This window comes from Delphinapterus leucas, chromosome 8 (assembly GCF_059928025.1).
Source record: "Delphinapterus leucas isolate spDelLeu-1000000601 "Yukka" chromosome 8, BTC_Dleu_Yukka2, whole genome shotgun sequence".
NCBI classification, from domain to species: domain Eukaryota; kingdom Metazoa; phylum Chordata; class Mammalia; order Artiodactyla; family Monodontidae; genus Delphinapterus; species Delphinapterus leucas.
The window spans coordinates 74114337-74186425 of NC_143136.1; the positions used below are offsets into that span (position 1 = coordinate 74114337).

General features: G+C 39.1%; 2 protein-coding genes across 3 annotated transcripts; one reads left to right on the forward strand and one right to left on the reverse strand.

Annotated features, from left to right (window-relative positions):
• The first annotated feature begins 7295 nt into the window (after positions 1-7295).
• Positions 7296-14457, forward strand: ERMN (ermin). Its single transcript, XM_022569763.3, has 3 exons — positions 7296-7757; positions 8410-8502; positions 11370-14457. Exons 1-3 carry the CDS (start codon positions 7517-7519, stop codon positions 11891-11893), a joined length of 858 nt encoding a protein of 285 aa, XP_022425471.2. The 5' UTR covers positions 7296-7516; the 3' UTR covers positions 11894-14457.
• A 3359-nt stretch (positions 14458-17816) lies between these two features.
• Positions 17817-56870, reverse strand: GALNT5 (polypeptide N-acetylgalactosaminyltransferase 5). 2 transcript variants are annotated; one of them, XM_089916807.1, is made up of 11 exons: positions 48542-48660; positions 48319-48323; positions 42764-42930; positions 41069-41188; positions 35787-35922; positions 35050-35169; positions 33492-33609; positions 32165-32488; positions 27186-27266; positions 24240-24401; positions 17817-20700 (listed from the first exon to the last, which is right to left on the reverse strand). In XM_089916807.1, exons 1-11 carry the CDS (start codon positions 48584-48586, stop codon positions 20560-20562), a joined length of 1419 nt encoding a protein of 472 aa, XP_089772933.1. In that variant the 5' UTR covers positions 48587-48660; the 3' UTR covers positions 17817-20559. The 2 variants fall into 2 exon arrangements, with proteins under 2 accessions (XP_089772933.1, XP_022425874.2); XM_022570166.2 differs by lacking the exons at positions 48319-48323; positions 48542-48660 and adding an exon at positions 55423-56870 and having other exon boundaries at positions 20494-20700.
• Positions 56871-72089: the final 15219 nt, after the last annotated feature.

The window sequence follows — 72089 nt, forward strand, 5'->3', positions numbered from 1 at the left end:
AAATCACGCAAAGCCTGCAAGTATCCAACAATATATTAATAAATAGCATTGTTGCTATTATTCGGCTCTTGCTACATATCAAGCACTGTACTGAGTGATCCACATATATTTTGTCACGTAATTTAATCTCAAAAATTCCATGAGGTAGGCATTCTCCAGATGTTCTGAAGTTCTGAAAGTTCCAGACATGGGGGAAAGAATACTCCAAGACATGCAAACGGGAGTCACGTGTGGTAACACAGAATACTTCTCTGTGGCAAGGGTAGAAACAAGAACGGGGCAATTTGGGGTGATCAACCTGGAAAGTAGCTGTATTGTGTTACAAGGAACTGGTACTGAATATGGCAAGCAGTGGTATTAGTGTTACTAATAATAGTAACATAACTAAGTAACGATAAAACAATAAAAAAAAAAGAAACAAGTATGAATGAATATCTATTATGCCACACGGTGCTAAACAGTTTCCCTGGATTAACACATTTAGTTTTTACAATTCTAGGAGGAATATTATATTAGAATCTATCTTTTACTGATGGGAGACCTGAATCTCTTCAAAAGGTAGGCATCTGCTAATGTCTGGTTTTTGTTTGTTTGTTTGTCCTATAGTCCCTCTCATTGTCTTTGCCCATTTTTCTGCTCAGGAGTGGACACCTGTCCCAGGCCTGGCAACTGGAGGATTCTATCCCCCAAGTCACAACAACTGGCTCAGGAGTTAACTCATGCCCCAAAGTGGCCCAGTGAAGGCCATCCCAGGGACTTGGGCTGGAATTAATGGGAAAGAAATGCTCCTGTTTCATATTAGTAATTATCTTGATAATGTAAACTTAGGGTTGCTGGAGAAGTATTTGCTATGACCTTGGGAGAATTTACCTGAGAAACAAGCCAGTATAGAGCAAAGTAGAACAATAAGAGAGAGAGAGAGAGAGAGAGAGAGAGAGAGAGAAACGAAACTTTCCGGAAGCCAGAATAATTCTCCTTTCTGTGGAATTTGTTTTGAATTGACTCTCTTTCATTTTCAACCAGTGAAACATTATATATCAAAGAAATGGACACCAAGAGTGAAAGGTAGATTATAGACCTTAAAATGTGGGATTGGATAACTAGGAGTGATGAGAAGAAATGAGAATTCTCTCATTCCTGATTGTGAAACTGACCATCATTGCTCTAAACTGTCCCCTCAAATCTTGATTAGGACCATTTCCTACTAAAGATTGAATTTTAGAAGACTTGATAGAAAAATATCAGGATGCTTGAGAGTTTATAATTTTCTTATAGTTTTTAGCAAACTGCTACAGATTCAGTCAAACCTGTACTGATGGACAGATGAGTGAGAAGAAAATACAACCTTATTATGAGAGTATGAGAGATCTTCTTGGCCAGTAGGAAGTAATCCAAGATGATTAAGATTCAAAAATATATATCCCACAAATAGTTGGAAAAGCTGAATTTTCTGCCCCTAGGCGGTCAATGAAAATGAAAGCAGAGAAACAAGAAACTCAGTGTATTAGTTTCTTATTACTGCTGTAACAAATAGTCACACATTTAATAGCTTAAAGCAGCACAAATTTATTCTCTTTCCGTTCTGGATGTTGGAAGTCTAAAATCAAGGTGCTGGCAGGGCTGTACTCCATTCAGAGGCTTTGTATTCCATTTCCTTGCCCTTTTCAGCTTTTAGAGATTATTCATGTTTCTTACCTCACGATCCCTTCCTTGTATGACTCCAACCTCTTGCTTTCCTGTGACATCTCCTGTGACATCGCATTTCACCTTCTTACCTCGTTTTTTTCAGGGCCCTTGTGATTATTACATTGGATTCAATCTGATAATCCAGGATAATCTCCTTATCTCAAAATCCTTAATTTAATCATGTCTGCAAAGTCCCATTTACCCTGTAAGGTAATGATTCACAGGGTATGGGAATTAGGGGCTTGGACACCTTTGCGGGGTGGTCATCTTCCGGCCTATCACACTCAGCTGGAAATCTTATGGGACCTAGAAAAAAGTTTCACCCAAATACCTCCTAATCGTCACCTTCCTTGGAATGGAGAGAGAAAGGTTCCCTGTGACACTGTTTAAATCCTCGGATCCAAACAAGTGCAAAGCCAATTCTGGACTTTCTAGTGAAATGATCTGTTAAATCCAGAGTTTAAGATTTTTTGAATTGAGTTTCTGTAAGCTGCAACCCAAACATGCCTGATTTGTACACTGGCTCAGGGTCACAAAACAGCAGAGCAAGGGCTTCCCTGGTAGCGCAGTGGTTGAGAGTCCGCCTGCCGATGCAGGGGACACGGGTTCGTGCCCCGGTCCGGGAAGATCCCACATGCCGCGGAGCGGCTGGGCCCGTGAGCCATGGCCGCTGAGCCTGCGCGTCCGGAGCCTGTGCTCCGCAACGGGAGAGGCCACAACAGTGAGAGGCCCGCGTACCGCAAAAAAAAAAAACAAACAAACAGCAGAGCAAGATTTCATGCCAGGTCATCTGATGACCGAGTCCAATCTCTTGATCATTATAGGGGTCGCTGATGATAATGCTCATTTGCCCTTTATTTGAGGCGGGGGGCTCTTAATTCTTGGTTCGTGCTCTCACTCCACCTGCCTGCCTTGGCCACAGGGATTTACATTGTGGCTTCTTGTTCAGGGCTACACTCCCTTCTAATCCTCACCAAATTCCTAGCCTGTTTCTTCCAGTACTTTTAAAAATATGGTAAACAGTGACTCACTGAGAAGCTAGGCCCCAGATTCTAGGGCTGCAAAGACATGCATCTTTCCTGGGGTATAAGAAAGACTTTGTCTTTAGAGAGATAACTAACAATCCCCTTCCAACCGATCCCAGCTCCAAGACTGGAAAGCATGCTTTTAGTAAAAAACAGTTGAAGTTTTAAATTTTGTTACATTAAATTCTTAAACCTCAGGTTTTACCCACAGACTTCACTACTGGCTGCCTGGAAGACACCATCCTTTGCTTCAAGACCTTATATTGCCCAGATGACAGCTATTGCTTCAAGCTAGGCTTAAATATAAACACAAGGTACGAAGATGGCATAAGACATTCAACTTAATCTAATTTATGCAAGGTGGTAGGCAATTATTGTTTTTCGAAGTGAGATATATGATTACTGATTGATTTTATGATGTTATAATATTTTGTATTTCTGTAACAGTTCACTTTAGCTGGGCTGTCCTGTCAATTTGGAATGTTAGTCCCTTAAGTGAACCAAATCAGGTTATCCTGGCTCCTTAGCTGGACCTAATATAGCCTTAAGATTCATCATTTGGCATTTGACAAGTGAAATGTGGGTATTTGCATAATGTAATTTTGATACTTTTTAAGTTCCCATGTGAAGATTCTTTCATTATCATATTTTGTTATAGATTTCAGAATGGTTATATTTATATGATATCCTTTACCATTTAGAATAATAACTAGGGAAAAAACATAAATACTCCAGTAAATTCTCTTTAAAAAAAAAGTCATATTTCATGCAGTGAAGATTATGCAATGGTTTTTGTTTGTTTGTTTGTTTGTTTTTTTCTGTGGTACGTGGGCCTCTCACTGTTGTGGCCTCTCCTGTTGCGGAGTGCAGGCTCTGGACCCGCAGCCTCAGTGGCCATGACTCACGGGCGCAGCTGCTCTGCGGCATGTGGGATCTTCCCGGACCGGGGCACGAACCCGTGTCCCCTGCATCGGCAGGCGGACTCTCAACCACTGCGCCACCAGGGAAGCCCATATGCAATGGTATTTTGAATTGAGGATGCTTAATGCAAATTCAAACACACTTTACAAATCGTAGGTTGTTACAGTCAATGGGTGACAACATACCTTTTAATAGATAAAATACCCTGTGTTTTATTTGGTTGTTAGACTCATTTTGGAGCTAAATGGTTTTTGTGTTGCCGTCTAATTGTAGCAAAACTTATACACGTTACAAAACATTTTACCTGGCTTTTTATAGAAGTGAACACACTGGTTAGCCAAGGCTGATAGAAGTCTGGATCATTTTTCTATATTTCTAAATCTGAAATAATTCTAATGCCCCCCAAAAATGTCAAAGCAAGGCATTAGAAAAAAGATAATCCTCCCCCCACCCCCAAATTTTAATTCCCATAAAAACTAAGCCATAGGTACAAGTTGCAAGTTGCTATATGGTCATAGCAATCTAAGAGTAAGAGAGAGAAAAAAAACTTTGCTGTGTCCCTGAAGTACTTGGCAGTCTCGAGGGAACTGACAGATGTTGGAGACAGGATTTCAAAGATAACGCGAGAACTTCTACATTTTTATGTTTATTGCTGGGCATTTGGTTGAATTAGTACTATTTCCTGCCCTTCTGGATCTCACAATCTAGTATGTCCCCATACTTTCCTAGCTTTGGTGTTAATCTCTGCATCCTCCCATCTGATTCCCCCTATATTTTCTTCTTGCCCTAGATCCTGGGCTGTTCTACCTGTAAGTTAGTGGGGGTGGATCGACCTGGTCCTGAAGCTCCAGGTTCTGATTTTTGAATTAAGAGAATAGCTCTGTTATTTCTGACGGGAAGGAAACTCCCTGACCCTCCCAACCCTGTCCTCAGCAGCTGGGGTGTCTGTCTTGGGAAGGCCTTGATGACACCTCAGGCCTTCTGTTGCCCTTTCCTGGCTAGAGCTACTTCTGCTGCCGAGGCGGTTAATTCATCAGGCTGGAGCCCAGTGGGTTCTCTGGCCCAAGGAAACACTAGCACCCCGAACAGATGGCTCTTGGCTTCATCTAAGCTGCAAACTCTCAACAGTAGGTTTACCAGCTGTGTGACCTTCAGCAAGTTTCTTAATCTCTCTGTGTTTAATTTTTCTATTCTGAAAAATGAGGCTAATAATAGCACCTTCCTTACACTGCTGTTTTGAAGATCAAATGTGTTACTATTTGTGAAGCATTTGAACAGTGCCTAACATATAATAAATCCTATATGAAAGTTTGTTAAAAAAGAAATAAAAACAAACAAAAGAAGAGCATTAGGATATGCCACTCCAAAATATGTCTCTTTGGCATAAGGATTATTTTGAGCTAATTATTTTTGAGAAACTGCAGACACTGGAGAAGCTCAGAAAATAGAAAGTTATCTTTTGTAAGGGAAATTGGTACTTATAAAGGAGATCTCCCTTTGTAAGGGTGTCTCCCTCTCTGTACCAGGAAGAGAAGGATAACTCTAAAACGTAACAGAATCTTGTCAATGGAGAAGGCAGCCACTTAAATCTGCATAACATACCATACCCTTGTTTACTGTGCTTTCCCTGGAAACCTCTAACTGGCCTCCTCTGTTCCACCCCCAGCACTCACCTTTCTCTTTTGTCTTTAGCTGGAGATGATATTTACGGGAGTGGCTTAGGCCATCTTAGGGAGTTACTAGGTTTCCCTGGGTCTCTCCCATGTATACATGAGGCATATTTGTTAAATTAATTAGACAAGGAGGCCATTGGACTAATGTGGCTCTAGTGCCTGGTGGCCTACATAAGCAAACCAAAATAAAAGCCTATATATTCCTTACGCTTCCGAGATCAAAATGCTAAGGACAACCAGTCACAAACAGCCAACTAGGTTTTAAGCTGTAGTCAATCAATAATTTCCTTACTTTGCTTCTGCCTTTTCTCTATAAAAGTCTCCCCATTTCCTGTCCCATATAGTGCTCCTAGCCACTTCCGGTTTAACATTACCCAGTTAGAATCGATTTTTGCTCAAAAACAACTCTTAAAATTTTTAATATACCTCAATTTACCTTTTAACAACATATTAATAAACGTCTGTTCCCTTTTCTCTTGTTAATCTATCTTTTATTACAGGGATCTCAGAAAAGAACTCAGAAGAAGGTAGAGGGAAAGTTAATTTTCCTCCTGTGCAGAAACAAACAAACAAATAATCAGTGTGTTGGGTAGAGAAGAGTTAGTGATGACAAGGGAGAGAATTCTAAGATCATAGAGATGAATTCTAAGATCATAGAGGGGATGAGACCAGAGTGCCTTGTATTTGTCGTCCCTGATATAGACCCTAATGCGTTCAGCCCTAGACACAGGTTTAAAGATGATAAATGTGCAATTACTCTCAAACCTCTATTCTTCTTCCCTTTAGAAAAGATCTTAGATGTATTCTCTAGGGAGTAACATTTATTCAACAATAATTTCTTTTCTCTATTCAGTACCTACTTATTTCAAGGCAGATGCTACATGCTGGGGACACATGTAAGTAAGTTAACCATGCTCTCTGCCCCGATAAGGCTTAGATTCTAGTTGGTGAGAGACATTATGCAGATAACTGTGCAATTACTTATTTAATCACAACTGTGAAGAGAACTCTGAAGGAGAAAGATAATGTGTTAACAGGAGTCCCATCGTAATCCTGTGGGTCAGGGGAAGTGTCTTTAAAGAAATGGTATTTCAGAGGAGCTGGTTAGGCCAGGGGTTTGGCCTTGAGGAAGAGAAGGGCGTTCCAAGCTGAGGGAGCAACATGGGCAAAGGCTCTGGAATCATTTTGCACTAGATGAGGTTCAACAAAGAAAAGAATTAATGTCTTACTTTAAGAAGGAAGGAATGGTAGGTGGCAGATGTTTTATATAATCACCTGTTTCCCCCAAAGGCAGACAGTGTGGGTGCCTTATAATTTTACCAGCACCATGAAACAACAGTAGGGAATATTGAAAATAATTCTGATTGAGGGAAGGGAAGATTTCATGGAGGCAATTATACTAGGGTTTTACAGGATGGGTTGAGCTACAATAGACATGAATAAACTAGAGGATAAGAAGCTATAGACCAAATAAGTCACTGAAATGTAAAATGTTTGGTATTAGCAAGACGGCAGAATTTATGCTTGTATTTTCTTAGATCTACTTCTCTGGGCTCCCGAAAGCATACCGTGGAATCCGCTGCCAGAGCCACTTACAGTAAAGTTGTCCTGTTTACAGGTTTTTGATAAGCTGTTTTTATTCTTTAATAAATAAGAAAAGAGGCCATTGTCCTTTACAAAATAGCTGAGGTTGTACTTGAACAAAATCTGTTTGGAAATGTTAAGCTGGTTACACAGAACTAATATGCCTCAAGGTGGTCATTCTCTCTGGATTAAAGCTGTGGAACAATTGTGGCTCCTGTTACAAGGAAAATGACAAAGGGCCATTATGAAAAGGGACAAAAATCTCTGTTCCCAGAGGGGGACTGACAAGCTGAAAGTCCCCCTGTACATGCCAACACAAAAGGCTGATTGCCTCCGATTGTTTGTTTATGTAAATCAAAAGGCTGCCATTAATTCTGCAAGTGGGACTGCTGAGCAACAAAGAAGGTGGTGATTGGCCAGATTCTCGCTCATGGGTTGGTGGCAAATCTGACAAATTCTATTACTTTTGTGCTATGCTCTATCTGCACACCTTCAGGAAAAGAAGCTTGTTATTATGCACTAAAGGAAATCATTTGTGTCCTTAGAGTAAGAGCTGGATTTGAAGGCAAGAGAACTTCTCAAGGATCTTCCCCAAAGCTCTCTCCAAGTCGGACTCAACTGTACATCATGACAGACGTTCCAGTGACATTCAGTCAGGTTGAGTGTAATGGGGATACACCCCCTGAAAACGGTCAACAAAAAATCACTAAAATCACGGAAAAAGCCAGTGATATGGGTGGCACCCCACCATACTGCAGGGTAGAATCTAGTCTTGGAGATGAACCCACGAAAGGAAGTCAGGAGAAAAGTGAAAAATTACAAGAGAACATACTGCTCCACTCGTCCATGGAGGAGAAGATTCTAAAAGGTAAAGCATTTTGCTTTTCTATAATTTGCTTGATTTGATTTGCAAACTCACTCAGGAATCTTTGGGTGAACTGTTATGACAGGAATAAGCTGCACATCCTCCCACCCTTGCCCCTGCCCAAATGCAGTCCCTTATCCTATGGGGGCTGCAGAGCATAAGGACTAAACCTCTGCCCTGGGTCAAATCCAGGTTCATTTATTTGATAGCCCTGTGACCCTAGACAGCTTTCTTGGCTTCCCGAAGCCTTGGTTTTCTCATTAGAAGAAGGCAGAATAATAGTTCTGATATTTGTACAGTTGTTGTGAAAATTACTGTCTGTTAAATGTTAACTACTGTTATTTATTATTATATGGAGAGCACCATTATTATTCAGTCAGAAGGAATTCATAAATTCAACTTTGCTTTCTAAATCTACCTGAAAGTGTATGAATTCGTGGTACTATAAACTTATATAGACATTAAAGGAGAGGTTATCGTTATGCTTATACATAAAAGGAATCGGTGAAGAAATGAGTTTGAAGAATGAAATAGTTATTTTTAGTGACCACAAAAATCAAAGACCTCTACATTTTTAAAATCTTAATTGGTAATTTATTTATCTTAGACTACTTAAATGTTAAAATATTAATCTTGTGGGGGTTTTTCTTCCCAGAAAAACCAGAAGAGAATCTCTACATTGCTCATAAGGCTATCACAGATCTTTCTCTCCAAGAAACAAGTGTTGATGAAATGACATTCAGAGAAGGTAAGAGGAACTTCCATTTTGTACACAGAAATTGTCTGATGGAATGTGGAAGACAGTTTTTGCATGGGATGTTACGTGAGTGTGGTATTGAAAAAGCAATCCAGGTAATGCTTTCAAAAACTCAAAGCTGCTATAGGCAGATAAGGGAGTCTGGATTTATCTGTGGGTTCCACCTGAGAAAGCATTACACACTCTTCAAGACTGAGACTGCATGGATCGGTAAAACTGATTGGCACGCTTTGACCTGATGATATGATACCTGCGTCTTAATAAGTTAGTCTACTAAATAAAACTTTCCTTTTGATTAAGTGTCTTCAAATCTATGTCAGGCGCCTTGCAAGATGTAAACATTTCAAAAATGGGTTTATCTTAAAAGTTTACCATTGGCATACTGTTTAAAATAATCTTATAAATTTATTTGATCTATAGGAAAATTCTAGGCCTCTGCTGTAAGCACAAAATGGTTACCTAATTCTTGTCAAAGAAATCTTCCAGGTGATGAAGTTAATTTTACTTGTGTTCTTTCAGAAAAATGGGAGAATAAAAAGAACATTGATTTTTAAATGACTGTATTATTTTTCAAATAAACTCAAGAGTCTAAGAGACACAAAATCTTTTAGACTTCTAAGGAGACACCTACATTCAAACAATTTCAAAATAAAGTGGAAGATAAAAATCTACCAATTAATCATTCATATCCTCTCTTGCAGCCATACACATCTTATCTCAAAATTGAAGTCAGCTTGGTAGACCTAAGTGATTTAGCTTAGTTAGGACCTTAACAAGTAAAACATTGAAGAGGTTATTGGTTGAAATATTAGAACATCACACAAAATAGTAGATGCCTAGGAGGATAAGGTTGTTGGCAGTTTCCTGGGTTTGTCCCCTTTGCCTGGACACCTCTCAGACTGTCTGCTGACTACATACGGTGGCCCACTGTGTAGTCACTCAAAGAAGAATGTAGTAAGCAACAGTCACTGTCAAGCTCTTACATTATCACAGATACTTTATAAGACCTAAACCCCATGAAATGGACTAAATAACCTCTCACCCTAACCCTTCTACTGCCAATGAGCAAGCGGATTCTGAGAGGCAGGGATCTCAACCTTTCAACTAGAGCCCCTTTCAAATTTCTGATCAGAAAGTCACTGGAGACAATAGTTTTCTATGATCTTTCATTTCCTTCAAATAAAGAATAAAAGCAGTCTGGATTTTTAAAGTGGATGATCTCAGGGTGAGTTTATCCCTGCATGAATCCTTTTGTGTTCGGTGGAACATGTTCCTCCTGTAGGGTTAGAAGAACATATTTTGGCGTTTTTCATTTTCACAATGGCAAACAGCTATAAAGTCCCCAAAGAGAATACTCCTGAGTTGAAAAATAGGAAGATGTTAAAAATACTTAGAAAGAATTATAATTTAAAGTCAAGAAGTAATTTCATGCATGACAACTCCATGCCCAAGTCACGAATATGAGTAAAAAGATCAGTTTCTTTGGTTCTTATGGAAAAGAAGAAAACAAAACAAAGCTTAAAATTATAGCAAACATTCGAATACATGTTTAGTTATGATGTAAAAAACACTGACTAGATGTCAGTGGCCTGATAGGAGCTGTGCACAGCTAATGAGGAGAGATGAACCACCTCCACTTCTATCTCTTTGTGTAAGTTTACAATCTGATTCCCATAGTTGGGAAAACAAAACGAAAAGAGAATGAAAAATCTCTGATGGAAATGGACTTGTCAACATCTTTCAGTGAAAATAGGAAATTGTGGAGGAGAAGGGCAAAGAGGAACAGTGCCTCTCGCTTTATATAAAGACTGTTACGGTGTTGAAAGGGAATAGTGAACACAACCCTGAGTCATGTGCACTGCAGGCTGAAGCTTCCCACAGAAGTCCTTCAGGGCTGAAAGCTCTGAGAACAACCTCTACTCTCCTATTATTAATTCATTTTTTTCATGCTCAATAAATATTATTGAGGATATGCTGATAGGATGTGTTTGAAAAGTGAAATTTGCAATGAATTAAATGAGCCTCTTAAAAGTCACTGCATGGTATCAAACAACTTAAGTTAATTAGCTATCGGTTAAGGACATGTCGAAAATAATAGGCTAACCTAACACTCTGTAGATATGACCTCAACATGATTTTTAAATCTTGACTCACTAGAAATCAGTGGCAGATCTTAGGCTATAGAGTGTGTCCTTTCGTGGACTTGATGCGTCCATTAGCCCAGCACATGACTCTTGGCCATCTGTACTCCTCCTCCATAGCTGGTACTTTAGGACATGAGAACTCTGAGAAGCATGGTGGTAAACACTGAATTTGCTACTCTGAGTGTGACCAGTCACTGGCAGTCATTATTTCATTATTTTTACTGTTGGAAGAAAGCCATTTTTCTAACTTTCCTTGAGGAGTGTGTGTGTGTGTGTGTGTGTGTGTGTGTGTGTGTGTGTGTGTGTAGGAGCTAGGTCCAAATATTTTTTAATATATTCACATATCCACTCGTGACAGGCTAGACAGGATTTTTAAAAGTGTGTCTCAGGGAATACCAGTATCACTATATACAGTAGTCCACAACAAAAATGTTCCATAGTCAAATGAGGTTGGGTTGCTGGATGCTAATATCCATTAGTATTTTAAAGGCTTGGATAAATTCTGAAGAGGCTTACTTCATTGTGCTTAATGCAGTGTCTTCCAAGCTAATTTGATGGTGTAGCCTGTTTTATTGGGTAAAACATATTAATAACCCACAAAACAATATCCCATAAAATGTTTGGTGGAAAACGATTGTCCAGAAATATAATCTGGAGAATCTGTGGTATTTTGAAATCTCTACACATATCAATTGCCAATTGATTTTGCTACAGGACATCAGTGGGAGAAGATTCCCTTGAGCAGCAGTTACCAAGAACCAAGTAGACGAAAGGAAAGGATTGCTGAACAACCTTTAGGAGAGAGAGAAGATGAGGATCTGAAGAACAAAACTCAACACCAGGCAATGGAAATTGAATGGCTAGGATTTCGGAAACCAAGCCAAGCTGATGTGTTGCATTCTAAGCATGATGAGGAGCAAGCGGTTTGGGATGAAGAAATTAATAATGATGATGATGATGATTGCAAAGACGATGAAGATGAAGTTCGAGTGATAGAACTTAAGAAAAAAAATGAAGAGCGTTCTCAGTTAAAAGAGGAAGGCGATGCATGTGAGGACTCCCCACTGAGCAGCCCCAGTTCCCAACCTGTCACACCTGATGAGCAGCCAACCTTCGGGAAGAAGGGTGATATTTCCAGAAATGCTTATTCAAGATACAATACGATATCCTATCGGAAAATCAGAAAGGGGAACACCAAGCAAAGAATTGATGAATTCGAGTCTATGATGCATTTATAAACTAACTGGAACTGAGAAGTTCTCATGCCCACTAAAGCAAAAGCTAATTCTCTTTTCCTGAGATGCATCTTTGTATGCCTTGAGTCATCCCCCATAAAGAAGTGGAAGCTTAATCTCTGTTTCACCGCAGAATAATGTGGAAATAACCCTAGGCAAAACTCAGTCTGGTAACCTCAGATCAAAAAGCTTTAGATTCATTCTTGGATATTTGCTTTTTAAATCCTCACTAATATAGCCTGTGTGCTAAGCACTAAACAGTTTGACTTTAAAAGTAGCAATGCCGGGAAATGTAGTCATCAAATGAAAGAGGACTATTTGAAATGAAATGTATTTCTTTTGGTGTCTTTCTTCCTGTACACTGAGGGTGATAGAAAGTCTGGTATCAAATCTCTCTTTCTTTAAAACGTGGTTTTACAGACTCTGGCAATAAACTTTCCAAAATACTTTGCCTTTCCTATTATCTTCAGATTTTAAGTTGTTTTTCTTGGCACGTACAGAGTGAAATTCTGTATAGGCTGCCTTCCTAGGTGTTACCATTCACTGAATTTTCTCACTAGAGGGGCTGAGCAATTGTCAGTCAGGAAAATTCTGTTTACTAAATGTTGGCTTTATGTTCTCAAGATGAATTAAATCCATTGTGAGATTGCCACAGGGAGGGGCTGGAAGATTGGTGGGCAATTGACTAAAGAGTTATATCAGATAGATTATTTCTGAGACTGAAAATAAAATCTTGTCTAGCACAGTTAATGTCATTAAACATGAAAATGACAGCTTTAGCACAATTTTAAGAAAATACCCCTCTCTATTACTACACTTTCTCCTATTAAGAGTATCTCAGAATAATTTTCTTTCCTTAGAAACCTGAGACAACTCTAGTCATAACTGTACTAGTTACTATGAAAATGGAAATAATTATCTTAGAATATTTTCAAAGTAGAGTGTGAGCATGTATTTTTAGTGAGAAAGCTCTGATGGTTGTTGGGAATATATAATTTACTGGACCTCAGCCCAAATCAAGATGCCTAAAATTGTGCTTGTGAAGCTTCACTCAAACCAATGTGTCAGATAATGTATTGAATATTTATGAAAAGGGAGAGTCTATATTTATATTCTTAGATAGTTCCATAATTTTTCATTTCATGCTTCTATATATATTATCCTGAGCTTTCTGTCACCACAGATAAAGACATTTCTTTTGGCCCTAGAAATAAAAAGACAATTCGTTATTGTCTGAATGTAATACAGTCTTCATTGTACTATTCAACCCTTTGTTTATTTTTCATTTTGTGAAAAACCCTGGGTTAGCCCTTCTCAGAGTTTTGCTTGTTTATGTGTAACAAATCCCACACATTCTAAAGGCACTTTCTTTAATTCTTTATTATCATGTAATATGTTTCCATGGTATCATATACTATTAGTGTTTACGAGACTCAATTTTGAATTTTTTCCTTTTATTCTTTCAAACAGATACTTCACAACCTGACCATATATAAGTCTGTCACGCTTAATCTATAGAATCTATACATTTCATTCTCGACAATGCAAGTTTTCAGAATAAAGACAGGGAAATCAGTTTTTTTATTGACAAATTTCGGTAGAAGATTGATGCACTAGGACAATTACCTGTTTACTTAGAGCCTCTAAATCTTTTCACTTGGACAAGCTATTTTCTTTTTGGATTACTGGTGACCCCTACTATTTTCTACTTAACGTCAAAGCACAGTATTGTGTTATCCATCATGGAACAGGACCATATTCTTAACCTACCATCAACAGAGACTGTATTTTGAATTATTCCAGCAGAGGCAGCCAATTCCTGTGGAACTTGAGTGAGGTGGGAGGTCTGTGGTCATTTGATGTGGCCAAGCAACTAGCTCTAATTGGGCTCCAAAATATAGTAACCCTGGCCCTTTTAGTTTTGTGCTCTTACCAGATGATTAACCAACTATGAAAGATTTTATCAACAAGACTATTTCAGGGTATGTTCAATGAGTAAATGCTTAATGCTCATGAATGAGGCAATGTAGTTGCAGAAGAGCGCTGAAACTATTATTTGGCATTAGTGCCCATCGCCCTATTCCGCCATCTTACACTAAGGCCACAGAGCTTAGTGACTGTAAGTACATAATGGTGATGGGTGGCTGTTTGATTCTTGTAGCCTAAGAAAGACAAGGGTCTGGTTCAGATCTCATGGGGGGATACTTAACATATTTGAAAAGCATATGGGACACATTAAGAACACAGATTGGTAGCTACACATGAAGGTTTACTGCTTTTGTGCTTCAAGGTTCAGGAATGGAAGAAGGACTCTGGTACCTGGTAGGAGGGAGAATTGACTTATTGTGAGAATGCTGGTATTTCTTACATGACTTTTTATTTTCCTTAGATGCTGGGTGAACAGGAAGTAATAACAGCTCTATTTCTCTGTCAATATAAAACTTAACCCTTCATATAATGCTACCTTTGAAGACACAGAATATATCAGACTCTATCTATCTACCTATTAACAGTTTAAATAAAGAACTGTGTTTGACTTGCTCTCAATAAAAGTTTGTGTCCTTGTTTTTGGTGCCTAGATTTTATTTTTTTTAATCTGCCTTTTAAAATTTAAAAGAACCCTCGCATATTAGCCACTATTGAGACCATCAGTAAATACCATTTCAGAAATCAAGAGAACACCTCATTTTAATTCATTTGCATTATTTATTTCAAAAAGGTCTTAAAATGCTTGTATATGAAATTGTAAAAAGAATTTCTGATGGATAGATATGTGATGTTCATGGGACATTTCTATTATTTTTACGGGAACTGAACTACTGTTTCAGATACATCTTAATTCCAACAACTTGAAAAATATATATATCTTTGTAGTCATTAAGGTAATACATTGCTGTGAACTATGCTGACACTTTTATAGTAATTGTTTCTACATATTTACATGGTGGAGTACTTTTGGCACACTTTCAAATGGAGAACAGACATTTGAGTTTTTCAAAATGATAGGAAAAACATTTAAAATAAGTACTAATAGAGAATTATGGAAAAAGATGAAACACCAGCGTATCATGAAGAAATATGTCTGGCCATATGAGAAAGGCATTATTTCTTTTAAAGCCTAAACTTTCATTTCTCTATAAAAGCAAGAGGGCTATAAAAAGTAATGTCAAAAGTTACAGCAAACATTTGTCCATATTAAAATATCAGACAGTAACGTAATAAATATGAATACCAAAACGTGTACACAGCTCATGAAGAACACAAGGTAAGTAGAACATACAATTGACATAAACACAATGACACGGGTAGTAATGAGCAGTGGAAATCACCCAGATACGTGGCAAACTACAAAATCAAAGCATTTTGTAATTAACCGTCTGCTTGGATGAGTTTTGGTTATCAGTTTGGAAAGTAATTGAATTTTTACTTAGAAACTTAAAATTACATATTTGATTTATTCTTTATAGTAAACTTGGTTGGTCAGAGGCAGAAAAACTGGGTACCTAAAAATGTTCAAATTTATTCCAAATTCCTTTCTACTCCATAGTTTCAATCTAGTTTTTCCACTAACAAATATTTTTAGGTAATCAATAACAAATTCACAAATTTAACCTTTGCCTTCCCTTGTTTTTATGCCCAGCTCTTATAGCTAATATGTATAAAACTAGCAACATTTGGGCAGTTGTTTGAAGGAGAAGAATTAACGCATGTGCATAAACCTAAACTGAATAACAAGCATCCTGATAATTTAGAGTTTGGTTACTCCTTTCAGGTCTGGAAAAAAAATACCCAGAGTGAAAGTCTGTGTGAGATACTTTTGTCCAGAAGGCCAGATGCAGATGAAGCTATGCACTTAAGAGAGACTTAAAAAAAATCCCAAAACAGTCCTTAATTTTTCTTTGTTAGTTAAAACTCTTGGTTTTACTTTCTCTCAATTCAAAGCATAAAATATAGAAACATACCCATAGCCATATATATGTGTTTTAGTTTCAACAGCTAATATAAAGACTTTGTATAGATATTTATAACCAATATCCTTGAACTGGGAAAACCTATCAGTCAATAACAAAATAGAAAATCTCAGTTTTCAAAGAAATTATTTGTTACTTATTTGATGGCAACTGTCGTCATTAGAAACTCAGCATATTAGAAGTTGCTCTATTTGCTGGAAAATGAGATTTTTGTGTTTTTGCAAAGCAAAGATTCACATAAACTTGAAAAGAGACCCTAACTGTAGTGATAACTATTAGTTGACCCATTAGGTTGAAAACAGAGGCATTAAATCTTAGTGCGGTGGTATTTTTTTCCTTTCTTTTAGGCACGGACACCACCAACACCTGAAATTCCACCCATTAAACCTCACCAGGAGTAGATAATACATTACATGGCTTATTCAAACCTGACCATGGAATGGCTATTTGCCAAAAATAAATATTTTTGTACATTAACTGTGGTTAGTGTTCCTTTTCTCATTTCAAGGCATCTTGGCTTGTAGCAATTGTTGAGTAAACTTATGCAAAGGTTGTTGTAAAAGCATTATGGTGACAATCTACACATTGGAATGAAAGCTACACGACTTGGTTTTTGTTTTAAATTAAAGGACTCCAGTTTTTCACTTTCCACCTCTGTTCAAATTGAGCAATTTGTCAGCTTTGATTAATGGTTGGGGGAACAAAGAGTTGGTAATATCATTCACAGAGAAGCAATCTCTCTATGTCCACTTCTCCCTCTCATACTTGTTCTAGGAAATGGAAAGGAATATGTCCTGCATGAAGTCAAGGAGATAGACCACTGCGAAGTGTATGAGGATAACTATCCTTAAGCCTACACTTCAGTTGTTTAACAGAGAGGGGCGCAGCCTCTATTTCCTGTCTGTACAACATGCAAGAGAGAGACCAAAGAGGTGTGACTCTATACCAAGGGATTTTAGCTGAGCCCACCTGAGTTGTCTGTCCTACTTACAGAAGAAATAGAAAGAGGAGAAGAAGGAGGGGGAGGAGAAGAAGAAGAGAAGGAAGAGGAGAAGAATCAAAGAATCACAGCAGCATGGTTTAGTGAAAGAGGCTCACCTTTTTTTTTTTTGAGCCCAATAGAATGGAATCTGGGTTTTAACTCTTACTAGTGGGACGACTTTAGACAATCCCTCTCAGCTATCCTCGTCTGCATAATGAGGAGAATGAAACTCCCCTCACTAAGTTGTGCACAATAGTGAGATGGGGGCACAAACAGTGCCTAGCACATAGTAGGTACTCAAAGGTACTTAGTCCCACTTCTTTTCTCTTTACTCCTTGTAATTTTCTTGTTTTTATCCAAGTTCTTGGGGCTTTCTTTTGAGACAGAATTTCTTTTCTGCGTTTGAATGTGAAAGTTAAAGATGTTACAACAAATCAAGATGGTACTATCTGGTGCACCTCAACTCCATTCTCTTGCATGAGAGACCCTTGAAAATCATTCTAAGCCATTCATGAAATGAAGGTTGACTGGAAAAATTGAATTCCTATACACCATAACTAGTATCTTTGCTCCTCTACAGTTCCTAAGGCAATTCTAGAGGCAAGGTGTTAATATATAAGAAAGTATTTCCAAATTAGAGTTCAAAGCTAATGATACATTGTGATCATAGCACATGGTGGTTTTTGCCCTTGTGAATGACAGCTGATTAAATGTTGGCAAGAAGAATTGAGCAAATTTGAGGCTGGTGATAAAAAACAGTTGTATCAACAACAGCTGTGTAATCCTTCAAGAGAGTAGGGTAGAATCTCTAGGTAACTGTTGAAAACAAGAAAAGAACTGTGCAAGCTGGAAGGCTCAGAAGAACTCAGACGGTTTGGTAAATTAGTTTTTGATCTAATAAGTCCTGTAAAATATTATCAACTATGTTTGTGTTCAAGGTAACAAGATGCAGAGACATTTTTTAAAGAAAAGGCAATAACTTAAGCTAATCCAGGGAAAACTCTGAAGTCCCCAAGAACAGAGCCCCCTATGGAGGAACTTGGGCTAATTAAGACCCTAATGTGTCCCAGCCAAGGGTTTATCTTTAGAAGTACCAGAAAACCTAGAGGCATTTCTACTTTTATAAAAGTAGAATTTTTATAAAACAAAAATTAGAAACAAAACAAGAACAAAATTAGAGGGCAATGAAAATTTAAATTAGAAAACAAAAATTAGAGGGCAATGTTTAAAAGAATGTTGGTAGTAGATTTCACAACTAGTCAATACTCTTACAGTTAGGTCCATAAGATTCCTAACTACTGCTTAGTTCCTTGCTTCTAAGAATAATTGAGCAAAAACATGGTAAAAACTGTTTTAAAAATTCTACCCAGGGCTTCCCTGGTGGAGCAGCGGTTGAGAGTCCGCCTGCCGATGCAGGGGACGCGGGTTCGTGCCCCGGTCCGGGAAGATCCCACATGCCGCGGAGCGGCTGGGCCCGTGAGCCATGGCCGCTGGGCCTGCGCGTCCGGAGCCTGTGCTCTGCAGCGGGAGAGGCCACAGCAGTGAGAGGCCCGTGTACCGCAAAAAAAGAAAAAAAAAAAAATTCTACCCACGAACAAATAATATGTGATGTATGAAAACAGTTCTTTGTTATATTGACAATATGGATCCAAATACAGCCTCACATATTAAGTGTGTCAAGGTAAAGCCAGGAAGAGCATACACTGAACAGACCACAGAAGGTTCTTTTGAGCAAAAACATTCAAATTTCTTTAGCTGGTATACCCAAAGGTAAGTGTATCAAAAACATAATTCATCTTTTTGTGAACAGAGTTGACATTTTTGGTGGAAACTCTTTTTGAATAAAAAGAGATTCTTTAGACTGGCAGAAAACCTTTCAAAATTTTTCATTTACACAAAGCATTGCATGAGGCATCCAGCGTATTTAGTTTGGTCAGCAACTCAATTAGTCCTTTGGCAACTGACTTGTGTTTTATCCCTCACATGGCTCTGTTTTGAAAATAATTATCTCATTTTCTACTCATTTTCTTATCTCATCTGCAATGTCAATTATTTACATAAAACATCTTAAATATGTTGCAAATACGTAAAACTATTTCCCCTTCCAGCTCTTAGTTATTGTTTTGCTTTTCTGTAATTAATTGGGAGTTAAACAGGAAATCAGAACTAAAGATGCCCAGTTTTACCATCAGCTCAACAGCACAGGTTTGTTTGTTTATTTTAATATTAACAAGAATATAGCATGATTGACCTCCAGAGACCCAACCCTAACAAAAAAATTTATGTATATCTTTCTTAAGAATGTTGTGGAGGAGATTTGGTTAGGCTAGTGGCCCTGTCTCTGGAGATCCAAATTCTAATCCTGATTCTCTCACTAACTGGCCTGGGATTTCTGGACAGGCCATCTTCCTTACCAAAATGAATGCAAAGGATATTAGGATTTCTAAGATATCTTCCGGTATGCCTAAGTATTGTCATACCTAAGATTATGTGCTCAATTTGGATCAAAGAAATATTGGAATTTTCCCCAAATTTATCAGTGTTATCTTGAAGCCCACATCTAGGACTTTATTCTTTTCTCCCCCCCCACCCCACCACCCCATAGAGATGCCAGATCCCCTTCCGTTTTTGGACAAGTCTCAGACAATTTTTTCTTAACTCTCTTCCTAACTGTTTTAACTCATTCTCTTCCCCTTTCTTTATGTTTTCCTCACTTTATTTCTACCTTGAAATCTTTTAGAGCCCATTTTTAGCATTCTTCATCCCTGTGAATGCTGCTGAATCTGAAGTAGTATTTTCACATAAAAGAACTTTAATATTTTTCCGTGCTCTATTTCTGCTTTACTCATTTCAACTCCTCTTATTTGGTCCCACATTAGAGTAGGTTCAATGATTAAATGTATTTTTGGTTACTGCGGTGTGCTGTGACCCAGCCTCTATTTCTCTGCATTTTTTTCTTTCTTTTTTAATATCCACATGAGTCTAGAAGTTACTAGTATGGCCATTTTTTAAAGTGCAATTTAAAAGCACAGAATGAATGGAAACAACATCCATGTCTAGAATTGAATAAGCATGTGACTTCCTCACTTAAAGTTTTTCCACTGACTCAGATTGGGAAAAACATAATACAGTCATCTAGATCAAAACCCTGCCATCAAGGAGTATTGTATCAATACTATTTCAAACTGTTAGGTAAACATGCATGTAGTTGGGAGGGATTTCACCAAGGTGAAAGCTGTGTGTTTCTGAGGTCTTTTAGCCTAGGAACTCAAGTAATTTTCTTTCTTTCTTTTATTTTTTTTTGATGAAAAAATAGCAAATAAAGGATCAGCTTCTCACTGATTATAACTACTTGTGGACCAAAAGAGCTGGTTATGATCAAACTCAGCCTTCATGAGTATCATTGTGCTTCTCCAAGTACTTCCATCTTCTTTTCCAGTTACCTGTTAGATGGCATGTGGAAACTTGAAGGCTTTGTTCCAGCACAGGGTGGAAAGCAGGCAATTCAAAAGCCCATCTAGTGCTGAAGAAGGACTCCAATCTAATGTTGGACTGTTTCCCTGAGTTAACTTTTGGTATCTCAAATATTGTGATTTTTAAAAAATCTTCCATTCAAATGTTATTAATTTTGAACTAGCATGGAGAAATAGTCACCAAGTTCATTGTCATAGTCACAGTGTCTAATAGATTTACTAGATAAAGACATCAGTTCCTCCTCAGTCTTCATAATATTTTTCAAATTTCCACTTTTGATATGGCTTCACTGGGTCACAAGCAGCAACTTTCAGGGTCTTCTGAGAGGAATTTCCTTCTAAGCATAACAACTGGTGATAGTTTCCAAAAACAATGTGATTCACCTGGAGAGAAACATGATCTGAGAATGAGCCACAGACTGAATTTGACAATCGTGATGTAAGAAAATGAAAACCAATAAAAAATTAGGTAATTACATTTTTGATTTTTCAGGAATTCTCCTGAACAAAATTAATAACATAAACACAGGTTTTAGGCAGTATTAAGTTTGTCTTTATCTCAAACTAAGTTCTCACATTCTCCAAGCTACAAGACTTTTAATTCTTCATGAAGCAAAAGGTGAATTCTCTGATGATATGGCTGATAACTATATTATTTAAAGGAAATAATTCCAGATGGCATTTACTATATTTGATCGCTGGCTGCCTCACTGCTGGTAGTAAGAAAAAACACACACCATTATAAAAAGTGTGTTAGTTAATTTCTTAAGTCTGTGACTTAGAATGCAAATTTGGAATAAAAAGTGCTAGAAATGATGTGTTTTATTCAAGAGTTTCCTATCATGATCTCTGAGAGTACATAATGCCTGATGTCCAGAAAGTCCAGACGTGATTAGAGAAAGTCATAGGTATTTCAGAGGTTCTATATTATTGCTTAATATTTATTGAATGTCCTAGAAATGGTCGATAACCTACTTAGAACTTGCTCATGGGTTTATAATTTTTTCACTTACCAATCCTCTCAATTACCCATGACTGTGACAAAGGTCATTCTAATTTTATATATATATATATATATTTAATTATATATATAATATATATATATGTTGTTTTGAAATGCTTTAAAAATTTATCAAACAGGGGTGACTTCATAATAATTTATTTTAGAGATGCTCTTACAAAAACAATGTCATCCTTGTAGGATTTTGGGAATATGATGCTTGAGTATGCTCAAGATTTTGTAAAAGAGATAAAATTGAGAAGATCATTCTGGATTTTCTACAATGTTCTGCTCGTGTGTTGTAAAGAGGTAACTAAATAACTTGTCCCCAACAAAAAACACAATGTGGAAACCGGTATCGGAGGGGCATTCTATATCCAAATCCTAGACGCCACCTGTGAGACTTTTCCTTTTAGGTGTCCACAGTTCACAGCATTTGAGGAGGGCTGACCTAGAGGACACCTTTTAAATGCAGATTCAGAAATGTATAATTTTAATAGCTCACTAGTATCCGGGGCCAAACTCACTATCACCCTTCCGCCTTCCATGAAGCTCTCAATGCCTAATGCTTTCTAAAAGAAGAGACATGTTCCTGTTATTCATAGTCTTATTCTCCATTTCTTTTGTTTTTTAAGACTTATACATCTTGGGGGACCTAGGAGGTTTAGTATGAAAACTACCAAAATACTGAAAAAAGAAGAAAGATAATTGTCAAGATATTCATCTCCATGACATCTAGCATCATGAAAAGGGGAACCCAAGGCAGAAGGCAGCTATGTAACATGTTACAAAGTCATAGGCACAAACAAGGTAGGGGAACAGCTTTCTAATTTTTGCCAGCTTAATTAAATTACCTTATTTACAAATTGGCTTACCGTTAAGGAGACCAGTGTTGGGCCTATATAAAAATCAGCGAATAAAGGCCTAAGTTCTCAGTGGGCCCAATCCAGTTTATAAGTAAGCCCTATGTAATTTAAGGACTGTCAGCTCCTAAATATTTTCTCACCAGCCTAATATCTTTTCTGATAACAGATTCACTTCTGAAGATGAGAAATGTATTCTTTTTCTCATTCGCAATCTCAATCTTTCCCCCTTTCTCTCTCCCTCCCTCCCTCCCTCCCTCCTTATCTATCTATCTATCTATCTAATCTATCTATCCATCTACCTATCTCTCTCTCTCTCCCTCTCTCTCTCTATCGCTCCTCTTTGCCACAGGGTTAAGAAAGCAGAAGGTAAGATGTAATTTATTCAATATGTGTTTACAGATTTTCTTAACACTATGCAACGTGAAATTAGCAGCTCACACACTGGTAATTCCTAATTTTTCTGAATAACTCGATAATAACCATCATCACTAAAAAGAAAAAAATATTGTCCAGAAGGAACTGAAATATAACAGGGATGATCTATAGAAAGAAAGATTGGAGGAGGTGTTGCTTAGGTCCTAATTTTGATCCTGAGCAGGAAGAAAAATGTCATGAAGAGAACAGTCACTGGCTGTGACATCAAAAAGAATGGAGGCGCTCCAAAGAAAAAAGTGTGCTTACTTCGGGGTTCATCCCTGAGCAAAATGATGGTCTCGCATACTCAATGCATTCAGTGGATTTGGTGGCTACCTGCTAGTGAGATAGCAGAAAATTTGAGAAGGCAGGCTTGAAATTATTCCTGCCACTCCAAGATCCTACACCAAAGCTTATGACTTTGTGTCCTATTAAAATATAATTGGGGAAAACAGAAGACTTTGAGAGTGAATAGGATAGAGCACAGATGTTCTGGTAAATATTCACAACTGGACCTCTGGTAAAACACCCCCGATTTGTAGTGTGAAATAAAATTCATATTTATGGCAAGACAAGAAAAATTTAAACATAAAAATTCTTCTCTGCCCTTTGGTCTCCCCTCTCCCCCATCTATGCATTGTGTCTCCGCATTATGCATTGACCGAACCTCCCCCATCAGCAGGAATACCTGCTCAACCATAAACAACAACATTCTTCTAGCATCAACAACTCCTTAAAAGAGAACAGTCCTTCCTGATCTTGTGAAGGGTCACATGACCCACCACGATGGCACTTAAATCTGGATTGTGTAAATTGTCAATAATTCGTTATTTAATGTGCAGCCCTGTGTCTCAAAAAATTTATATAAACTGTGTGTTGACTTCTAACAGGCAGAACAGTTCTCAGAGCTTTCTGAGATGCTCTTTCCGGGTTATAATCCTCAAATTTGGCTCAAATAAAATTTTCCAATTCTTTCTTAGATCGACTGGTTAATTTTTTGTCAACAGTAGCATGGGTATAAATACTTGCATCACGGCTGGTTTCAAGTTACCAATGTGACATTGCTGAATGTGAAGTTGCCAAGAGCTGTGCACAGCCAGCTCCCCCAGGGTGGTTGGAGCTGGCTCCAGCGCCCGCTCAGAGCCTAGGCCTCTGGGAACCAGAGGGCATGAGAAAGTCTCTCTACATGGAAAGGAGGCAGGATGCGGAACCAGGTTCACACTAAGTGCAGGGCTTGTGGGAAGCACACTGCTTCTCACTTTTCCCATATACTGTCCCTGTAAACTTTCCTGGTAACCAGTGAGAACCAATTCTAGTCTATACACCTTTCTTCTGGCATTATTAGTTGACTGAAGCAAATGACTTTTAGAAACAAAGATGACAATAGCAATTTAACCAAAAGAACCTGGTGACTGTTCTATTTAAAATAACTGATTTGAAAAAAATTTTGTGAAAAGAATAAAAAAAGACGCGACAATTTATAGAAAATATCTGTTTATCTCTCTGTATGAACTTTCACACTGTCTCTATTGTCCCAAACACATTTAAGGCTTCTGATTGAGAAAGCTGACAATGAGGGTTTTATGTCCCATTTAATTGAAAGCTGGATTTGTGGTAAGCAACAGGTGCAAATATTCTCTTACCAGCTCTGGATGAAAGACGGATGTTGATTTATGCAGCCATTTTAGCCCTTTGTTTCTGTTATCACAAGGGTGCAGCCTCAGGGCTCCGTTATCAGGGAAGGGAGCTAAGCACCAATCTCCTTGTTTAATAAGTCTTAACCAGGTGTAATTAAATTGTTGAAGCTGTAGGTGAAATGAATAAGAAGGTGACTTCCAATGGCACACACAAGTAGCAGCTTTGTCAAATGTTTTTGTTAGCAATGCTTAAGAATATAGGCACTCTAGTCAGATGTTCTGTGTTCAAATCCTGGTGTTGCCACTTTCAATTCTGATCATGTGGGCATATTATTTACCCTGTCTAATCTCATTTTTATCAGTTTTAAGTTGGATAGCTATAGTGTCTATCTCAAAACCTTGGGGTAATGACTCTCAAGTGTTGGGCACACAGTAAGGCCTCAATAAGTGTTAGCTGCAATAATAAAAAGTATTTAGTACAATTAGTATGTATCTGCGAATGGATGTCATTTTAGGTGTTCTGAATGCCAGACTACCTTGGTGCTTGAAGTATTGGAACATTCAAACCACCACATAATTTAGGCCCCTGGCCATTGGGGCTACAGGGAGATCCAAGTCACAGTCCTAAATTACTTTGATGGGAATTATTATGTTTCTTTTTTTTAAGACTAGACATTTGGACTCCTAGAGGCTTTGTTCTATTATAGGAAAGGTTAAAAATCTTTCTTTGCTGGTAGCATAAGGAATCACCAGTTTGCTACTGTGTCAGCATCCCCCAGTTCACAGGAACGGCTCTTGGAGATGTCCAGTTTTGGGGAGTCGCCAACTGTATGTCTAAAATAAATACTGTTTTAGGTAATGGAACGCTGTTTTTAATTTTTATAAATATTTCTCTCCAGTTTTCTTACAACCTAGTACTGTCTGCCTGGTCAATATACTCTAAATGTCTAGGTGTGTGGGAAATTTGTTGTTTTGCACCAATGTAAACATATTTTAAGAAAATAGACTGCTGGTAAAATCTATCTAAATACTTTTATCTAATGAATCATTTGTAATGTAATTGAGATTTAACTTAGATTATCAAGTATGTTATTGTGTTAGAACTCTCCATTCAAAGGGTGGTACCTGGACCAAAATTAGCATCTCCTGGGAGCTACTTAGAAACGCTGAATCTCACTCCCCACTATGGACCTATTAAATCAGAATCTGCATTGTAACAAACTCCCCAGGTGATCTGAGTACACATTAAATTTGAGAAGCACGAACACGTCATAATACAAGGATTTATGTGGCTACTAGGGGAAGCTAACTCTTACCTTGAAAAGGGACATTTCAACTGGTAGAAAAGTTAATAACTAAGGAGACATTTTAAGTAAGGTGACGGATAGGGCTTGATGGTTCAATCCTAGGGTTTTATTCCTTTTGAGCTTTTTTGGATGAATGCTACAGTCACTGGCTTAATATTAAGCCTCATTAATTCTGCTAAAAATAAGTTAACTTCCTCCATGTTCCTTTACTTTTTATTACTCAAACCAACCAAAAGAAGCAGAAGCTAAAAATGAGTAACAAGACAAAAAGGAAGATGGGCGTTTGTGAAAAGCAGGGGCTCCATGATTCATACTTTTTGTCTCCTAGCATCCCTTCGAGACTTAGTGGTTATTGAGAACTTGGGTTTTCAGATAAAATACTGGTTAATCAGACACAGAAAGTCAATATAATGATGAGTCTTGAAGGATTGCATTAGTTAATATTTTACTTTCATATAATTTGGACTGCTTATGGTTTTGTTTTACAATTTACTACTTTATTTCCTTTTTGAGTTGTTAATACATGAAAATTACTTCTTTCAATTGATTTTTGACACTTTTCTCTTTCCTCTGTTTCCTCTTTCCTAATTAAGAATGAATTCCATTAGCTTCAAGTTTACAATCCATAGCTGAATTATAGCAGCTTTAAATTAAGAGGTAGAGATGGGATGTGCTTGAAAATACAAGCAATACCTCTAAGTCAAAGCAAAGGAGTAAGTCTTGGCAAGCCTAGATTCTCATCACAAAAAAGTTCTCTGTCAAAGAATTTACCTGCAATTTTAGGGGGTGAGTTCAACTCCGGAATGTATGTTCCTGTGAGTCCTATTTGGTACCCAAACTGATAACTGTCCCCACAGAATGAGTTGTTAGGAAACATATGTTGGAGAGGGAGGTGCCATCACTTAGAGCTCACCTCCAGCCCTGCAGAGTCCTTGCTCTGGTCTCCCTGGCCCTACTCCCTCCCCTAAATATTGTGCTCTGAGTTTGTTGAAATTTTGCTTAGAGTTTTCCGCCATGGATCATGAATTGCGCAATTTGTATTACTCCCTTAAGATGTAGGATAACGTGTGTGGGGTGGGGCGGGAGTGGAATCAGAGAGTAAAATTGCTCCCTTAGATTAATTATTTAAAAATATGTACCATCTTTATTTTCTTTATCATTTTGTCTTTATACGTAATGAGTTACTTTTCTCATTTTTGTTTTTATTACTATAACAGTGAAAGTTTGTGGAGCAGCAAGTGTTAGCTATTCTTTTACAGGCTTCACATGTGTTATCTAATTCCATCCTCACACCAGCTTTGGAGTAGGCACTATTATCACTGCCATTTACCTAAGGGTTAAGAAATTTGCAGCTGACACGTTTTTTACAAGTGATGGAACCAGAACTGGGTCCCCGGTGGGTTGACTACAGTATCAACTACAGTTGACCTTTATTCCCTCAGTCACTGTCTTTTACATTTAGAAGTGGACCCTGTTGTCACCAACCCTATCATTACACAGAAATGTAGAAACTAATTATTGTTTCTGTAGGCGAAAATGAATTTCTCAAGTGAATGATGAATGTCATACCCTGCACCTATCAACTACACCTCCACCTACTATCAACTGTACCTACCATGAGAGAAAAAACCCCAGCTCAGCGTACCTTGCTGCTCCCATCACAGTCTTCAAGGATGGCTGTGGTGTTTTTGATGGAAATGCATTTACCCAAGGCCTCATTAATAAGCTAGGAAGCAAAATATAAAACATGCGTTAAGAAAAGATATTTTAAAGTAGAACAAGACATTCAGAAAACACAGAACATAAAACTATAATAGGGTTAAAAGATAGTTAAGTTAATAGCATTACTTAGCACTATACAATTTTATTGGTTGCTGTCTCTAACAGAGACATAATGTAATCTTGCTAAAGTACAGCTTCAATCTGTCAATTTAGGCCTGTGATTCAGCCACAGAGCCAACAGAGGCTCTTAATTAACCCTTGCCTGGAATGCTGAATAGGAAAGGAGAAAAAGGTGTCATGAAAAGTAGTTATTTTCTTGTCTCAAGTTTGTCTGATGCATATATTAAAAGTCAATGCACATACTTGCAATTTAATCAAACCAGTGGTTATGGGCTCTGTTCCCTGGCTGACCCCTCCAAGCTATTCGACTGCTTAGGTACTGAATCATAGATAAATTGAGTCCTTCAAAAACAGCAGATTCCAGCTGACTCCTGGTCAGAATCTTCCTAATGACTCAGGCAAGCTACAATTCATTACAGGAAACTCACGCAAGTTAATACAGAGCAAAGCTTAAAGGCATTTTCTGGCAGGCCCCCAGGTTTTTAATGGATTTCTAAGGTCCAGTATGAAGGCAGCTTTCTATAAGTCACCATTTAATGTGGAAAAATATTGATTCCCTTGCTCCCTTTGACATTCTGGGCAGGTCTAACGAGATGGTGGGTTAATAGCACAATTTGGGGGCTTCCCTGGTGGCGCAGTGGTTGGGAGTACGCCTGCCGATGCAGGGGACACGGGTTCGTGTCCCGGTCCGGGAAGATCCCACATGCCACGGAGCGGCTGGGCCCGTGAGCCATGGCCGCTGAGCCTGAGCGTCCGGAGCCTGTGCTCCGCAACGGGAGAGGCCACAACAGTGAGAGGCCCGCGTACCGCAAAAAAAAAAGAAAGAAAAAAAAGCACAATTTGGACTTAGATATCTAGAAGAGCTGTGGAGAGCTAAGTGTCTACACAGGGAAGCCCCCTGTGCTGGGAAGTGGGGAGGTCTTTGTTGCCAGGGACTCTATTTGTGTCCTTTCTGTTCCAGGGCGCCTAACAAAGAGCTCTAACCCTGGAGCGCTGTAGGACGCAGGCTATGTAGCTCACAGAGTTGCCAGACTTCATAACGCAGTGTTCAGTGGGCTGGTTCTCACCTTTACATGCATAACTTTTCTTGCGAGAAAGTTAAGGGGCATCTTTAGGGTCCAGAAAGTGCAGAAAAAAATGTAAAAACAAGAGGGAAAATTGCAAATGCTGGCAAGCAGGGGACCAATAGTGAGCATGGATAAGCCAGAGTTGGAATTGAGGTCGTCCGCACATGATGGGAAGCTAAAAAGTTAGACCCTCAGTGGAATGGTGTACTGGGAAAAAACAATTTACCCCTTAGCACAGGGGGACAAAGGGGAAGCTAGGTTCTCCCATGGGAATCTGAAACCTCACATCAACCTTCATTTTGGTTTGAGATGCCCACTTACACCACTAGCATTGGCTAGGAACACTGATAGAACCCTCAAAGCACAAAAATAAACATAAAAATCTACCAGTTTTGTTACCTCTGGGGTGACTGGCAAGCAAAACATTTCTAGAAGAACAGAATCTCCATCAGAAATCCTCAAAGGAAGCTCTATTCACAATTTAAATTGTGACTAGACAATGACAAGTTTGGGAGGAGACAGCCCATCATTAGTAAGTGGGAGCAGTCAGAACCTACAGAAGGAATCCACCACCATGAACTTTAGAGAAAGGGTTAATAAATAGAAGTACACAGTGGTAGAATACTCCTGGAGTTGAAAGAAAGGAAATGCTGTCCCAATTGCTCTCTGGATCTTAACAGAAATAAATATAAACTCCTGTACTTGTAGATTATGCAGAAAATATCTTATCTTCAAATGAATTTGGAAAACTCTGGCTTCAGTACAGTTGAACATGTTGCCTTACTCCAGAACTTCTCAGAGCCTTCGGTACTGAGTGCAGGTTAATGTTTAGCTTGCGGCTCTGAAAGGCAATGTGGTACGAGAGTTTGCCAAATACATTTGACCACGGAATCCTATTTCTGACTGCACAACTAATAACTTTGCTCAGAACAGTGTTTGGGAACGCCTGGTTTAATTGATTTCTTTGTATTTATTTCTCACAATCCCTTCTTCCAAGCACTGAAAGGCTTAGAAAGAGAGAAAACTTTTCTATCCCTTGCCTCCCCTCTCCCACTTCATATGAAGATCTGTTTCCCTTCCCTTCTTCTGGAAATTACTGGAGAAACTGCTTTCCTTCATACAGGAATGGTCTATGAAGTGCTAAGGAATTGTTATTCTTTATCTCATTATGAATAGTTTTGAAAACTGGTTTTTAACTTTTGATTTTTTAAAAATTATATCCATGCTTTTATTGTAAACATGTCAATCTTTTTTTTAAATTAGGAAGTACACAAATTTTAAATTATCCATTTTAAATTATTTCATTTCCAATTTAGGAGGTGGGAGTTCCCTATGGTTTATCTCAGAGTTGTTAAACACTAGGCTAGAAGCTGTTCGCTGAGTTTTATCCAATATAAATACGAATTATTGGTGAGGTTCTTTTACTTTATTATTTTCAAATATTTTTGGTTCAGTAAGAAAAGATTTGTTCCTATTTTTAAAAAGTCAAACTTTCCTCAGTGTGTAGGTTTAAAGAAGGGAAAAATATGGAGCAAGTAAAAAAAAGCTGTGGATTTTATTTTCTTGGAACTTTACACGATTATCTATCCAAAATAATGGTCTAGTTAATCTTACTCTGAATTGCCTGGAGAAAGGTTTTTTGTTTGTTTGTTTGTTTGTTTTAATAGTAATAATACTCCCTACTGGTTGCTTCAGAAGGGAGCAAATGTCATTTTATTAAAATTTGTCTAAGGAAGGCAGCAAATAGGGAGGAAAATAGAAAGAATTTGTTAAAATCTTTTAAAAAATATTTTCCACATTTTGTTGTATTAAAACTCAGGCATCAGCAGAAGGCTGTTTCATGAGGAGAGCTCTTCAAAAATTTCATGGGAACTATTATACAAGCTAGCCCCAAAGAGGAGCAAAAGATAGTTTTTTAGTTCCCTCTGGTGGTTAAAGTTCAGTAATGCTCTTGCTGAGATTCTGTGTTGTTAGCACAGGAAAAAATTACTACGGTGATAATTTCTTTTTATTTTATCCTGCTCAGGAAACAGAGTCTTAAAAATGTAAATTTATTTTACAAGCATATTATTTGAAGAGTGGATTGACCCAGGTTATTCTTCCTAATGAGTTATCTAAGATAAAATATCAGGTTGAACCATCTGCGGTAGCGACTATTGCATTTTGACCTACAAAGGTGGCAATTATGTCGTACACAAACAGGTTACGTATACTTATTTGTCAGTTGAATTTCATAAAAGCAGAACAAATTCTCAGACTGGTTTCCTCTCTTTCTCACTTTTCTGGGATCTCCTTTATATCATCAAGGGGAATGGCTTTACTAAGTGTCCTTGTTATCAGGAGATTTCCTAGGCAGAGAAAGACTGGGTTTGTACAATCCACTTTCTAGGGAGAACTGAAAAAATATGACCTAAAAAGAGATTAAAAATTTGCATTACTGGAGAAGACCTCTAGGTCAAGGCTTGACTAACCATCTCTAAACCCAGTCTATGGTAAGTGTTCTCATATCTTGTCATCTTCTTCAAATTAAGCCTCGCTCCTAGAATGGTTTTGAAATGGCTTTTTTTTTTTTTTTTTTTTTTGCATTACCCGTTGCGGAACACAGGCTCCGGACCCGCAGGCTCAGCGGCCACGGCTCACGGGCCCAGCCGCTCCGCGGCACGTGGGATCTTCCCGGACCGGGGCACGAACCCGTGTCCCCTGCATCGGCAGGCGGACTCTCAACCACTGCGCCACCAGGGAAGCCCTGAAATGGCTTTTCGTTTGTTTGTTTTCTCTCTTATTTTTTTTAGAGTTTCTCTCCTTCCTTGACTTTTCTTAGCTTTGTACTCTATCCAACCTATCAAGTTTGGCTTCTTTCCTTTTGGTATGTTACCTTGTGCCCGGAATTTTCCCTGTTATTGTCTGACAATTTCTGTTATTTTCAATCCCTCTTTGAAATCTCTAAAATTCTAATTAAATCACGCCATGCCATTGCTTAACCCTACTCAGCAACTTCCAATTACATTCTGAAGAAAGAGAGAGAGAGAGAGAGAGAGAGAGAGAGAATCCTTACTCTGCCCGCAAGGACCTGTGTGATGCATCTCCTTCCTCTCTCTTCACCTTCGTCTGGTGCCATCCTTCCCTGCTTCACACCCTGATAACAACATCCATCTTCTTTCCAGTTCTTGAAATCCTCAAACTTTCACCCGTCTTAGAGTTTTGGCACAAAGGGCATCCTCTGCCCACGGCTCTCTTCTTTACAGCTTGGCCAGCACTTGGTCTTTCAGGCCTGGCCTTCAATGTCTCCACAGAGTTTACTATTCTAAGAATAATTCATGACCTGTGGCCAGTTCCCTAAATAAAAGCTATTATATTTTTTATTTACAGTTTACTTGCTTATTTGTTTATTATCTTTCTATCCTACCCAACTTTAAGCTCCACAGAGAAGGGATCAAGTCTACTTCATTCATCACCCTACAATCCAGTTCTGAAATACTGCCTCGTTTCTTGACACTCAGTACGTGTTCGCTGAATTAATCAATGAGCATGGCCGCCTGGAAGCCTTCCTCAAGTTTACCCAATGTATGTAGTCCTCAACCACGCTTGGTCTCCTCTGCACTCATATTTGCTGTTTATTTATAATGTAATAATTCATTCTTCCCCATGCATTTTCAAAAGGGTTTTTGCATTGTCTTTTGACGAAGTCAGATTTTAAATTGCTGCTTGAACTTACCACACCACTTGCCCTCACTATGGGAGCCTTCAAGTCTGGAAAAACATTCTCCAAGTACCACTTGAAGCTTTTGCATTTTAGTTTCTTTCGAAGTTCCCGTTGCTGGGTGAGGTTTCCGACATCTAACCCTTGGTCTGTAAGGTGATCCCCATGGCCGTAGAAGAGCTCCTTGTACTCATCAAGCCAGACCTCAGCCACCCTCACCAAGTTCCTCTCCACTGTCTTCATCCGGTCTTTGGGGAAGGAATATGGATTGTCATTTCGGAATATGTGGCCCACTCGGGAACAGGGAATGATCTCAATTTCGCCACCACACATCCACACCTGGAACAATTTGATGACACACACCAATTATCCAGTGATTGCCCACAAATCGTGGGCAATTAATGACAAGAAGCCACCCGGCAACTTTTTCCCCCTGTTGAAGTACTACTCTTCACTTCTGAAATCCTTTTCAACAGAAAATTAAACTCAACAGGTTTATTTAGTTTTGTATATTGCTGTGGACCATTTTAGGGTTATTAAAATATATATTTTCTCTTTTCCTATCCTGTATAAATCTTGTTTTTTTCCTAAAAAAATCCTAACAGAATCCTAATGTATGAAATATGTAACATGAGTTCCTGCTTTAGTCAGATCAAGGAAAGGAATATATATTTCCTTTTTTTTTCAATGTCCCCTTCTCACATCTTGGAATGATCTGTATGACTTGTGGCCACAACTGAAGACAATTCTTCCTGATCAAGAGCTCAAAGTGATACCCCTGTTACTCTATACACCCCTCTCCATAGGAAAGCAGGTGCTTTGGGTGCTCTCCACTATGGCTGCTGCCACCGCTTTCTCAGGTATGAATCAATGGTTATATAAATATCCAGAGTTATCTGAGACGTCCTAAGATGCTGTACTATCGCCTGTTGGTGGCCTTCCCTAGTGGCTCTTTTTATCCTTCTGTCACTTGTGCTCTCCAAGATGGCCCATTACTAAATAATTCCATTATTTCTAATATATTAGAAAAACCTATGAGAGTCATTTTGTGTCAAGTATGCATCCCACAGCATTTACATTGAATGGCAGACAGTTATTTCCCCCACATTCAGATGCAGAAACCATGTTGTGAAATATGAGGGAACTCCAATAAATTTCATGAGAGTTATTGATTCTTCCAAATTCAATCTGGAATATGAAGACATTAATCCAGAGACCTCAATATTTCTGTGAAATTTCCTCCCAGAGATAGTAACATATCTGATTGTATTAGTAAAATGAAACTGTTTAAAAATGATAAACTCTTAATTGTAAAGAGAATTTGAGAAACACTTGGTGATACCTTGAAAGAGAGCTCCATATTTTCTCCACCCCAAACGTCGAGCCCAGGATCATATGTTCCAAGTTCAAAAAAGTAATTTTTATCAATAGAAAATAATCCACCTGCCATGACGGGGCATCTACAAAAAGAAAAGTTGATTTTTTAATCTCGCATGTCATGGGAGCTCAACTTTTAGAGTGGGTTCCCTACTAGGAGGCATCTTAGAATATTTACCAAGTATGGGGAGGTCTTGAAAGAAGTCACACATAGCATCTAAGTGACAAATTCCCTGGTTTATGTGACAGAACTTGATTAGGGTCAGCGAAGATGGGGCCTGGAACTAGGATTCTTACTTGTCCTTTATGCCCTGACACAAATTCTCCAGAGATGTTATTTTTAATAACAGTTATTTAGTGCTGTTTAGGGAAGACCCGGCAGGCACTGCTGTAAGTGTTATATATGTATTAACTCAGGCCTCACAAAAATCCTGTATGTAACACTAAGAAACTACAACTCAGAAAAGGTAACAAAGTTTCCTAAGGTCACAGACTGGTAGGCTGTACATCTGGGGTCAAATTTGGGTGGTCTGGCTTGACTCTATGATTTCTCCCCCGCTATACTGCCTCAACTGTACACAAATTTTACTGACAGCTTGTTATGTGGCAAAAACTTTTTAAAGCACTTTATATATAGTATTATCTGATTTAATTCTCAAAACAATCCAAGAGGTAGCTACTTCTGTTAGTCTTAAAGTAAAAATGAGGAAACAGAGACTCAAAGAGGTTAAGAAACTTTTAAAAAGTCACCACTAGTACCTAGTAGAGTTCAGATTTAAACCCAAAGGGTCTGACTCCAGAGCCTTCACTGCTGTTATTGGTCATGGGGAACAGAAACTACATTTGAGTCAGCAGTTAGACAAGGCAGTCATCACTTCCCATGGTGGTCACCAAGGGCTCCCCCTGCTCTGCCTGAGACTGGCTGAGTGCTCATCCTGCAGGTCTAGACTTTGGGGGAAGTGTTAGGAAGCTCCCACCACTTTGGCTTCAGGTCTAAGCTGTGTTCTTCAATCCAGTTTCTCCAGCAATAAAGCCCCAATTATAATTCGCATCCAGCTTCTGTGTCTGTTTCTCAATTTATTCACAGAATTTTGCACCCTTCCCATAGAAAGTACAGGATTAGACTCAAAAAGAATTAGAATGATATCTCTATTACTATTATTTACTTTTAATTTTTACTCATGTTGACTTTAATATTATGTGTGTTTATATAGCATTTATGCAGCACATTTAAGTGGCTTATATTTCTTAGTTTGCAAATCCCAGAGAACAGGAGTAGTGTTTGTGAATTTCCCTGGTTCAGGGCTGTATAGGGTGCAATAGCCCACTGAAAAGGTGAGTTTTTGTTGTGGGAAACTAACGTCTCAGGAAAACATTGTTTGCTTTTGGTCATTTATTGGCTAGAACTGTAATTCTTGGTGTTCTATAGACTGACAGCATATACTTGTTTTGTGGAATTGCTTCCTATGCCTTTATAAAAAAGATATATGACTCCTTCCTAATCTTAAGTTTCACACACTTACCTTATTATATCAGTTTCTTTGATTTTGTTTTTTGCAACAACGTCTGGAGGAATTGTTCTCCAACCAAAGTTCATTGGCCACACAAAGATGCCTCTCTGAAAGTTGTCCACTGTCATGTAACTAGTCCAGGAAAAAAAACCAAAGTGCTACCTGAGATCATACACATACACTTAACCAACCCGACATCATGTCTTGTGCAAACGAATGAAACAAGTGCCTACGCAGATGATTTTAGATCATCACAAACTTTTTAACAACGTTTCAATAAAATGTATGAGTATAATTTGCATCAGTGACTAACTGGCTGGATTGCTCACTTTTAACTTACACTTCTCTTTTAATAATGTTCTAGCCATTTTTGAGGAAAAAAAACCCACTTAAGAATATATATGTGTATGTGTACATATATATATGTATACATACAGATACCACAAAAAGAAAAGCTAATCTTAAGGAAAATAAATATTGGGGGGTTCAGCTGAATAGAAAGAGGAAAGACCTGGACGATGAGTATTAGTATTTATTAGCATTAAGGGTTAAGAATTTGTGATAATCAAATAAACAATTGGATTGATCAGCTTTCACCTCAAGATATCTATCATGTATTTCCATTTCTTTAAACAGATAAATTGTGTATTACTTAGATTTGCAAAAATGTACATATTAGGAGTATGACCAGTACTTTCTGCTGCTGGTTAAAACTCACTTAAGTATTTTGTGGAATATGACAATATTACCTCATATCCTTATCATTGATGACTTCAATTACTGGACAGGCTACTTTCTTTCTACTTAAATAAACTCTTTCCAGAAGAGGTTCCAACCAACCAACGTTACATTCCACGTGAGAATCTAAGAATGTCAACACGTCACCTACAGAGCCAGAAAAAGAACAATTATTTGAAAATGCAATACACTGAATGTGTGTACGTCACGTTCAAAGGTCCTGGGGACTGATCCAGAAATGTGGTTGTAAAGGCAGTAGTCTTTTCTTCTCACTGAATTTCTTCCTTGTCTCTCTAATTTCATTCCATAATGACATAAAAGAAATTTTGTTTCTAGCAGTCCCTTGGAGCAAGCATTATTTATGTTTGGAAAAAATTGATCAGCCACTTAGAATGCGGAGCCAAGGCTCTGAAGGGAATATTTAGTATTAAAGTTAGTTGCTTTTGTCCCTTCTGAGGGTGCGTCCCATTAACTCTGGGGTAGAGGACTGGGACTTTGTTTTGCAGAAGACAAGGAAGAGTTTGAGATTCCAAGTTTGGCCTTAGGAATGATGAAGAGGAAAAATCGCTCCACATTATAGGAGTGAAAAGGATTTAAGGTGGGGGAACTAGTAAGACTAGGAGGTAGTTTTAAAAGGCTTACGGAGGGGGGAATGGGGAGTTGTTTAATGGGTATAGAGTTTTAGTTTCATGAGATGAAAAGAGCGCTGGAGATTGGGTGCCCAACAGTGTGAATGTACTTCACAGTGAACTGTACATTTGAAAAATTGTCTGTCCTTGTTGAGCACAGATCCCCACTTAGGTGACCAACTTAGGATACTGCTGCTAGCACCAATTAGTGATGGAGCATTGTGCTTAGAGTTCCTTGATGAATGTGGACCTGCTGCCCATTTAATTTTACAGAATGATTTATAAGTGATGGTGAGGAAATCACGTGTCTTCCCTGCAGCAGAAACAAGTTGTAGAAATTTACACAAAGACTGTTGCTCTTCAGGAGACCTGAGAGTTGGCCAGAAGTTAGATGTCACTTGTTCTCCACATACTAAAAGTTAGCCAGAGAGTTACACTTTTGCCTTATTATTTTGTAGAAGACTCTTTCAGACTCTCAGAGAGCCTGATATTACTCTGAGACCAGATGTGGCTAACTCGACTTCTGTTTCTGCATGTCCTTGGATATCTGATCTCAACCTTGCCTGTGGCTTCTCTTCCCTCCTCTCTGAATCCTAAAGGGTAAGTCTTTAGGAAGCAGTAGCTGTCAAGGCCTGTCAGATTCTGGATTCAGAGTCTTACCTTTGATCTCTTTGTTTGGTCAGGCATTCTAGAGAAGATTTCTACACTGGTATCTTTGCTGATCTCTGATTATAGAGACTCTTCAAATCCACCGCAGGCTGCTGCCTATGCTCTACTTGTGAGGTCAGGGGAATGCCTGGGAGAGTTTGGGAGGACTCACTAGGCTGGCCAGCCCTGCTCAGTGCCATCCTTGAATGGTCCCTGAATTACGTCCTTGACTAAATCTGGTACAGGACCTCCTGAGTTCCCGTAAACTCTCCACACGGTTCAGGTGCATTTCAGGGCAGTTGGATTTATCTTTAGGTGAGGCTGTTATTAACCCCATCAAACAGACATTTCTGCTCCTTTCCAAACTCAGACATCAGCCCTCCACTAATGCTGCTCAAAGTATGGGCCATAGACACTGCCTTCTATAGGGAGATAGGGACAGAAATTGAGAACAAATGTTTTGAAACTTTATAGCAGTTTGCCAGAGTAATTGGTTAATTTATTGTCTATTTCATATACATGTGTGTTATATATACACACACATATATATAATTATGTATATATCTATATGTGTGTATGGATGTTTGTATATATAGTTGTGTATATAGCTATTTTTTTCCCATTTCTCTTTTTAGGTAATTCATTTTTATTATCATTTATAAAGGTGACCACAAAAAATGGAAATGAAAAGAAGTCCTTCTGTGATAGTTTGGGAAGTCACTCTGCTGCATAGTGGCAAGCAATTAAGATGCACCTCGCTGAAGTTTTTCAGAGTTGTGCCCCCCTTAGTGAGTCATTAAAACAATTTATTGGGATTGGCCAGAATCTAAAAAAAATAAATAAAACAGAAAAGAAGATATTAGAATCCGTCATGCATTTCTTAACATGGGTCACGGTCAAAAGAGTTTGAAAGTTACTAAACTAAGGCTGAGCTAATGTGTTCAAGGGTGTTACTGAATGACTGAGAAACAAATGTACACTTTTACATTTGGATTTACTAAATTCAGAAAAAAATCATTTTGTGGTGTAAGTTATTGAGAAGGCCAATGGCAATAACTTTGATCAAGTTCATCGCACCCCTTCTGAAGGTGGCCTCTCATGCTGTCTAACAATTTGGGCTGTTCTGGAGATCATTACCAGCAGGCCTTGTGCTCCAGGCAGGCAGAGAGACAGTTTTTATAAGCAGCACAGTTTTGGTCCTGTGTTCATCAGGCTTCTCTATATGGATGTCTAATTTTCATCTCAAACTGAGATGGGCAAAATCAGAGCTCAGTGGCAATCCCAAACCTGTTCCTCTGGTCATAGCCCCACCATCCACCAACTTGTTCAGATTCCAATCCTAGGGGGTTTTTTGACTCCTCATATTAACACTCTCTTCACATCTTACCTGATGGCAAGTCCTGCAGGCTCTGTGTCCACAGTAATTCTAAATCTGACCACTTCCTTTATCTGCTCTGGTACATTTCTGGTACCTGGACAACTACAGTAGCCTCCTAACTGGTCTCCCTACGTCCTCTCTGACTTCCCTAATATCTATTCTCTACAAAATGGCCAGAATGAGCTTTTAAAATGTAAGTCAGACAATTTTATTCTCCTTTTTAATGTTCTTCATTGACTTCACATTATACCAAGAATATCGCCTGCATTTCTTAAGTGACTCAGAAAACTTTACAGAAGACAGCCTTTGCCTTTCTCCCGCAATGCATCTCTTACCACTCCCTCCATGGTCAGCACCCATCAGCCATAATAAACTTCTTTCTTTAATTTGAATATACAGAGCTTGTTTCTGCATTGAGACATTTGCATTTCTTGTTCCTTTTGCCTGGGAATGTTCATCACACAGATCTCAGCTCAAAAGTTATCCACTTGGACTATTTCTTGACTATTTTATTTTTGTATCATTTGTGGATAATGACTTTCCAAAGGAAATCAAATGGAGAATTTCATTAAATTTTTCCAAATGCAGTCCATAATTAAGAATCTTAGTTGTCACCACAATGCCCGTTTTGGTGTGATGTGCTTGTTGTCAATTTAAAACTTCCATTACAGAGAGAAGAAATTTGTTAGCAAACCAATGGGATAAGAAAAGTTCCAAATCTGGGGTCTAGTTGCAAGACAGTGAAACTCTGGTGAGCAGATAATTCGGCTTCAGACAATGCTTGAATCCAAGCTGGTGGAGGTCTGCAATGCTACGGCTTATAGGGGCAGAGTGGTGGCTAAATGTCTAGAAGCAACAAAATGTAGTAGAAACAAGTGTAGGTTCTAAAGCCAAGGTTTCTGGGTTCTAATCCTGGCTCTACCACTTACTAGCTGGGAGAACTTGTCATAACTTCAGTGTGCCTCCTTATTCTCATCTATAAAATGAGGGAAATGATTGTATCTACTTCATAGAGTTATTGTAAGGATTAAATCAATTAATATAGAAAGTGTGTAGAATGGTACCTAGTACATAAGGTCAACTATTATTATGGGGTACAAGTGCATCCAGAGAGGATGTGAAAATGAACCAAAATGTTTGATGCTATTTTTAGAATACTTATAGAGAGAAAAGATATACCTTCTCCCCCATTCACCCACTAATACCCACACACTAAAAAGAGGTGAGGAAAAGAAGGCATGTTACTCTTTGGGAAGAGAGGGCAATTGGAAGAGCAGACAAAAGTCAGGGGAGAGATAATTAATTCTGAAGTTCTCAAAACCGATGGGGTCAGGTCAAAAAGTCACAGGCTTAACGGGGCGCCTAGTGGTCAAATTTGGGATGATTTGAGCACACACACACAAATATGAATACTAATACTAATGCTGATAATATACACATTGACTTTTTCAAGGCATAAATCCATAGTGAAGTGGGCATAACAGGGGGTTAGAAAGGAGGAAGAGAAAGAGGGAGAGAGGGGAGAGAGAGGCAAAGAGGAAAAGAAAAAGGGAGATGTCTTCTTTACAAGTTGAATGCCAGCTCTAAAAGAAGAAGGAATGAGAGATTTAGAAAAACAGTTTTGCAGTCCTCAGTGTAATAATTGATTCAAGCAATGATCATCAATGGCTGCTAGATTATTGGATAAAATGTTGTGAGGGCAGACTTAGAGAATGAACTTGTAGTTACCAGAGGGGGAAGGGTGGGGGGGGAGGGATAGACTGGGAGTTTGGAATTGACATGTACACATTGTTAAACTTAAAACACCTTTCCATAAGAAATTTTAAAATATAAGAAAGAATGTTAGCAGTGAAAAAAAAATGTCGTGAGGAAACAGAATACTCACATGGATCAAAGTATCACCCACAGATTACTTCCTACTCTGAGGAAAACTCTAGCTGTCAACATCTTAACCAAGTGCTTAAAATTAGCATCACCAACACTGGGACGACCTGGCATCGTGTCTCTTGATTTGAAGCGATAAGAAGTTCACAATTCCCATCACCTATGTAATAGAATTCTATATGGTATTCACGAAAAACATCCTGTGAGATAACAGTTAGAACATTTCCGAACATGGTCAATTGCACGAAGTAAATGGCCTGTACTCTTCAAAAAAAAACAACTCAAGGGTAAGTAAGCAATGTATGTGGACTTGTCTATTTTAGACTGAGACTAGCAAGACCAAGCAACCAAATGCAGTGCATGACACTGAATTAGATTTCTAATTTCAAAAGTGAGAAGCAGTTATTAAAAAATGGGGGAGCAATGAGGAAATTTGAAAAGATCATTTATTAGATGATATTTAGGTGATGAAAGTCGTGCTAATGTAAGAGAATGTCTCTATTCTTCAGAGATGTCTACTGAGGTACTTAGAGATATGGTGTCACGATGTCTGTAAATTCCTTTTCAAAAGTTCAGAAAAAGAGTGTACATATGTATGTGTCTGTGTATGTGTGTGATGAAGCACGTAAAACTTTGTGGCATGAAATGATGGATATACGAGTGTTCACTGTATTATTATTTCAAATTTTCTGTATATTTGGGAAACAAACTAAAATAAAAATGTAACCAAAACAAAAAATTAGAAGCTTCTTACCTGTTGCGTTCTGTGCCCCTGCCAGCCTGGCTCTTATTAAGCCATGTCTCTCTTTGAGGTGAAGAATCCGAACTTTTGGAAACTGAGACATGTATTTATCCAAGTTATCTTTCAGGTAGTCTGTATCAGGGAAAGGATAGACAAGGAAACACTTTAATTAATGAGATCTGGACAATACCAGAAGTGCCTCTTCAATATCAAATTCCCAAAACTATAACATTTACTATAGTCACTAAACTTTATTCTTTGAGCCACGATGTCATTTTCTTGGATGGATTTTTCTCTGGGTTCAATACTCTAAGCTCTCCGTTTTCCCAAAACCCAAATCTGTCTTTTCAGTGTAGCCAAGTTACGGAGAGGAGGGCTCGCCTTTTCTGAGGACTTGGTACAAATTTACCTTGAAATAAATAAAGCTCAGGTTTCTGCACAACATTTTCCCCTTGCTAAGGCCCCTTCTGAGACCTAGGGGAGAGTCTAAGCATTGCATGCAAACTGGAAAACTTGCAAAAGAAATATATTGCAACTGCAACTGGCTAAGACCACTGTCACTTCCTACTATGACACCCCCTCTGTCACACCTCTGCTCTCTTGTTCTTTTGGGGGGTTTTGTGGGGTATATTTATGTAGCTTGCAGTTACTTCTATGTGCAATTAAGTTATTGACATATCCCAGGTAGGAATGGCTTCTAGGAATACTTCTGCTGGTCACTTTTCTACTAATTGTGAATTCTTTTTCTTAAGGAGGACCCCATAGAAGCTTTGGGTCCCACAAAATCCGAATAGGCCATTCCTAAAGGGACTATTCTCTGCTTGGTAACTCGATGCTATTTCTGTTTATGCTATCGAGGCCACTTCTTAAAATTTTCAATCAGTTTTCCTTAGGTATCTCCCTGCTCCTGGAGCTCGGTGTGACCCTGGTAGGTACTCTGAGGCTGAGGGAAATGGCTCCTGTCCTTGGGGTCATGACCAGGGCTAAGCTGCTCTATTAAGATTGTTGTCTCTTTGCTGCTTTCTAAAATTTTCTGAAGTGGGTTGCATTTTGGGAATTTGTAATGTGGTCTAGGACCTCTGGCAGTCATGGGACCATTTACATACACAGTTTTTTTGACAGTCCAAAGGGAGAGATTCTTCACTGTAATAAACACAAAAGTAAAGACAGTGGTGGATTCTGCCTTTGAACTCTGTTGGAACCTCATTTTTCTTGTCCCTTTGGCAATTTGGCTTCTCAACACTTAGCTGAACATATAATAGGCTTGGCTCTTGAAGAAGAGAACATAGGCCTTCCATTTCATTGTTTACTATAACTCTAGCTATTATCAGTAGGAAAGGCATCCCGTTAATTATGGAGTTTTTGCTTGTTAGATTCCATAAAAAGTTATTTATGCAATTGTAGAGAACATCTTATGGTCTCTGGAACTTCAAGGAGCTGTAGTTAGAAAATCACTTCTACATGGCAGAGAAGTCATAGCTAAAGGGAAGTCTGCGGTCGCTAGTTGATAGGCCCTGGATAGTTGAGCTGAATTTCTGTTACCCATAGACGTTTGGACTTAGGCCTCTAAGGCACAACATGAGAAAATGATTTGGCATTTGTAAAATGTTTATGCTTTATCAAATTATCCTGTAATTTTTGTAATTTCCATCCAAACTGCTATTGCCTCATATCAAAGTTTGATTTTCCAGGGGGTAGTTTTCTTACCTTTGGTGCTGAAGTCATCCACCAGCAGAATCTCCTTGATGAGGTGTGGAGGAGAGCGGTTGAGGACGCTGTGAACAGACCTCAGGAGAGTGGACCACACCTCATCCACAAAGCACATGATGACGCTGGTGGTTGGGAGGTTATTGTGTACAAGTTGCTCTGCACACCTGGGCCATAACAAAAGCAGAGCACAAAAGATGTGCCAACAAGATCCACAAGGTGGTTTTAAAAGTCACAGAGTGCAATTGTGTGTAAATACACACACACTCACACCATCTATCCATCTATCTATCTATCCATCCATCCATCCTTCCATCATCTATTTATATCTTTATCTTTATATCTATCTATCCATAAGATGATTTGCTCATGTGCTTTTGTTGGGGAGAGTTATAAACAAAATAAAAGAGCAGAGGAAGGATACCAAATGACAATTGTTGCTATAAGAGGCCTAGGCATGCCAGGCATGAGAATGGCCTGTGGAGGCATTACCCTGCAGTGGAAAGGACATAGGCTTTGCAGGCAGTTAAGACATTACTTTGAAGCCCACAGCCAATATGTCTCAGCTATTTGTCTATTGATACTTTACTTAATCTCTCTGTGCCTCAGTTTCCTCATCTGTAAAGTGAGGTAATGGTTCTTACTGAAGAGAGGTTTACAGTTTAGTGAGAATGCACACTAGCACAGTTTCTGGGCACAGGAATTCACCAAATGGTGGCTATTGCTATCCTAATTAGGTTATATACCACAAGAGAACATGCCTATTCTCTTATTCAATGTTACTTAATTAACATTAATTCAGCTAATGCTACCAAGTAGCTTATGAGTGCCTTCCCAGTTGGCCTTCAGCCAAATGCCAAAGAAAATATTCTTTCCCACTGCATGTATTTATGGATATAGATGATATGCATTCTATACTAATTAAACTCTTAAATAGCTAGCTTCTCTATCTATTTAAGGGGTTTTGCTGAGACCCTCTGTGCTACAGGGTAGCCACGGTTGAAATAATTTTGCTGGCATGGAGGTGAGACAATGGCTACAGTGGGAGTTGGTATTCAGGTGGGTTGTAATTGGTCTTGGGACTTCTCCATGCCCTGAAGTGCATCGTGCCTCACTGCTGACATTCACCCATCTCCCACCTGAGTAACTCTTCACAGGATGGAACCCAGTGGAACCTCACAAAGAGTATTTGGCATATTTCTAACGCAGCTACTCTTAGTAATGTGATAATTAAATTACAATGATCATAAATAAATATTATCAGCCTTCTGCATTATTTCATTTTAAACCTCAGACTAACAGCATCTCTTCCCCTTTTTATAGAAGAATAATTGAAATCATGGGGAGTCTAGTCCATGATTATACTGTTAGTAAATGGCAGAGTTGGGGCTCCAGCTCCGGTCCAGTTTGGCTCCAGAAATAACTATTCAGGAAATATTAAGTCCACAAGAATAAAAGCGGCTGGCTGTAGATGTGGCATTTTGTGGGAGCAGGTACTTCTGCCAGACAACATAACTACACTGTGCTTAGTCTGAAAATAAGAAATAGATTAAGAGTAAAAGCCATAGAAAAAAACACATTAGAATGGCACTTTGCAGTTGGTAAAATACTATTATGTACATATTAAATTCAATCTTTATAACAAATACTTGAAATATACACTGTTATACTCTTCTTCAAATAGAGCAAACTGGAGCTTAAGAAGTCAAATGAACTACCAAATGTAACATCCTTCAGTGGAAAGAATGTATGTGAGAATGTGAACAAATAGTTTAATCCAGATCTAGGTCATCAGAGAAAATGAGGTAAAAAGGAAAGTGGTAGAGGATTTTGAAGGTACTGGGGAAGTAGGGTTAAATGTTCCATCTTGGGCTCTAAGTTGGGAAAGAGGAAGTAAAGCTAAGAGGAGTTTATTGGCCTGAGTGAAAGGAAGAGTATAGAAAACATCAGTGACCTCCTGTGACTCTCTCATCTCTAATTTTATAGTGTAAATGAATGGGAAATGCACATTTCACACATAAATATTCTTTACAACATTTGGTCCTGAAAAAAATAAATCAATTCTAAAAAGGAAGTATATATAAGTCCATGCCACTCTCTCTACTAAATGTAAAATAGCTAGCTAGTGGGAAGCAGCCACATAGCACACGGAGATCAGCTCGGCGCTTTGTGACCACCTAGAGGGGTGGAATAGGGAGGGTGGGAGGGAGACGCAAGAGGGGCTATGGGGATATATATATATATATATATATATATATATATATATGTATAGCTGATTCACTTTGTTATAAAGCAGAAACTAACACACCATTGTAAATCAATTATACTCCAATAAAGATGTTTAAAAAATAAAATAAAAAGGAAGGGTCAGCTGCACAAATTCTGCCTGAGCCATCTGAATCAGCAGGCCTTAGCTGTGAAGTCCTAGAGCTGCTTTATTATTAAAATTAGGTAGACTTTAGAAACATCTAGTTACAAATGAAAATACATTGGGGAGAGTTAACTAAGCAGGCTAACTCATGTTATATAACAAGGAAGATGAATCTTCTCATCTTATAAAACAGTCGATTTTTTTGGCCTCTTTTAGAAGAAAGTTCTAAGTGGTAATGTGAGCCAGTCTGAAATTGGAGGTTGAAAGAATGCTCAGGGATTTGAGAGGTTTGGGGAAGGCACCTCCCTTCACCAAATACCTGCTCCTTCTTTCCTCCTTTCCTCTCCATTATCTGCTGTGATGCCTTAATTTCCCCATCAGGAGTCTATATAGGTAGATCAGGAAGGATTCCACTAGATCCAATGTGGATTTCTATCCCAGGAAATAGTACCTCTGCCAGTTATGGACAAATATATATTTTAGATGCATTTGAGGAATCACATTGAAGATGACCCTGTGGAAGATTATGCTATACAGATCATACTGGTGCCTGGAAAAGGGGGTGGCATTAAAAGATGGGGAAGAGGGGCACAGAAGGATATGTGAGAGGTTTCAAATACAAAGTTTCGTAGTGTGTCTTGGTTTGGGTGGCTGAGATGCCAGGCTACTCTATCATTTATAGGTACCTGGTTTCCTGCATTACTAAACAGGTTAAACATGTTTCCAGGTGTATAGAAAACCCAGCAGGCTTGTTTTGTTCAAAGGCACAGTGGGTCAGACAGGAAAGACTTTCAGCCTTATTAACTCTTGCATCATTCTTACACACGGACTGTCATCTACTTCCCATAGGTGGTGAAACTGTTTCAGGTTATCCTACATTGACCTAACTGAAGCAAATTTCCTTTCCTCCAGTTTGCGCATTGGAAACCTTTCTGCCATATTGGAGGGAGGAGTTGCAACTCAAGTCAAGTCTAAGTTAAATGCAAGATATTTCTGAGTTTGTAATATTTTTTGAGGTTAATAATTCATATTTGTATTGTATATGCCCAGTCGTCACACAAGCGAGGTATTTAGAGTCTGCAGGCCTTGTGCTATACTTTAAAATTAACCCAACCTGTAACCTGTATGTTTGGGGGAAGTCTAGACCGAGATTACTGTAGTCTGTCCAGGTACTAAAAATAAAGGGGGATTCTAACGTGGGGGGCTCCACTGTCCTGCACAAAGTGGTTCCACTACTGTGTGGGAGAGAAACACTCTGGACTTGAGGAAGATGACTAAATACTGAGATCTTTCTGATACTTATTGGCTGCACGCCTATGGGCAAGTCACGTAACTTTTCAGAACCTCAGTTTCCTCACTGTTAGGATGAAGATTACAACGCCTCCATCACCGAATGTCTGTAAAGATTTGATGAGATGATGGAGATAAAAATATTTCTGTAAGTTCCATGGTAAAAAACCCGTGCAAGGTCCTATGATTATGCAAAAGCACATGCACCCATTTTGACTGCACGCACTGCCCTTTTCCCAGGCCGTCCTTTAATCCAAATCTATCAAGGGCTCATCATTTACCAAGAGACTCAGAAAGTGATGCGTTTTGCCTTCTTGGCTTGTATGTGCTGAAGGCTCAGCCACTAACCTGATTTGTATGTAGCCTATCGAATAAAGAAGGTTTTAAATCAGACGATTGAGGAAATGATAATATTCCCTCGTGTCTATGAATTTTTCATTTTTATTCCAAAACAGTCAAAATGGACTATGTGGGTCAAGTCTCAGCGTTCACAGGTTTGAACAGAAGGTCGAGGAGAATATTTTCTCAGCTTCTATTTGCAATTCAACTACTGCCTCAGTGTGAGCCTTCAGGGGCCTTTCCTCTCCAAGCTCTGGTATCTTTGGGAGGATCAGAAAGAGAATAGAGCATCTAGCTGAGGAACTCTGTCCAGAATTATATTCTTTTCTGCAAGACCTTAGAATTATTGAAGCTTCTTTTCCTCTCACTGATAAGAGGGTATAGTGATATAAAATTTTTACTTTTATGTTTTGTTCTTTCTAGGGTAGACTAGCCCTGACATTTAGTCAGAATTGCCTGACTACTAAGTTAGAAGTTTTCAGTCACACTCAGCACCCATACTCCAAAGGCTGAAGCTGTGTTTCCTGAGGTAACTGCCTACCCATCAAAGCTACTGGACTCGGGCTTAGAAATATAAGCCACCAGCATCAATATTCACCAGTTCAACAATAGTCTATTTTGAGCAGGCAGCTGTCAGAGTGAGGTAGGGATGGGAGGGAGAAGAGCAGGAGGTGGGGGCTTCCCTGGTGGCACAGTGGTTAAGAATCTGCCTGCCAATGCAGGTGACACGGGTTCGAGCCCTGGTCCGGGAAGACCCCACATGCCGTGGAGCAACGAAGCCCGTGAGCCACAACTACTGAGCCCACGCGCCTAGAGCCCGTGCTCCGCAACTAGAGAAGCCACAGCAATAAGCCCGTGCACCACAATGAAGAGCAGCCCCCGCTCACCGCAACTAGAGAAAGCCCGCGAGCAGCAATGAAGACCCAATGCAGCCAAAAATGAACAAATAAAAATTAAAAAAAAGAAAAAGAGCAGGAGGTGGTGTGATGTGGCAGAGATAGTTCTGGGTGGAGGTTAGGGCACCTTTCAGGTAGTTCTGTCTCTCCTGGGGTCTGTGACCTTGGACAAGTCACTTCCTTCCTCAGACTTCTCTGTAACGCAGGGGACAGGATTAGAGTTCTCCTGAAGCTTCATCTAGTATTAACTTTCGGTGAGGCTCTATGTAATTTTAGCCTCATAAGTGCTTCCCTCTGGGTCATGAGAGCCAGAGCAAAGGTAAATTAAAGTGTTGTTTCGGGCTTTAAATCTTTGGACATTTTCTCTCTGGTCCTTAGAAGCACCTTAACAAGGTCCTGCGTGATCTGGACTCTGCTTACTTCTATGGTCTCATTTCTACCCTCCCTGCTCTCCCCAACCCTATGTCAGATTTCCCTCAGCTTCTCAATGGATTATTCTTTCTACCCCCTTTCCCATGTCTCTAACTCCCTCCCCCTTCAGGTTTCAGATGAAACACTTCTGCCCTCTCTCAGGCCAGGCTCAGCCTTTCTCTTCCTTGTCCCAGTAGTTTACTCTGCTTCCGAAGAACGTTTTCATGTGTTTGCCTTGAAGGCAGGACCCATGCTCAGATGTTAGATTGCAGGTGTTAGAGTAGGCAGGCACTCAGAGATATTTGTCCACTGCTGAGCTGTGGTTGTTGGGCAATTTTATAGAGTCACCTTTGCTTAGTGCTGTATAGAAAATGATTTCCTGTAAATTTTCTCCCTGACAAGGTACCTGACGTGCAAAACTAATTCCCCTCGTATACCTCTGACCCTATCCCCCTCCCTGCAGCTACCCACCCCGAGTATAAGGAAGAGAGATGTTTTAATTTCTGCTAAAGCCATATGATTATAAGGAAACAAAAGAAAGAGGAGCTGTATCCTATTGAAAGAGCACTAGAATTAGAAGTCAGAAAATTTTCTTGCTGGGACAGCAGACCTATCAGTGAATCTTCTAGAGCCTCACTTTTCTCATCTGTAAATCACATGAGAGATAGTATGTCTTTCATAGTGCTGTTGTGAGGATTGTTTAGAATAAAAAAACTCCACACGCATATAAAATCTACACACACACACACAATCACTGCCTGCAACATAAATAAGCACCTTTTCGGTGAGGCTCAGCAAGGGACAGATCCCCTTTATTCAGAGAGGCTTGGCAAACCCAGGAGAGGTAGAGGTGTGGTCGGTCACTATAAGGGCAGAGCAGGTGGGGTGGGGAGAGAGCCAACCTGGTGTAGTTGAATCATTGCCGAGTGAAGAAAAATCAGAAGGCTGAGGGTTGGATCCCAACCCTACCATTCATGAGCTGTGAGTCCCTGGGCAAGTTACCTTTCCCTGTGCTCTTTTCCTCACCTGTAGCACTTTATCAATCTGGCATGGCTGTTGTGAGGATCAAACACGATGACGTACATGGAGAATGGAAGGTCCCAGCTGCCCAGCTTGTGACAGGCAGTGAGCAAACAGGCGTGGAATGAAATGAACTGCCACCAACTGCATTGCCTGCCGCAATCTGAAACCTCAGCTTCCTCTCTAAGTCTCAGCTTCTCTACAGGTGAAGCTGGGACAGCGACAGTACCTGCCTTGAAGAATAATTTTAAGGAACAAATGAGAAGGCAAGTCGTAAAGGCCTTTTTAAATACTGTACTCAAGTTTCTCTGCACTGACCCTTCTCACACATACCCGTACACCAACGTTTTAGAAGTGGGGCCAGTTTAGAAGATATTTTAGTTTCGAATAATATAGATTTTTTTTTAAACATAGAGGAGACTCTAAAAAGCTCCCTTTATTCTGAAAGCAAACAACAAAACAGAGCTTCTAAACAGACATTGCTATTTTTCCCCCATTTTCTGAACCTTGAGCAAAAAAATGTTCCCTTCTTGAGAGGGTCTGCTCTGAATGGGTCACCCAGGACAGCCCAACAGGGAGTTATTTTCTGGGACAAGAGTACTCAGGGCAGTATCACCATAAGAATTTGATAAATAATTTTATGATGGTTAAACTGGGCCCTTACAGTATCACCATAAGGATTTGATAAATAATTTTATGATGGTTAAACTGGGCCCTGGATGAGGTGTGTAAAAAAGAAGTGTACACAGGTTCGAATTTCTACATTCACTAATTCCTCTCTCGCATAAATATTTCTAGGTCTCTGGCGGTATTTAGATGACAAAGTCACAGATTTGCTTTAACATTTCTCAGTTTTACATTAATTAGGCACTGTTTTCTTCTCTTTGAATCAGTGGCAGAAGTGTGTTTTATATCCTCTGGTCATCTCTCTCCTTATCATTCCCCTAGTTGTGGGGAGAGTGTGATAAGTAAAAATGTCAAAAGCTCTATAGTCATCTTTTGGCCACATTTAACCTTTGTCTTGTTATGGTCTAGCCTGCACCCTTTAAACAAAGTTTGCTTTATATTTCCAGCTTCCTGATACAACTTTTTAGTGAAATAGCACACTGTGCTCTAACACACACGAACACACTAAGGTGCATATACACATACACACACCCAATTCAAAAGCAACATTGCTTTGTGTACACTCATGGAAGAGAAAACAGGAAATAACCCTTTTAAATCCATCTTGTGAGATTTATTTTTTCCCCTGCCCTTGTTCGCTTTCTCAGGGAGGTCTCAGAGCTTTTCCAGTCAATTTTAGATAATGTTCTCCTATCACTATTAGTCACAAAAGCTATCTCATTTCACCAATTAAAATACTAATCTTATGTAAAACTAAGGACACTGAACTTCATATAACAGTAAAGTTTCTCTTTTCTCTCAGCCTGATACACACATCTAGAAGCATGAAGTTTGGAAGGCTATGTGGTCAGTTTACTTTCAGTAATTCATTAGTTGTGGTTTTTGACCTCACTAGGATTGGGAGAGTAGGGGAGAGGTGGAAATTTAGGTTCTATAAAGGTTTTTCTTTCCCCTCAGTAAATTGGACTGGTTTGTGGCAAATGCACGGTGCTATCTTTTGCTTTTCATATGTGCCAAAAGAAAACTCTCTTTAGCTGTGTAGGAAGGAATCAAATCATTGGTTGACAGTCCCAGCTCTGGGCTAAGAGAATAGGCCCATTCTAGTTGCTTTATTGAGGGGCTTGCCAGAGTACTGTAGGAAAAGCAAAGCATTAAAATAAACAATTGGCTAACATCGTGATGACACAGCAGTGCTAGAAGCATGCTGTAATTCTTAACTGTCCTCTAAAAAACTAAATATTGGCAGCAAACATGTCTTTGAGTCATTTTTCTCTAAATGCAGATTCAGGAAGTGCACTCTTAAAATAAGTTCATTTTTGGAGTTACATCTTCACCCTAGCTGCAGGCCACAGGACAGACTTCTCTAAGTAGAATTGCTCTGCATTTCCAGTAGATAGGACCATGTTTTACCAAAGCCTGTGTGTATGTATTGATTATTGCTGGCTAAAACAAACTTCAATAATTAATAGTAAGCACTGCAAGGATTAGCTTTTTATAAAGAAAGGGTTAAATATAGAAATTTGAAATAACCGTCAAAACAGTATTTTATCTGAAGCATATTTTATAGGCAAAAATTCTAAGCAAAATGAAATTGTATTTTATTTACTGGCATAAAACATTCTCATAAATAAGATAAGGAGATTTTCAACCATTGAAAGTCAAAACATTAAAATGACAAACCAAACAACAACAAAAATATGAATTAATGAATGAACATGAATTAATGAATAGACAATAGTGTTAGAATAGGATGTATTTACCTTAAACGAGACACCAACATATTCCATATATTCAAAATGAAAAATTAGGAAGTCATTATTAATTTGTAAAATGACTTCTTGCAAGCCTAATTTGAATAGTTATCTATCATTTATTTTTTAAAAAATAGTATCAGTATTCAAAAATCATTTCAGAGAATCTTATCTTTAAAACCATATTGTGTAAACTTGTATCTTTTGAGTCCACAGCACTGTGCTCAGTGCTAAATGGATACAAAATAAAGTAAAAGACAGAGTTTCCTTCCTAAGCTTAGAATTTTACTGAGAAGTTGAAACAGATTCTCAAGGCCACGGTTAGTGACGGGCACACAGCAAGGAGTGTTCCAGTAACCAGGAGAGTGCATTAATGGTCATTGGAATTTAGAGGTCACAATCAAATCATGGTCTAGATGGAGGTAAGATACAATTAGATTTTGAGCAATGTCAGGTTAAGATGTTCTAGGAGAAATGGTGACGACTGTGAAAGGTGAGGATGGGGGGAAGCCGTGGGAAGGGACCAGTTAAGAAAAATATCAGTGGATGGTAACAAACGTGATGAGGAGAGAAAGATAATAAGACTAACTATCCTTATGCTGAAGGCCCACATTAGAGAGCATGTCACATGCAGCAAGAGATAGCCACACAGCAAGGGTCAGAAATCAGGGTGGCACTGGAAAGGACAGTGAGAATAATGCTAATGGCAGAAAGGAGTTTTTGTGCTTTTGGAAAAGGCCAGGACTATATCTCAACATCACAGAAATGGTTCTTTGGGACTCAGGAGAAAAGGAGAGAAGAGCAGTTTTGGAAAAGAGAGTCTGATTTTAGAACAAGAGCAAGTGAAGTTGTCCTGGGAATGCTGCTTCTCTCTCCTGCTTCTCAATGTCAACCTCATCCTAGCATATCGGTTAAATCATCATCCTTAAGAACTATTAACTACTTATTATCTTTACCGAGGGGACCTAAATTTAAACAAACATACTAGCAAATCTATGGTTTTTATCCTTGTTTTGGTTCAATGTATATTCAATAGCCAGTTATGATACGTCAGTTATACTGTGTTAATCAATCCATAACGTGGATTTGGGGGAAATGAAAGAAGCAGTAAGGGAGATATTTCCCAGAACTCTTAAAATTTAAAGGTTCCAGTGGGTTGCTACCATAGCTAATTTTAAGGCCAGTCCTTCGGCATTCTAATAGATTCTTTCTCTCTCCATTTCTTTCTTTCTTTCTTTCTTCCTTTCTTTCTTTTTCTTTCTCTTTCTTTCTTTCTTTCTTTCTTTCTTTCTTTCTTTCTTTCTCTCTCTTTCGTTTACCCTCTCTCTCTCACATGCACGTACACACACACACACACACACACACACACACACACACACATTCTTATTATATTCTATAACAATTTCCCCCATGCTAACTTTTAAAATTTATTATCTCAAAAAATCTTATTGTGTGTTTTCTTACAAGCATCTCATATACCTTTTGAGCAAAGCTGAAAAAAATAAAATCAAAGTAAGAGAACTTTAAATCATGCCAACCTGATGAATCAAATGTTTTTCATTTGTATTTTCTTCCAAACTTTATCCGTATGAATACATAATTTGCACATACTTGTAGTCAGAGTGATTGGGTAAAAGAAAAGAAAAATAATTTATTCTCTTTCCTGTAAGAATGGCCCCAAAGGGGTTCTGTACACGGGATCCCTGCTGGCTTAAAACTGTCACCTCCATCCTGTTGGAAGAGTAGAGCATCAGGTAGGCACCTTGCCAAGAGCACCTATATTTAGCCAAGGTGGGTTGTGTGATAAGAGGGAGGGGCCTGGCCACATGCTGTCTGACTCATCCTCTCAAGCACACGTGTCACTCACTTTCTCCTACTGTCGGGACAGCCTCCTTCAGAAGACAAAGCCTATGACTTCCCTGGGCAGCAACCCTTAATTTCCACAGACCAGATTTCAGAAACGAACAAGCACTGGGAGCTACTGAGCCTTCAATAAATCATATGGACGTTAACATCATTATTACTTGCTTTTGGCCCTCACACAATTGTCCTTTCTCTGGTTTGGAAGTGCAGCCTGGGCTTCTGTGCAGTGTCTGATTTTTCTCCAAGCTCCATAGCAGTCTGCCAGGCCACAGAAGGGATGTTAAAATAAAGCTACTCTCCTACTTCATTCTCTGGTGTTTTGTGTTCAAACTTGGCATGTATAGTATATGGCCATATAGTATATACTATATAGGATATGTATAGTAATATGCCATACATAGTATGGCATATATAGTATATGCCCTATACTGGCATATTTGGATGTGCCATACATAGTGTATATGTGTAGTAATATAGTGATATATCATAAATATATGTGATATATGATATACAGGATTTCAGATCAGAGCTGGTGCAGCATAATTTTGGGGATCATTTTGGTGGTAATTAGTAAGATATGGGCGATCAACAGCACAACATAATTTTGAGCATGGATTTTAATAATTTCTCTATAATTGCTAGCTCTATGACCGCAGACAATATAACTTCCCAGGGCCTCAGTTTCTTCATCTTTGCTTTGGGTATATTTGTGTTCTCCTCAAGGTTGTGAGTTTCACCAGGGTGAGGAACATGAATGGCAGAGTGCTTGGCCTAAGCAGGTGATTAGCGCATGGCCAATAGCCATCTGCCAGTGGCTAAGAGCTGAAAATGGCTAACGTCCCAATGAAGAGGCCCCTCTCACCAATATGAATACAGGCACGTCTATATCTGCCTTCCTCTTAGTAACATTGAATACCTAGATCACAGAGAAGGGTTGTTTTCCTTTTTTTTTTTTTTTTTTATTGAAGCCAAACGAGGGCATTCTTTACAGACCACATGTGCTAAATCTGAATCTTGATATTCCCTAATTCCACCTTCTCGGCAAACATTGTTTGGCTCAGGAATTGCTTATCAAGGCATACGTGGAGTTGTATTATCAATTAATGGGTAGTGAACATATGGCTATGAGGTACCCTCACTTATGTGTGGGCCAAAAAGAGCCAGAAACCAAATATATTTGAATCAGATTAAATATTTGTGATCTACTTTCTGGTTAAAGGAATATAACTGTTTAGAAACTGGTTTATGAAGGCTCACTGGGCACCTTCAGGGCTGTGCTGTCTTGGAAGACTGAAGTAATTTCTGAGTGCCCTTACTTGTTGATTTGAACGCATAATATCTGCTGCCTCCTTTGCAGAACTCTTGTGAAATTCATGTGATTTGTGTGCAGTTGCTTCATAAATGGTGAAAGTCTAGAAATATAAAATATTATATTCTTGTCCTGTGGGTGTTTGCTACTTATTGGCTGATTGACTTTTTCCAAAATTATTATTCCTGTATCACTGAACTCCTGAACTATCTACCATTCTCATGTAAAAGGATATTAAATTCTAAGGAGTAAGTCACTTCTTCACTTACGGTAATCATTACTCATGATTAGGCAGAATTCTGCTGGCTAAGACATGATTCCAGAGAGGCCTAGAAGGCTCCTTCTCTGTGCTCCTTTCCCAAATATACTCCTGACAAACTTGCTAATAATAAAAGATTCTGAAATTGAGAATTCACTTCATTGTCACTGTTTTAACGGAATTACATTTTAAGCTCTACCGTTCATATACACTTTATTAGGAACTGAGCTCCCCTAATCATTTTGATAGGTGTTCAGTACAGAAAAGGGAACAGAACATGAACTAATAGGGATGAGGGCCAAAGTCCCAGAGAAATAAATGTATAAAGAGAGTGCAATGGGTATGCTGATATCGGAATTTTTCTCTGTGTGGATGGTAGACTATTTGAACTGTGCCTAATGATTATTGTTGCTCTAATTCTCTAGGTGACCAAAAATCACACAGAACTATCTAGAAATAAGTCTTCTCTATGTAAGACCCAAAATACTTGGGGCTGAGGAAAGAGAAGAAAAATGGATCTTACCCAGAAGGTCTTGTGTCTTCAATGGCTCTGTCCACTGGGATCAAATCACTGAGGTAGACGTTGAAATTTCCTTCTTTCCATCTTCTTTCTACCTCCTTCTCCTTTCCATGGGGAACAACTACCGGACGTCCAAACTGACCTGGAGCTTTGGGGTCCCTTGGAGAGAGTGTCACATCAATTCTTAACACACGGTGCATTCCACCATCTTCAGGCGAACGAGCTTTTCTGTGACTTTGGTTGAGTTGTGCAGGCTGGGTTTTGGCAGTTAAGTTGATTCTTGCTGGCCCCAGCCCACCAGCTAAGGCTTGATTGGTTTGAGACACTGCTGCTCTCTGGAGAGCAAGAGAAGAGAAAGATGCCTCCCTGCTCTTCCTGGCAACGTGTTCCTCTTGGCTTTTGCGCAGTACCGTAGGAAATACAGTTTTGGTTTTGGAATTGGGGACCTCTTTGGTGTCTGTCTTTAGCCCCTCCTCCTTGGTTATAATCACAACATGGCTTTCAGACAAATTGAGTTTCTTCCCATCAGCCACTTTGGATCCATCAACCTTTGGCAAGCCTCCCAACTGTGTCTCATTAATAGATTGCTTCTTTAAGCGACTTGAATTGGCAATGAACTTGGAAAAGGGAAGGTTCTTATTGGCTTTGTGTTTATTTGCATTTAGTTCTTTGCTCTGAGTCTCAGTTTTATTTAAGGCTATGGCTTCCCTGGGTTTTGGCACTGGTGGGCTGGCAGGGTAGGTCCTTTCATTTGCTACTGCCTGGAATTGCTGCTTTGATCTGTCAATATTAAGATGGATGGTCACATTTGGGTTCCTCTCAGCTGCTTGTTTTGATGTTTCACTGCTGAGACTAAGACTCTTCAGGCCCTCCTGGTTTATACCAACAGGTCCTGTGTGTACAGATATTTTGTCCAGTGGAGTTCCCCTTGCTGCTGTGAACGGGGTTTTCTCAGCCCCCTGGGCTGTCTTTTGCTTTGGCGTCACGTGCGAGGAAACTTCAGGTCTGACGTCTCGCCCCTCTGTCTTCCGCTTGGTAAAAGTCACTGGGGGGGTCTGCAGATATGCAGGACGCCACAGAGGTGCAACCTTGCCCCTTCCGGGGGCATTCTGCACTTTTCTTTCCTTCTGGGCTTGGTCCAAATCATCAACCTTGAGCTTACTCTTTTCCATCTTTCTAAAGTTCTCTTTGCCCCATACGCCCTTCCCGTGTCCCTTCGAGGGGAGCTTCATCTCTTTCACGCTGCCGTCAAGGCTCTTCCCCAGGTATGGCTGAACCCTGAACCCTATCCTCTCCCTCCGGATGATGTCTTCCTTCAGGACTCGAGTGTTGATCTCACTGAATGAGAGGCGGAGAGCTGCCATGTCAAAGAGCAGCCAGATGACAGAAGCTACAAATATAAATGCCAGGACTCGCCCACTTCCTCGGAAAAACTTTCGGATCTTGTTCATGGTACAAAGGCTTCCCTCGCAGCCTGCCCTCCCTCTGAGCCTGCTTACCTTGAGGGGAGAGGGAGCTGACGTAGTAGCAATAGCAGCAGCAGCAGCAGCAGCAAAGTTGCCAGAAAGCAGCCCCCTCCCCTGAACAGAGCAGGAAACAGCAGTCCAAAGGGAGAGCTCAGCTCCTACCGCTTGTCAGTCTCTGCCTGCGTGGCATTTCACAGCAGAGCATCCGTGCCTGCTTGGCTGGCCCCTGGGTAAGCCCTGCTAAACATTGCCCTTTGGTCACCCTGGGAGCGGTCGATTCCAGCCACCAGACAGGTCAACAGATCACTCGCCTCGTCTCCATGAGCCCATGTCCACCTTCCTACAAACCCAAGAAAAGGTGGGGTCTGGGCTGTGCCTTCTCTCCTCGCAGTTCTCCGTCTGCACGCTGTAACTCAACACCACTTCTCAGAAGGAAAACATTTCAAGCCATTACCCAGAAAACTTCATTCAGCTCTCACCTTCCTTGTTATGTGAGAGTGTGTGTGTTTTCAGGGCAATTAAAGAAAACTGTCTAACTTGGAGGGCATGTGTTCCTGGTTTGTAACCCCACCTACCCCATTCCTGCTTATTAACCCTGTTGTACCCAGGTCTCCAAGTGATGTGCCCCAGCAATTCATCAGTGAACTTAATGTTTCAACTTGGAGAGGTAACACCTTATAGAAGGGGCTGAGCATAACCTCAATACCAAAGGTGGGTGTTTGATTATTCAGAAGTCTTCTTGGGCGGGGGTGGTGGGTATCAAAATCTTTGTTTGTAAGTCAACTTTTTGTTTTAAATGAGTCCCTCTATTTTTATTATTAGATTCAGTGGACATAAACTTAATTTGTCGTATTGCTGTAAAAGTTTCTAAACCCTTACTCTTGGTTTGGATACTTGTCCCAGATGTAACAACAGCTTGCAGAGTGAACCAGAACTTGGACCAGACTCTGAGTGGCACTTGTAGACTGGTAGGACACTGGTTCCTACAGCTTTGTGATGGTAGAATCACACTGAAGAAATCCTCCCAAATTCTGATTAATTGATGGAGGGGGGAAGGGGAAAATATGACCATTGGTCTGCATTGTGTTTTTAGAAGCTTCCCAGGTCTTTCTAATGTACAGCCAAAGTTGAGAAACACCGTTCTAGAATAAAATGCCTCCCCATTATTTTTTGGGTTTTGGACCACTGCGCACAATTTTTGTGAAATTTTCCCCCAGACAGAGTAAAACCTAATAAAAACTATACATTCCCAGAACAACTGAATCAGAATCTGCATTTTTATAAATTTAATTTTATATTGGAGTACAGTTGATTTACAATGTTGTGTTAGTTTCAGGTGTTACAGCAAAGTGATTCAGTTATACACGCACATGTATCCATTCTTTTTCAAGAATCTGCATTTTAACCTCACCTGCTATAAGCACTGTCCCTAAAGTTTGAGAAGCACAGCCCAGGAGCACTGTTCTCCGAGGAGCTCTGAGTGATCTACAGACAGCGATGCCACTTATTTCTCCAGTGTTAGGAAGGGTATAGCATCCCCGCTTTGAGATAAACTTAGGCTCCCAAACACTTGGGAAGGGAAGAAGGGAAGATTCTGAATAGTTTATACTGATGCATTGCCTTCCACAACATTTTAACTTTAAGTTTGTACTTTACCCCATGGGAGGGAACCCAGATAAGTGCAGCTATGGTAACATGTTTCTTAAATCTCTGATTCTCCTTTTTATTCTGTGCCTGCTCACTCCAGTTTGGAATATCCACATGGATGGCAGCACTGGTGGCTCAGCTGTTTCCTCCATGCACCCCTGCCCTCCATTTGTCCATCCTTCCAATATTTGCTGAGTCTGTCCCATTGCTCAGGCCCTGTGTTGGGTGTTGAAAGATATTGAGTAAAAAGGACATAGTTCTTGTCTTTGAGATCTCACAGTCTATTGGTGGACACAGACAGGTAGGCACATATACAATACACAGTAAGTAATATGAGAGAAACATATCCTGGATTCTTTGGGAATGATTTTTGGAGAAGCTATCCTTAGACTTGAGGGATGAACAAGAGCATAATTATCTCTGCTCATACTGTGGTCAGAGAAGGGAAGTATTAGTTGGATGGTGAAAGGCAGATAAATTACCAAGAACATAGAAGTGAAGAGAGAGTATAGTACTATGGGAAGCACACATTTCTGAGAACCAGTATGATTGGAAACTCAGGCATGTGTGTGTGTGTGTGTGTGTGTACCCCATATGCCCCAAACTGTTTGCTAAGCTCTTTCCATTGAGTATCTCATTCGATCTTGACAACAATCTAATGGTGACAAACGCATGGTGAAAAAGCACCTCTAAAGGCCTCTTCCCAGCCTTTTCCACATCTTTTTCCTGGTTAGTCTATGAGAATCTGTAAGGATGACAAAAGTTGGTTATAAGCAGCTCTACAGACTCAATACTATGGATCTTCAGAAAATCAGTAACAATCTCTACTGGTGGTCCCCACCAGCTATGTATTTCTCCTCTTTTTTTTCCTCTTAGCTGGGTTTCCATGATGTTCAGAGCAATGAAAAAGTATGGATAAAAAAGAATAGAAAACAAAGAAATTAAGAAATTTTACCTTTAATAGCAGTCAATACACACATTATTCAACAGATGACCTTTCGTATAGATACATGATGCTGCTTTTTGGTTTAGTTTCCATATTACTAGCAGAAAACTAAATATATAGGTGGGTTGGCTGTTTAAGGTACTTCTGGCTGTCATCCCAAATGGTAGACTTACCTGGTCAAATTCCTCAAGAATCTGCACATATTTAGTTGGAGTGGGTATCATTCTAAAAAACTAGGGCTATGAAGTGGTCCTTGGGAGGCTTTTGGAGGGGTTTTTCTAATTCATTTTGACTTCATTTTGACACTTGTGTAGTAAAAAATTTAAAATATATTTTTAGTTTCTTCTTCTGTAAAAGAGGTATATTAGTAGGAGGACCTGTCCTTAAACTCTACATGGTTGATGTCAGGATTATCATGTTAATAGCTACCATTTATTGAGAATTTACTGAGTGCCTGACACTGGATTCTCCTAGATTAAATCATGAACTGTTTAGCAGGACAGCTTTGTACATAGTTAGAGTGAAATCTGTGTTCCTTTGTTCTGCTTCCAAGGTGACTATCTCTGAATCATGCTCATTGATAATCAGTAGGAGTTCAATAAACATTTTTTAAAATTTCTATTCTCCAATTTCCCCAGCCAGAATGCAGAATATTAGAAGTACTGGTTCCAGTTCCCTGGCTTTGTGTCTAAAGTAACTCTCTCAGAATATTTGACTGTTTTTTTTTTTTGACTATGTAAGTATATTCTGAGTAACTAATACCTATTTTCTTTTATAATATGTACTCAGTTGCTTACCCTTAATTATAAAAGATATAAAAGGAAAATATATTTAAACATATATTCTTTAGAGAATAATGAGAATCTACACATGCATCACTGAATTTGAATGTAGATTTAAATTTGGAGATTCCAATTAAAGACAATATGGGATGAGGATATTATTCATTTAGGAAATTTGAATGGGAAAATCAAGTAAATATGAAATATCATTTTGCTTTTGTATTTTAATATCATTTTTTCCTTCAAAATTCTTTTTTTGTTTATTTTTGAGAAAAAGAGAAATTGTATGCAAGAAGATAACACTGTCCTGTGAACAAAATTCACAAAAAAGGAGAGAAAGTTGAAAATCATAATTTAAAGGCTGGAGTTTTTATAAAGTCCATAGGTACCATAAATATAAAAATGATAATTTTACTCCAGTTTAACTGGTTCTTCCAGTGAAGATGGATGAATACAATTTCTGGCAGTCAGTTAAGCTTTGGTGTATGTATCCTTTTTTATAAGATTTAGAAGCTGGTTAAGAAACAGCCTCACTATCTAACGCCCAGAGAATGAGGACTGCTGTGATCTTCCCTCCGACATTTGTCCTTGAAAATTTTTCCCATATTAGTGGTGGTAAATCATAATCCATTAAGCCTGAGTTTGAAGAAAGCAAGACCTCTACCGTTGAAAGATAATACACTGTGCTTAGACCTCAGGTTTCATTGATTTTTTAAAAATTAATTTTTACTGGAGTATAGTTGCTTTACAACATTGTCTTCATTTCTACTGTGCAGCAAAGTGAATCAGCTATATGTATAGATATATCCCCTCTTTTTTGGATTTCCTTCCCATTTAGGTCACCACAGAGCACTGAGTAGATTTCCCTGAGCTATGCAGTAGGTTCTCATTAGTTATCTATCTTATACATAATATCAGTAGTGTGTATATGTGAATCCCAATCTCCCAATTTCACCCCACCCCCACTTCTCCCCCCTCGGTGTCCATACATTTGTTCTCTACATTTGTGTCTCTATTTCTGTTTTGTGAAGAGTGGAGCCAAGCCAGCATCTGTGCTTTTTAGGTCCCTGGACAATTTAATTGTTTTAATATTTTATTTTGATTAAGAAAAATTTAATAAATTTAAAATAAAACAGGGACTTCCCTGGTGGTCCAGTGGCTAAGCATCCGCCTTCCAATGCAGGGGATGTGGGTTCGATCTCTGGTTGGGGAACTAAGATCCCACATGCCGCAGGGCAACTAAGCCCATGTGCAACAACTACTGAGCCTGCACACTCTAGAGCCCATGCACCACAACTAGAGAGCCTTCATACTCAACGCACTGCAATGAAGATCCCACGTGCCACAACTAAGAACCGACACAGCCAAATAAATAAGTAAGTAAATAAATAAATATTTTAAAATTATTTAAAAATTAAAAATAAAATAAAACATTAACTGAGCATCCACCTTGGGAAAAGAACTGAACTAGTTATCAGAAGGAAAAAAATGCCTTAAGGGACAGGTTGTCAATGAGCCCGAGACTTTTAACTCAAATACTAAATTAACAGAGCCATTGGTATTGGTTAATTATAAATTTGGAGAAAAAGGTAAAATAGCTCAGGGTGACTCTGATTAAGGCTTTACTAATTCAGAAAGAAAAGGTAGGAAGAACAATGACAGTTTGGAAGAAAAGAGAAATTCAGATTTAAACATGTTGTGTTTGAAATATATGTGGAATACATAAACATGTATATATTGAGCAAATATTTGAGTACCAACCATGTACTAGCCTCTGGGAAAACAAAGAAGCTGAAGCTCACAGTTTAATGTAGTTGTTTTCAACTTTTTGTGCATCAAAAATCTTAAGGGGAGGGACTGTTAAAATATAGATTCTCATGTTCTTCCCTCAGTAAATCTGAGGTTGGATACAGGATCTGGGAATCTAGATTTTTAACTAGAATATCAGATGATTCTGATATAGGTGGACCAAGACCCACACTTTGAGGTTCATTGGTTCAGCGGCAGAGGCAAAATATTAATATAAAAATGGGAAAAGTGAGTGAAACAAGCAACTAACCTAAGAAGGAAGAAAAATAAGTCCTGACAAGAAGACAAGTTTAGTGTTTCAGTCTCTTACCATTCCAGGTTGGAGAAGGATGGGAGTAGCCATTAGTATAGCCTGCAATTTTCTAAGAAATCAGGTCCCTAGCTCTCTGGTCCTAAGAAGGACCTGCAGTCCTGTCAGTGGGTCTCAGCAGGGCAATGTGGAATTTATGATTTGTGTTGTGTTGCTTCAGGCTGTCTGGGAGAGCAGACTTTTGTAATTTTGATTACCACTTATACATTAATTGCATGTTTTCTTGTTTAAAGTCTGACTGTCACTAGATTTTAGGTTCCAGGAAAGCAAAGACTGCATTTCTTTTTTTTTTTTTTTTTTTTTTGCAGTACGCAGGTTGTGGCCTCTCCCGTTGCGGAGCACAGGCTCCGGACGCGCAGGCTCAACAGCCATGGCTCACGGGCCCAGCTGCTCCGCGGCACGTGGGATCTTCCCGGACCGGGGCACGAACCCATGTCCCCTGCATCGGCAGGCGGACTCTCAACCACTGCGCCACCAGGGAAGCCCTGCATTTCTTTTATTCACCACTATATCCTTAGAGCCTAGTACTCAATCAATACTACTTTTCCCAATGTCCTGGGCACCAAGAATACAACAGTGACTAAACCAGAGAAGTTCCATCGTCTTGTAGTTCATACATAACGAAATAAAGAGACAAAAATGTGTAACTTTAGGTAGTCATGTGTGCTAGAAAGAGAATGAAAGGAAATAGGGAAAGAAAAGTGGGAATATAAATCAGGGAAACCTCTTTAAAGAGGTAACATCTGAGAAGAAACTTGAAGAGAGTAAGGGAGTAAGCCATGAGAAAATCTGGGGGAAGAGATTCCAGATGGTAAGAACAGAAAAATCAAGATGTGACATTGGAAACAAGCCTGGCATTTTGGAGATGGGTAAGAACGTGAGTGTAGCTGGAGTAGAATGAGTGAGAAGGAGAGTGGGAAGAGATGAAGAGGTAGGCAGGCTCCAGATTTCGTAGCTCATTTATTGTACATATGATTCAATTAGTTGAAAGAGTGGGCTAACGCTCATAGCATTACCTATATTAACTCAAGTAATCTTTACTTAAAATCAACTTCATGAAGTAGGTGCTAAGATCTCCATTCTACAGGTAAGAAAACTGAGGCACAGTGAAGTTAAGTAGCCTGTCAAAGGTCACACAGCCAGCCAAGCAGTGGTGGGTTCAGGATATAAACCCAGGCCGGCTGGATCCTATACATCAGTGTTTCTCAATCTCTTTCTCATTATCAGATCTTACTCCCTGAGAGAAAAATTAAATTAAAACTCTCCCTAAAGTGAGAGAATTTAAATACTGAGAAATAATACTTTGTCAAGTAGAGTTAAGCTTTGGAGGGCCAGAAACCATTGTAATATTTTAGAATGTTTTTGCCCCCTAAGAATCCATTTTTGCCCCCTTGAGGGTGACATCACTTCATTGAGAAAAATGCATATACTACACTATAATATCTCTCATAAAAACATAATTTTGTAATAAAATTTTCTTATAAATAAATGAATATTTTTATAAATAAATTATATCTCTCTTATAAATAAATGCTTTTACCGTATAAGTTTCTTACAAACAGGGAAATAAAAGGGATAATTTGGTAGCTTGATGAGACTGCCTTTTACTTGCAGATGGATTAGACCTGAATGCTTTAGAAGACTCAGGCATAGGGGAGGTAAGATTGAAGATAAAGAGTGGATAAAGCCTTATCAGATTAAAGTGACGTCCCAGAGGAGACAGGAAATAAGCTTAAGAACACAGGTGGATTATTTAATTCATTTTAGAAACAACTAGGGGCATGTTTCATTTTGAAATTGTACCTGTTCCAGGGCAGGTAAGGATGAGTGGAGATGGAAGGAAAGAAAGTTCAGGGAGTTTGTGCTCGATGGCTTCTGATTATTTTACATAAGCACGAGGCAGACAGTGAAGAGTTGGGAGTGGGTGGGTAGACGGTCGAGGCACGTGCTAAAGGTTGGAATCAGTTGCTATGAAGAGAAGGAAGAGCTGCCAACTCAGAAGAGGAGCAAGGACTGTCAGAGAGCTTTGAGCCCTGAGCCCCCAGGAGCCCTACGTGCTCCGCTGAGGCCACCTCTGCCACATTCCAGGTGCCACACCAGTGATGCCCTCAGAACATGTCCTGCCTCTTTGTCTTCTTCTTATCTGTCCCACCCTGGAACCATTCTGCTTTCTCTATGACCTCCATTTTAACAAAGAGAAGAGAAGGGCGAGGAGAGAAGGGGTAGAGAAAGAAGAGTCGTGGGAGGGGCAGACGGTAGGCACAATGGAGGGCCCTTGAGGGCATTTTCATGTGCTGTGAAGAAGTAGGACGAAATGAAAGCCTTGAAGAAGGGCTAAATGCTGCTTCATATCTCCCCCCTCCACCACCACCTCCAACTCAATTACTGCCCCCAGGAGCAAGATCAAAATAACCTTCTGTGGGATGAAAGGATGACAATGACTTTGGATCCAATTACGTTACCATAAGCTGGAAACAACCCTTGCATTTGAGGTCTGCTAAAGTACTGAACCGTGAAACTCAAATCACAATGTGAGATATGAAAGCGATTTGAACTCAGGGCCCTTTGGACATTTTCCTGGATATCAAAGAAGGATTTTTTTTCCTGCTTTCTGAAGATAAGGTAGAAAATGGACAAGTGATGAACTAACCAGAAACAGTGGAAGAAATACTTAATTGGAAATGAAATTAAGAGAGGAAAAGACAAATGGGTTTAGATTAATGTCATGCTTACAGTTATCACAGGATATGAATTTTGTTTACATGATCAAATATCTTCAGAGCTACTCAGCTCCTCTGATGTACAATTCTAAGTGGTTTCCTTACCCTTAGAAGCTGAGGGTTAACTAACTATTCAAGCCTGGGCACGTAGGAGACAGGAGCATGCAGGCATCCACTCATGATTGAACTCAGGAAAGTAAATATAACCCCAAAGTCCCCACCTTATTTCCAGAGGGATGAAATAAGCCGGGAAATAAGATGAACTCTCCTCATGAACTTGGACTGGATGGGAGCCATGCAAAAAGAAACACTTGAGAGAAAAGGAAAGATGAGCAATGTGTATATTTTACATGTGTGCACACATATGTGTCTACATATTTATATGCAAACACACAAACTCCATGTGCGATTTATGCTTGTGTGTACATATTCATATTTATACACATATGTATGTACAGAGTTCACAGAGCACTCCCAAACAAATACACACCAGATGTGCTGATTTTGAGCTCTCCAAGGAAAAGATTACTATGGAGAAGGAAACGAAACAGGGTTTTTGAGGACATTGGTCATCCTACCAGGTGTACTGATATTTGGAGGGCATATTCTATGTTTTGCGTATGTTTATTTTGGGTTAGAGGAGACTCAGGACAACATAATAACTGCTTCATAATTTTGGAGAGATGTCATGTGGAAAAAGGATTTAACCATTCCATATGGTTCCAGAGGGTAGAAATGAGGCCGAGGCGTAGCAGATTTCTGTTTTAAATGAGAACGACTTTCTAACAATTAGTACTACACAAAAGAGACATGTATTCCTTCTAAAAGTAGATAATGATCTGCCTACTCTTGGAAATGACATGTGGCAGAGGCTGCGTGGCCATCTGTCACAGAAGTTGTAGGGGGCATTCTTCCATTTGGTGAGGGTTTGCACTATCGTTATTTGCTGGGCCATCTCCATTCTGAAATTCAGTGGTTCTAAAATGCATAAAGACATTTTAAGGGAAGTCAAGTCATATATGGTTTTGGTTTTCTGACTGCTTTTATTTTATTCAGTGACTTATGAGCAGCTAACTCCTATCTCAATAAGTACTAGACATAACAATTTCTTCTGTCTTCTGTTTGATTTGTTTTCCCCTACTTTTCCTCACCTTTAATTTTTGCATTTTCTATTCTCTTTTCCTTGTCTTTTCTTCATCCTGCCTGTGCCCTCTAGATGTAAGAGATGGAGGGAAGGCAATGTTCATTGAGACAGCAATATGAAGAAGAAAGTGTTTAACTCGGTTAATATTTTTTTTTCTCTGAAGGGAAAATCCTGGCTGTGTGATTACGTGAATATGTGTATGTATACTAGAGTGTCTGTGTGTGTCTGTGTGTGTGTAGACCTTCAGTGAAATGTGGTATTGCCTGGAGAAAAGGCTTATGGTATTTTTAACATAGAGGATTCCTCTCCCAAGTGGATGTTTGGAAGAGCTGGGGATTGGGAACCACTTTTGATTGTCACAATACCTGGGGGCTGTTACTGACACTGAATGGGAGGAGGGAAAGAATGCAGAATATCCTACACTGTGTGGGACACTCCCATCCAATCAAGGATTATGCCATCCCAGATGACAATAGAGCCCCATTGAGGTATATGAAGTGAAGGCTTTGGAGATAGACTATCTAGGTTGCCCTCTTTAGCTCTGTGATCCTGGACAGGTACTTTAATCTCTCTGGATTTTTGTTCCCTCATCTGCAGTATGGAGGGTAATAAGAGTACCTCCTCACAGTGTTGTTGTGAAGATCAAATGAATTAACAAGTCAAGTGCTTAGAGGAGAACAGACGCTAAAACACACTCAACAAGTGTCAGCTCTGATTTTGATTTTTCTGAAATGGGTAGGAATCGGCTATTTGGATTCATCTTACATGTTGAGTGTATGAGAGTTTCTATATGCTTTCACCAGGCTTTAGGGAACTAAAACATAATGAACCAATACTTACAAAAGTGTGACCTATGGACCCTTTGAAGTTGTGAAGCTGCTGTGACATCACCATGGACATAATGTGAAGTGAGCCTTGACAACATAACATCAGTCTGCTTTTCTTTCTCCACCTTGCACATATGCAAATATGTCCCCAACCATTTCCCTAACACACACACACAGCGTTATATTTAATAAAATATAAAAATTCATTTAAAGTTCTAGGAGTCTTTGACAAAATTCAACACCCATTTATGATAAAAACTCTCCAGAAAGTAGGTATAGAGGGAACCTACTTCAACATAATAAAGGCCATGTATGACAAACCCACAGCCAACATCATTCTCAATGGTGAAAAACTGAAACCATTTCCTCTAAGATCAGGAACAAGACAAGGTTGCCCACTCTCACTGCTATTATTCAACATAGTTTTGGAAGTTTTAGCCACAGCAATCTGAGAAGAAAAAGAAATAAAAGGAATCCAAATCAGAAAAGAAGAAGTAAAACTGTCACTGTTTGCAGATGACATGATACTATACATAGAGAATCCTAAAGATGCTACCAGAAAACTACTAGAGCTAATCAATGAATTTGGTAAAGTAGCAGGGTACAAAATTAATGTACAGAAATCTCTTGCATTCCTATACACTGATGATGAAAAATCTGAAAGAGAAATTAAGGAAACACTCCCATTTACTACTGCAACAAAAAGAATAAAATACCTAGGAACAAATACCTAGGTCTTTTGTCTCCTCTACCTAAGGAGACAAAAGACCTGTATGCAGAAAACTATAAGACACTGATGAAAGAAATGAAAGACGACACAAACAGATGGAGAGATATACCATGTTCTTGGAATGGAAGAATCAGCATTGTGAAAATGACTATACTACCCAAAGCGATCTACAGATTGAATGCAATCCCTATCGAACTACCAATGGCATTTTTCACAGAACTAGAACAAAAAATTTCACAATTTGTATGGAAACGCAAAAGACTCCGAATAGCCAAAGCAATCTTGAGAAAGAAAAACGGAGCTGGAGGAATCAGGCTCCCTGACTTCAGCCTGTACTACACAGCTACAGTAATCAAGACAGTATGGTACTGGCACAAAAACAGGAATATAGATCAATTGTACAGGATAGAAAGCCCAGAGATAAACCCACGCACATATGGTCACCTTATCTTTGATAAAGGAGGCAAGAATATACAGTGGAGAAAAGGCAGCCTCTTCAATAAGTAGTGCTGGGAAAACTGGACAGCTACATGTAAAAGAATGAAATTAGAACAATCTCTAACACTGTATACAAAAATAAACTAAAAATGGATTAAAGACCTAAATGTAAGGCCAGACACTATAAAGCTCTTAGAGGAAAACATAGGCAGAACACTCTCTGACATAAATCACAGATCCTTTTTGACCCACCTCCTAGAGAAGTGGAAATAAAAACAAAAATAAACAAATGGGACCTAATGAAACCTAAAAGCTTCTGCACAGCAAAGGAAAACACACACACACACAAAGAAAAGTTCTAGGGGTCTTGTCCCTATGTATTTGCTCAATAAGTGGATACAAAAAATACATTTACAGTATGCAGGGACTATGGAATTTTGGAAATTTTTTTCTTTAATTCCTTTGCTTGAAAAGGTTGTGATTCATACAACAGACCATTCTTAATCTTGCACCAATACTGAAGGTTATTTATTTATTTTTTTTAATTTTTTTTTTTTTGCAGTACATGGGCCTCTCACTGCCTTGGCCTCTCCCGTTGTGAAGCACAGGCTCCGGACACGCAGGCTCAGCGGCCATGGCTCACGGGCCCAGCCACTCCGTGGCATGTAGGATCTTCCCGGAGCGGGGCACGAACCCGTGTCCCCTGCATTGGAAGGTGGACTCTCAACCACTACGCCACCAGGGAAGACCCTGAAAGTTATTTTATATTTTGAAAGACTGACTCAGAAGGTGTTTCAAGATTTGACTAATCTCAAGGTTATAATCATGGACTTTAATGATAATTCTGTGAAAAGCCAGTTTTAGAAGGTATATTTGATTAAGCGGAATCTGTTAAAACATTGTAATGCCATAAAAATTGTTTTTAGAAACAATTCCCAGAGGTTAATTTGATTATTTTTCATGTTTAATTTATATTATGAAGACAGAGTCTTTATAGTAGTGTGTCCTTTGGTACGATGAACAATATTTTCAATTTAGTTTGTCCCGTCTGTTTACAATGATTTTGTCCCATCCCTTTCCCACTTTGGCTCATTTGCAAGGAAACACAAGTATGTATGACAGTATATGGACTGAACAATATGATTCCCCCATGATATGAATAGTGTATTTTTCAAAGAATATATATTGAGAAGTGTTCAACCTTTTCCTGCCTTTCATGGATGCATTTGTTGATCAACCTCTGACACATGGAAACTGCATGTGCTGGGTGCCACAAATTCCATGGAGAAGATGAAGACATTTTATAGTTTGCTAAAACATGTATACTCACCCATTTTTCACTATTTGTTAGGAGGATTAAATGACTTCATACAAGTCAAGTGCTCAGAAAAGCACAAATAAAACACGTTCAGCTAGTGTCAGCTACGATTTCGATTTTTCTGAAAAGGCTGGGAATGAGCTATTTGGATTCACCTTATATGTTGAGTATATGAGAATTTGGGTATGATTTAACCAGTTTTTAGGGAACTAGTACATGGTGAATCCATACTCAATAAATTCCATGGAGACGGAGATATAATTTATTAAAATTGGAGAACATCACATACCACTCTGGTGCAAGATCTTGATAGTGCAGGAGGCTGTGCACATGTGCGGCAGAGAGTATATGGGAACTCTCTGTACTTCCCCTCATTTTTATTTATTTATTTTTTTTGTAGAAATGAAACTGTCCTAAAAAGTAAAGTCTAGGGCTTCCCTGGTGGCGCAGTGGTTGAGAGTCCGCCTGCCGATGCAGAGGACACGGGTTCGTGCCCCGGTCTGGGAAGATCCCACATGCCGTGGCGCGGCTGGGCCTGTGAGCCATGGCCGCTGAGCCTGCGCGTCCGGAGCCTGTGCTCCGCAACGGGAGAGGCCACAACAGTGAGAGGCCTGCGTACCGCAAAAAAAAAAAAAAAAAAAAAGTAAAGTCTATTAAGTGCTTAAGAAATACTATTGGGATTAAGATTGGGATCTAAAATAATAATGTTTGAGTAATTCAGGGTCCATAAAACCAAAATTTAAAATTATTTCTTTTCTCTCGTGTATACCTCAACCCCCAACTCTACTGGGGGTAGGGGCAGTTACTAGAATTTGATTTTATGAGCAATTTCATTCACTGAATTGTATCTTTCTGCCTCTGAGGAAGCACAGCCTGGAAAGAAAAGCCAACAAGCAGTCAAATTCATGGCTGTATGACTGGGATACTCAGGGTATTGCTGGTTTGTCTGAAGTGCTTCTGGTTCACTGGTTTATATGGCCATAATCTGGGTATCATCTGCACTACTTTCTTTTGTCTTTACTGTTCTGTTTGCTTGTGCTTTTGTGTGTCAAAGGTTTAATTACATTAAAATATGCATACTCACCCATCATTCATTTTTTAGTAAAGAAAATCATTGAATAGAGAACCATGAGTACAAAAAGAAGTTCTTTATACGGAGACGGGCTGGCATAGTAAAGAGCAGACAGAGTCTCAGCTCCACCATTCCTCGTGATGTGACTGAGGCACCCCAGTATCCTCAGTGAACTTCAGTTTCCTCATGTGCAAGCGGTGGGTTTTAATGCTCATTTGTTAGTGCTGTTGTGAGAACTGGATACGAGGAGGGTAAAAAATACCTAGCTCTGCGTCTGGCACATAGTAGATACTCATTAAATGCTAAGGTAGCAATTAATGGCAGTTAATATTTTTTGTTGAAATTTTTAATAAATAAGTTTTGCTAAAGTATTGTCATTTGTTTTCAATCATGACACTATAAAGTAGTGCCTGCAGCAGTAACAACAACAGCAACAAAATTGACTGGAGAGTAGGCCCAATAATTTGCTATATAGTAAGTAGGCAGTAGCCAATAGTCCCCAGACAATGTTGGCCACAGACATTAAGGACAAGAATACTATCCCACATGACTGAAATGTACCCAGAACTCCTTAGTGTGCATGAAATTAGCATGTACTTTAAAGTTTCTAAGAGGTAACCCATATTAGACTGTAATTTGGATATGGGCAACCAATGAGCTTTAGGTGTGTGCATATGTGTATATATACATGCATCTTAATGTATAATCAGTAGAAGCCAGATGAAACTGTAACAAAAATAAATGATAAAACAGGACATGATGAATTTATCAACTATTCATTCTACAAATGTTATGTTATAGGTAGTGTGTTACGTGCTAGGAGTGAGGATTGGGAAACTTTTAAGACACTGTCCTCAAAATCAAGTTTCTTAGGCCAAAACCCCAGCATTTTTAACACATAAATGATAAATGCTGCAGCTAATAGATATCCACAGAAGAATCTGGTTAGTTTGGAAATATCAGCAGAAATAACTTTAAGGATAAGTAATAAAGATTGAATAACAGCTATCAACAATGTCAAGGGGATTAGGTAATTCCAGTCTGAAGGAACAGTGTGTACAAAGGCACAGAGACTTGAGAGTGTATGGCATATGTAGTAGGTTAGGAAAAATTCAGGAAATAAGCCTAGAGAGGTAAGCAGGGACCAGATCATGACATTGTTTATGAATACCAAAAAGTGTAAGGAGAGACCCAACAATCAGCAGTAGCAGGGAGAAATTTCTCAGTTGCCCCTGTAGCTTAGTGAGCTGAACTCTTGAGGGCCCTGCATCACTTGGGTTTTTATCACAAGTTCTCTTTTGCAGGTTCTTTTTTCCCTGTCCTGGCTCTGCTTCCCCAGGGAACCCCGCACACGGTGGTCACACTGATGCTACAGAGCATTTTTGTGCCTTATGTGGAGCACAGACTTCTTAGAAGTGAAGTTTTTGGTGGAAGGAAAGAGGAGATTGTAATAAAATCGTG

What these genes read in the sequence shown, in the direction of transcription:
- ERMN (XM_022569763.3), top strand. Translation starts at nt 7,517, where the DNA reads ATGACAGACGTTCCAGTGACATTCAGTCAGGTTGAGTGTAATGGGGAT. An exon ending in GGAGGAGAAGATTCTAAAAG is followed by an intron (nt 7,758 to 8,409) that starts GTAAAGCATTTT and finishes TTTTCTTCCCAG; the next exon opens with AAAAACCAGAAGAGAATCTC. An exon ending in TGAAATGACATTCAGAGAAG is followed by an intron (nt 8,503 to 11,369) that starts GTAAGAGGAACT and finishes ATTTTGCTACAG; the next exon opens with GACATCAGTGGGAGAAGATT.
- GALNT5 (XM_022570166.2), bottom strand. Translation starts at nt 56,870, where the DNA reads ATGAACAAGATCCGAAAGTTTTTCCGAGGAAGTGGGCGAGTCCTGGCA. An exon ending in GAAGACACAAGACCTTCTGG is followed by an intron (nt 42,931 to 55,422) that starts GTAAGATCCATT and finishes GTTATGGCCCAG; the next exon opens with GTGTGCAGAGCAACTTGTAC. An exon ending in CCGTCTTTCATCCAGAGCTG is followed by an intron (nt 20,701 to 24,239) that starts GTAAGAGAATAT and finishes GTTTCTCTCCAG; the next exon opens with GTGAATCACATTGTTTTTGG.